Source organism: Mirounga angustirostris, unplaced genomic scaffold (genome assembly GCF_029215605.1).
Source record: "Mirounga angustirostris isolate CCGP_5_RB_7025 unplaced genomic scaffold, mMirAng1.0.hap1 SCAF_2, whole genome shotgun sequence".
NCBI classification, from domain to species: Eukaryota; Metazoa; Chordata; class Mammalia; order Carnivora; family Phocidae; genus Mirounga; species Mirounga angustirostris.
The window spans coordinates 31,907,963-31,980,051 of NW_026991710.1; the positions used below are offsets into that span (position 1 = coordinate 31,907,963).

Consider the following 72,089-nt stretch of genomic DNA (forward strand, 5'->3'; position numbering starts at 1 on the left):
ATTGTGACATAGTTTACCAATATTTGTTCTTTTCTTCCCAAGTCAAATCTGTATCGGGTCTATTTCATTAATAGCTTCCAGAAAGCAGCACCCTACCTGATAGGCAAACTACTATTGCACAGAGACATGGCAGCGGGCATAATCCCTTCTCATGCTGACCATTGATTTGCCTCGGGCAATTTTGAGATGTACACTGTTGTATCTCCACCACCCCAAGCAGCCGGGTGCTGTACCGTTGTTATGGCCTAGTGCGCTCAGATAAAAACTGAGTTGAAGGAAAAGATGAACGCTGCAGACTAAGACTAAAAAATTGTAGAGAATTACATTTTTTTTTTTTTTTACAATCGCCTTGGGTATTTGGCTCAAGAATCATGTGTTAAACTATACCGGGCTCTCATCCTGTTTCATTCAGAGGAGGTGATATGAAATTCAAGGACCACATATTCTCCACTAGCTCCTATTTTATCCTCTCAAGCAGCAGGTCAGTGCCAGCGTTATTTATGCCTCCAGAATCTTCAAACGTCACCGTCGTTTTCTCTATTGATGGAACAGGTTCCTAACCTTAACCGTGGCAGTCAGTTATGCAACACACCTTCCATTGGGAAGCCAGGCCTGAAAATGAAATCTCAGTGGCAGGTGTCACCTGGAGACACTTCAGTCAAGCCCGACTCACTCCATCGCCACGTGGGAGCATCTCTGCACCCTGCCTCCAAGAACCTTCAGCCGCTCGAAGCTCAACGTGGAGACTCCCAAGTTCATATAGTCACCAAAGATTTCACATTTAGTCAATTCCCCTTTGCTCTTGAAACCATATCTCCTTTCTGTACTTTTTTCTTCTTTTACTCAAATCAGGAAGTATTCACTTTTCACCAGAACTTCCCCCATCATTTCACTAATGAGGAGGACGGGGTAGTAAGGAGAAATTGAAAGTGGGGAGGGGGAAAGTTGTTTGCAAGTTTACCTCTAGGGAGGCTACATCTATAAATGTTGCCTCTTTAACTCCCAAATTCCCAAATCTCTGAATAATTTCTATCTCCTCTCTTCTTTGCTCTTAATGAATTTGCTACTTGTAAAACAGAGTAATTTGGAAACAGTTTCTACAATTACCTTTAAAAAAAAAAGCAGTAACTGTTAAAAAGCCGAATTGGCTTGATCTTCCAAGCAGACCTGAGATAAAAGGGTAGTTCCGGTTCTCTTACTAAGATTAGGAGCTGAGGTGTCAAGGGTGCAGCAGAGATGTTCCCTCTGAAAGCATTTCAGCTCTTCTGTGGACCACCTTGCCTTCAAATGCAAATTTAAACGGCCTTCATTAGGAAGCATTAGTTCCCTTTTTAACCTCAAGCATCAGTGCTATCTGTTATAGGCAATTGCTATAATTGGATTCTGGGCTGCCAATACCCCACTAAAGTTGTCTCATGGGTGTGGTTGTAGGGGTATCAGCCTCCTGAAATTCCCACTGGTAAGGTACTTTCCTTGAATGAAGACAGGTTTTTCTTTTAATATGCAAGGATATGTGTCAGAGATCTTCATTCACCCCACTGCTCATCCTCTGACTCCCCTTCAGTTCCTTTCACTATCGCCAAAATGAAGACACTTGAAGATTCTCTCTGCAATTCCCAGTGTCCCAGTCAGGTGTCCTCATCCCTGACACCTGCAGTGGACACCTTGCTGATCTCCCAGCACTCAGGTCTCACTTTCTAAAGTCATTATTCAAAATCAAAGATGAGATCACATCACTGCCAGAAAGGTCCAATGTTCCACATCTTTGCAGTCAAGGCCTCCGTAACCTGCCTCCTACCTCTACAGACTCTTCCCTTGCTATAGGTACCCTACACTGAGGTTATAGAAGACCATTTAGCATCAATTGCTTTGCTCCCATTTGTTCATGTGGTTTCTTTGACCTAGAATTCCCTTTCCTACAGTTCTAACATTCTAGCCAATCTTCCACCTTCAAATTCAACTCATTTTTTAAGACTTGGTCAAAATGCCAATTCCTTTGTCACCTTCCAAAGTCCCATTTTCTTCCCTTTCCCCATCATCCACTGATGCATCTATTTTTCTAGACATCTAATAAAAAGCAATGGATTAAACCAGTGGTTCTCAACTGAACAACCCCTGCTCCCTACATACCGCTCCCCTAGCGAGGGGTATTTGGCAATGTCTGGAGACATTTTTAGTTGTCACAATGCGGGGGCGGGGCTGTGTGTGAGCTATTGACATCTAATGGATAGAAGCCAGGGATGCTGCTCAACCTCTTAGAATGCACAGGGCAGCTCCTTCCCTCCATCCAACAAAGAGTCATCTGGCCCTAAATGTCAACAGTGCCAAGGTTGGAAAAACTTTGTGTTAAACAAGTGCATTTATAACTGCTCCACCTCTAAGTCCCATTAAGTTGACAGTTAAAGTATTTTAAAAGATCAAAATGAAAAAAGACAAAAGTATAGGAGACTAGACAAAAATGGGCCAAATTTTTGCCTGTGGAAAGCTGATAGTGAAGTGGTGGTCGCCTTAAATAAACCATTTAACCTAAATCACTTTGCTCCTCATTTGCTCATGTGCTTTCTTTGACCTACAATTTTCTCGCCTACATTCTTATACTCCAGCCAGTTTTACAACAGTCAAAATCCAACTGACTCTTGCTCAAACAAAACAAAACAATCCAACTGACCTTTTAAGACCTGGTCAAAGTGCCAATTCCTTTGTGAACCTTCCAAAGTTCCCCTTTCTCCCCCTTCTCCATTATCCCTTGATGAATTAATTTTTTTCTAGACATCCAATTAAAAAAAAAAAAGATGAAGAAGGTGAAGAACATGAAAAAGTGAGGAAAGCTGAATCTAACTCTCTTGAGTCAGAGGATGGTGCTTGCAAAAGCGCACCCATTCATAACATAGCACCCTGGAAAGACTCAGGAACTAGAAGCCCCAGTTCACAATTGTGCAGTGACAGGTAGGGCTGGAAATCTCAGGATTTCTCCAAAACCTTAATGAAAAGTAATCAGATACCCAGATTCCTACTTTCCCCTAGAATTAGGCAGCTTCCCATTGCCCCTGGGTTTATTCTCCAGAGAAACCAAATGGAAAATTTCTATTGAGGACAGAGGAGGGCAAGTAGATAGCTCCTTGCTGAAGTCAAGGGGATTAACTGCATACTGAACAGTAAGACCCATAACTGCCTTCCTTCTCCTGACTCCCAGAGAAATAGAACTTTCAGTAGAAAAGACTTAGAAATACACATATTGATGAGTACCCCCATTTGGGTCCCACCTAGTCACCTTTTTGTAAAGCCTACAAATCAACAAATCCTGTGCAGACACACAGAGCTTGCACCAGCTTTTTAGTGCCTCACTCTTTTTTTTTAAGATTAAAAAAAAAAAGATTTTTAAGTAATCTCTACACCCAACATGGGGCTCGAACTCACAGCCCCCAGATCAAGAGTCCCACATTCCACCGACTGAACCAGCCAGCCGCCCACCCCCCCACTTAGTGCTTCATTCTTAACTATAGATGGACAACCAAGAATCATCAGACATTTGAGGAAAACTAATATGAAAGAGAGAGACCAAAAACCAACCAAAAAACCCCAAACAAATGGAAAAGGAACTCAGAAGAAACAGAGACAGTGTGGGTAGAGGGAGCTAAAGATGACTTGAGAATGACTCTAACAAGAATACAGAAGATTTGAACAGCACTACCCACCAATTTGGCTTCATTGGCATTAATAGATCACTACATCAACAACTGAAGAATACACATGTGAAAAAGGGTTCAGAGAGAGGATTTGGAAGTTGGGAGTGGGGACACCAAACCGATGATGGCTAAAGAGGGAACTAATTGGCTGGAGGTGGGGAAAACAAAAATCATCAATAGAGTTTTGTTGTTTGCTGCAAAGTAAACCCCTTTGGGGGGAGGGGCTATACCAAGAGGTAAACTCTCTTCTCTCTCTCCTCATGACATTTCCAGTATAATCTACGTTACTCTCTATGCTTTGTATAGTATTCTATATTTCATTTTAGAAATATGAAAATGTGTTGACAAAATATGTGGTTGGCTTGGGGTGAAACCAGGGCTTCCTGTGAGAAGTTAACCATACTTGGGCTATCGTTCCAAGTCCCACCCAGGATTTTTAAGGCAGAGGAAGCAGCTTCAGCTCAGATTGAACCATTCTCTGAGAAGAGAGCCAGGTGGGCACCCTCCACCTGACTGCTGGAGAGAGAGGAGCCTGAACAGGCACCATCACTAAGTTTCCTCAAATCTACCATGCTGGCAGAGGGGAGCTGTGGAGTGACCGGGGCTTGGGTGTGACTGCCTTTGAAAGTCATCCCCAAGTGCGAGTGTATGTGATGTTAGGAGCACTTTCTCCAAGAAACTCCCTCATAAAATCAGGTCGAAGGATGACGTGTGAGCGAGCTGGCCTCAATGGACACATCTAAATCCTTGAGAAATCAGACTCTGTCCTGGGAGGGGAAAGGAGACCCACCCCAGAGAGGAATCCCACTCTGTAGCCCCGGCCTCACCTGCTGCTGCAGGCTTACTGGAGCCGGGAGTCCCTCTGTGGTGTGGACTGTCCAGCAAGCACTTCCCAAAGCCATGACCGGTGGCGAGAATACAAGGCAAGGACTGCAATGGCGACCTGTGGGTTGACTAGGCAGCATCATCGACGCTGCAGAGCCGGCCAACCCCGGGGGTGAAGAAGCAACAAATTGGTGGAAAGCCGGGAAGGGTCTGGGATTAGGGATTATAGGAGGCCTCAAAGCCACAGCAGTCTCTCTGTGGTAGAAGGCCTGCTAGCCCTCAGGCAAGCGCACGGTGGTGTGGTGAGACACTGGGCTCTACAGGGCAAGTTTCCCAGCACGCATGCCCAGAAAGCCGAGGACCCTTCTGGGACAGACTCGGAAGACCCTGCAGTTACTCCTAGCCCTGTAAGCACAGCTCTGAGAATCAGACCTCAGGGAGGGTTTATAGCAAAATCTAAAAACAAACGAACAAACAAAAAACTTAGATTTCACCAGGAAATAGAGAGATGCTCCCCGACAGTGAAGTTAATTCAAGAGGGGGAAGTGGGGGTGGTGGAGGGGGGTGCTCTCAGGGGACATGACTGAGCAATGTGGTTCCAAGGCATAGGGCGGGTTTAGGGACTGGAGGTAATGAGGTGAGCCTCAGTCCTCTGAGATTCTGACACTCGGAGTGAAGCCCGCACATGCACCCCTGCCTCTCTCACCACCCCCCACCTTGCACACCGCAATCACTCCCTCCCTCGCTTTCTCGCTGCCCTTAAGCGTGCCAGCTTGTTTCCACCTCAGCATCTTTACACTTGCTCTTCCCTCCTCAGATTCATGGCCAACCTCCCGTCTCCTTCTCCTGATGAACTCCTCTTGGGATCCTGCTTCCTTTACTCAGTCATTTAGATTCCAGAATGGTGGCCGTTCTTCCTGTCTGAGCACCTCTTCAGCCCAGCCTGGACAGGCAGGAACCCCTCTCCACGAGCCACACGCTAAAGCTGTGTCTTGTGTCTTGTTTTCTCTTCCCACACTTCTTGCAGAGAAAAGTCTGATAGGTGAGTTAAAGGGGGCACAGATTTGCCCAGTCAAAGACATAAACATACAGGAAAGGAAGATAGTTTCCTTAGCAGCAGAATATGCTCCGAGGAGAGGCAAACTTTGGTTGAGTCAAGGCTTTGGTAAGCCAGTGGAGATACTGAGCCCCCAGGGGCCGAGCGTCGGCACACCCCATGATGGGCAAAGCCAAACAAAGCTTTCACTGGGGCGCCTGGGTGGCTCAGTCGGTTAAGCGTCTGCCTTCGGCTCGGGTCATGGTCCCAGAGTCCTGGGATCGAGCCCCACATCGGGCTCCTTGCTCGGCGGGGAGCCTGCTTCTCCCTCTCCCTCTGTCTGCAGATCCCCCTGCTTGTGTTCTCTCTCTAGCTGTCCCTCTCTCTGTGTCAAATAAATACATAAATAAATAAATAAAGCGTTCATTACCCTGCATAAATGACGGGGAGACCCGGGGCCTGCTTGAGGTGGAGGCTGAAAGAACACCCAGGGTGAGGAGGCATAAAGAGACAGTATCTTAGCAGGTTATCGATTAAGTTGCTTACTGGTTGATGTGGGATGAGACTCGCCCCCTGCCTCCTCCCCATCCAATCCTCAGGGAATCTAGATGGTTTGCTTACACCAAGGGAGAGGCTGCTTCCAGGCTGCCCCAGGAGGAGCACACACAGCTTACACAGGTCGCTGCATCCACCTTGGGGGAGGAAGTTCATTTTCTTTTCCCTTCACCTTCACATGGTCTTTCCTCTGCGTATCTGTCCTAACCTCTTTGTTTTATAAGAAGAACAGCTACATTGGATTAGGGCCCATCCCACTGACCTCATGTAACCTTAATTACCTCTTTATAGACCCTCTTTCCAAATACAGTCATATTTTCAACATACGAATTTGACGGGGACACAATTTAGCCCATAACACCCTCCAGGCAGAGCAATTTCTTTCTGCCTACGTTATTGAGAGGCCACTTACTGTTCTCTTGGTCATAACACGGTATTTGTTCCTTCCTTTCTATTCTTTCCAGAGATTTCCCCCATGTATTCCTCCCGTCCTGTAAAAGCTCATCCTTCTAAATTTCCTATGATCACTCAGAACCATCTTTTCAGAAAACAGACCTTCTGAGAAATACATGCCACAGGCTGTTCTGTTTTGTTTTTTCAATTTGATTTAACCCTCTAGAAAAAAAAGCCAAGAAACCTGAAACTCGTCCATCTTGAGAAACAAGTGTTATCTTTCCTGTTCCGCTCCAGACAATCTAATCCCTGTGACTCTTTTTCAGCCTCTGCCCCACCCCCCACACCAGCCTGTCAGCAAGGGCTTGGGAGCTTATTCGAGAACGTCCTGGGAGAGTTAGAGCACAGCACCACAGTTCCAGCATGTTGCATAAGAAGGATGAAGACGAGATAGCAATTGGCAGGGTCAGAGGGAGCCGCCCCAGGAAGGAGCAAGCACAGGTGAAGCAATTCTAGATCTAAGACAGTGAGAGCAGCTTATTGAAGGAAAGGTCCACGAAATGCTTCCTGGAAGCATCGCCTGAATTGTGAGGATCTCCACCTGTCTCCTTACAAGAAATCCACACTCTAACCACCAGTAGGTACGGTTCCTCAAGCTCATTGTGCTTTCCTGATTCTTTGTCTCAGCTAAAATCCTTCCTTCTGCCTGGACTACGCTTCCTGCCCCAACCTCAACTTATCGAACATCCATCCATTCGTGAAGATGAAGTTCCAATGTTGCAATAGACCTTTATTGATCATCACAGATAGAAACAGCCTCCTCACCCCTGAACTCTGGAAGCATTTCATTGATTCTCTTTCCCCTAAGGATGTCCCTAGAAAGGGAAGAAGCCCCCTGCTATAGGTTTTCGAAATACATGGGTTTGGGGATGACGATGACGATGATGATAAACATTTGTTGAACATTTACTATGTGTCAAGCACATGCTAAGTGCATTTCTCATTTAATCTTCACGACTCTCAAAAGTGGGTATGATTATTATCAGTCCCATTTTCGCAGAGGAGGAAACGGCAGCTCACGGGCATTTGTCACATAGCAAGTCAGTGGAAATCGGGATTCAAATGCAGATTTGCTGACTCCGGAGCCCATGCTCTCAGCCACTGCAAACCTGGTCCTGAGATTAATTATCATACCTACTAGCTTTGTGACTTTGTACAGCTCAAACTCTCTGAACGTCAGTTTCCTCATCAGTAAAATACAATAATAATACCTTGTTGGGGTTGTCAGGAGGACAAAATGAGACCACCTGTCTGAAGCTCCTTGCACACTGCCAGCCCTCTGTAAAGGGTGGTTTCACGGTGATTCATGGGACATAGAACTGGTGGTCTCCCTTTCTAGAATGTAAGCTCCTATAGAATAGGGAATGAGTCTGATGTAGCTAGTGTTCCCTCAGCTTCTGGCAGAGTGATTGGTGCACGATATTTATCAATTGAATATGTCATTTATTTTCTTCCCTTATAAACTTTAAAATACAAAATCTGCCTGGGATGGGTTATAGAGCATCCTGTACAGTATTGAAGCATGGGCCAGGGGCGCCTGGGTGGCTCAGTCATTAAGCATCTGCCTTCGGCTCAGGTCATGATCGATTCCTGCATCGGGCTCCCTGTTCAGCAGGAAGCCTGCTTCTCCTTCTCCCACTCCTCCTGCTTATGTTCCTGCTCTCACTCTCTCTCTCCCTCAGTCAAATAAATAAATAAAATCTTTTAAAAAAAAAAAAGAAGCAGCATGGGCCATCCTACCTTTTCTACCCTAAAGTTTAATCTAGAAACTATGCATGAGGGATTTTCTCTCTTCTAATCACTTTCTAAATCCCAAGAGAATTTCTTGCAGTAACTTCAGTATTTTGTCTGGCCTAGAGCCTGGAGAGTCAAATGGAGTGACCAACCATCTTGGATTGCCTGGGTCCATCCTAGTTTTAGCACTGAAAATCCTGCGTTCCAGGAAACACCACAGTCCTGGGCAAACTGGGACAGCTGGTCACCCTAGAGTCCAACAAGATTCATAATAGTCAGGATGATAATTTATGGAACACTGACTACATATCAGGCACAATGCAAGTGCTTTAGGTGTGTACTCTCACCCCATCCTGCTGGCAACTCTGGAAGCTAATGGTTCTGTGGAAGCAGATGCAAAAGTTCACAGCACAGACTTAAAAAAAAATTCTTAGGAAAGGATTAAGTTTCAGAAAGAGTCTAAATAGTTTTCCATTTAGGGCTTTTCCCAAATAAGGTTCCTCTCCCATGTGGTTTTTGGAGGGGCACAGGTGTTCATATTTGCTTTCCCCAGAAGTAGCAGAGGGAGGAGCCAAGTTTCCTGTTCATTGCATTTAATCTCACTCATTCAGCTACAAGTTCTCTTGCAGACATCTTGGACGTGCAGGCTTTGCATGGTAGCATAAAAACAACTGTGCAAACTGAAACTGTGCTGAGTGGTCTTAATAATCAACGAGAAAATTACATTGGTTTGTGATATTTGTTGTTTTTTAAAGATTTTATTTTTATTTTTTTGACAGAGAGAGACACAGCAAGAGAGGGAACACAAGCAGGGGGAGTGGGAGAGGGAGAACAGGCTTCCTGCTGAGTGGGGAGCCCGATGTGGGGCTCAATCCCAGGACCCCGGGATCATGACCTGAGCCGAAAGCAGACACTTAATGACTGAGCCCCCCAGACACCCCTGGTTTGTGATATTTAAAAGTTTTTTTTTGTCAAAATGTTAAAAACTTGGGCGCCTGGGTGGCTCAGTTGGTTAAAGCAACTGCCTTCGGCTCAGGTCTTGATCCTGGAGTCCCGGGATCAAGTCCCGCATCAGGCTCCCTGCTCAGCAGGGAGTCTGCTTCTTCCTCTGACCCTCCCGCCTCTCATGTGCTCTCTCTCATTCTCTCTCTCTCAAATAAATAAATAAAATCTTTAAAAAAAATGTTAAAAACTCTTACTGTCAACTATAAATGAAAAGATAGTAAAACTAATATTCATTTAGTAGATGGTAATTTAAAACAGTAGAAACATTGAGAATTGAAGTGTTGTAGTTCTTTGTCAAAAACGTATCAAGAGTAGTGTGATCAGTACTTGTCTTCTCATCACGTAACTCATGATTTTTTTCTATGCCTTAGAAAATGGTCACACTGTAAGTGTGGATCAGTTTCCCACTTTCTCTCCTTTGCACTTTCAATGTTGTAAAAGACACCTGTGAATTCCTTTAGTGTAAAGTATTTTGCCCGGGGTGCTTTCTCTGGGATATCTCCGTCATCACAATCCTGTCCTCATTTATGTCAGTAAGTTCACCTTCACTAGGTTTCTCCATCTGCATGTCCAGAATCTCTCACATTCAGCTATTTCTTCTATTCATGTTCAGTTAGAGTTCACTTCCAACATTATCCCTTTTTGTTTCCTTACTTTGCTTCCTTTTTTGTTGGCCACCTTCTTCTTTTGATTATACATTTTTGGAAAATGTCACAGGAGTTCATCACTGAGAGACAAGGAAGAAACACAACTAAAGGCTTTGCTGTCTGTGTGTAAACTTCACAACAGATGCTTAGTGACCAATCACCAAGAGACTTTAAAAGAAGTGATGTGATTATTCATGATCATACTGTATATGTTATTTATGTAGGGCCTTGTGGAATGAAGGACTAGCAAACGAGCTTGCAATTTATTTATACCATTTCTCATACTTAACATATCATAGCATCTGAAATGAAAATGTTTTGTTGAGATCTGGCACTATTTAAGTAAACCGTGGTAAATTGAAATTTGTGCGTGTTAGAACCAGGCAAGGTGAAGACTGGTAGTACTTAAATACTTCACCTCTGCCTAGTCCCCTCTGCTGCTAAGTTCCTCTTTAGAAAGAATCTATTTCTTGTCCCTGTGGATCACTTCACTTCTCTTAAAATTGTGGAATGCAAGTGTGGGGGGCAAGAATCAATATTCTTTTTTTTTTTAAAGATTTATTTATTTATTTATTTGACAGAGAGAGAGAGAGAGATCACAAGCAGGTGGAGTAGCAGGCAGAGGGAGAGGGAGAAGCAGGCTCCCACTGAGCAAGGAACCCGATGCGGGGCTCGATCCCAGGATCCCAGGATCATGACCCGAGCCGAAGGCAGTTGCTTAACCAACTGAGCCACCCAGGCACCCCAGAACCAATATTCAAATCATGTTTAGACCACCCAACAACTGAATAATGCATTATTTTTAGTCTTTGAAATGGAAATATCAAATAGCATTTGTTGAATGCCTCTATGCCAATAACTGTTAGGTTCTTTAACAAAATTTTCAACAGGCATCACAACAAATATTTGGGGTACAAAATATTATGCTCATTTTACAGGTAAAGAAACAACCTCAAAAAGATGAAGTAATTGGACCAAGGTTACAGATGAACTGGTGGGGCCATATTCGAACATGAGCTTGTCTAAATTCATGTCCTTGCTTTTGCTCTTCACTATAATGCTTCCCATTACCCCCTTTATTTCCTATATGAACTGGGCACCTGTAATTCCATACTTTAGTGCTATTTGTGATCCCTGGTATTGTCACCAACATAGCATCTCAATGGCTAATTCTATGGACTAATCCCAGGGTTCTGGAAGACCCTCCATAGGCGTCCCCAATTATTCCCTAAAGTTTTATTGATAGCTCAGAAGGAAACTGTTAAAACATTTCCAAAAATATCAGAAAAGAAATGACAACCAAAAGCTATTTCTCAGCTTTTCTTTTTGATGGTGACCACAGTTAAAGAGCAGATTCCCCTGATCTGCTTGGGGAGACCCAGTTCAGAACTTCTCTATATATAAATTCAAATAAGAAGTCTGCAAGAATCAGTCTTGAGGAGACAAGATCCGACACCTCCTAAACTCTGGTTCTTAAACTCAGCTGCACATTGAAATTACTTGGTCATCTTTTTAAACTACTGACGCTGGCACCCCACCAACCCCAAAATTCTGATTTCATTGCCCCTGGGTGAAGCCTAGGCATTCAGATTTTTAAAAGCTTCCCAAGTGAGTCTAACACATAGCAAGTTTGAGAACCATTGACCTAAGCAATCTAATGAGAAAAGATTGCCACAGATATTAATGGTATTAATTATCAATACTTGGAGTGTGTTTTTATTGGAAGAAGTTACACCTGTGAATAATAAAGGCTAACATGTGAATCACTTAAGTCAATAGGGAAGATATTTTTTAGTCAGAGATAGGTTGAAAAAGAAAATGGTATGCAATTTACATAAAAGCACACACAAGATGGGGCACCTGGGTGGCTCAGTCGGTTAGGTACGATGCTTAGTTTTGGCTCAGGTCATGATCTCAGTGAGATCAAGCCCCATGTGGGGCTCTGTGCTGGGCGCGGAGCCTGCTTAGGATTCTCTCTCTCCCTCTTTCTCTACCCTCCCCCACCACGTGTGCACACACATGCATGCACTCTCTCTCTCTCTCTCTCAAAAGAAAAAAGCAAACATGGGACAATGGTGTGTGCATGTATGTATGTGTGTATAAATGAAAACTGACAAGTGTCCTGAGATTGGGTTGATAGTCAATGGGGATTTAAGCCTTATCTGTAAGAGAATAAATTATTGTATGACTTTGTAGTTAAGAGCAAAGTAGGTTTTAAAATTTATTGGTTTGGAGGCTTCATCTTCCCTTGTTTCCAAAAGAAATGTTTTTATTTCTTTGAGCTACAACCTCCAGGTGGATGCTGCAGTTTCAGTGGGCACAGTCCTCAGACAGTTGAAGATAATGTAGAAAGAGGAAATAAAGACTAATTTAATTTTATCCCAGACTTTGGCATAGACCCCAAAAAAGAAGTCATTCTTTTTCCCAAAAGAAAGGGCACTATTTGTACCTCTAGAGACTGTCTTGTTCTGAATCATTTCCCATCTGTTTTGTGGGAGAGATACAAGCTGACTTTTTCCCCAACCATCGTAGAATTTTTTTTTTAAATTGAGGCACAATTTGAGTGACTAAATATAGTGCAGGGAAACCTCTTGAGGTTGCAGAAGTGAGAAAAAAATATGACAAAGGGGCTTTATCATATACACTTACAAATAATAAATTGTAGGGAAATTATCTAAAATGTTTGCACAGGATGGTCAAACCTGGGTTGTTAGTTACTGCCAAGAAAGAGTACCTTGAAGGCATTATACATTACAGAACTGAAGGTGGCCCAAAAGGGCATAAGAAAAATAATAATGACAAATGTCACTTATTGAGTGGATATAATATTCTAGTTATCATTCTAAGCACCTTGGCTCAATAATCTTATTTTGTCCTTATAAAGCAATATATTATGATCAGCTTGATTTTACAGATGAAGATGAAATTAAGTAACTCACCCCAGGTCACATGCCTAGTAGGAGGTAGTATGGTTCCATGTCAGAGCTCTGACAACTGCACAGTGCTACTTCCCAGCGGTCAAGGCAATGTTTCCCCCAGTGGGCACCGCAGAGTACTAGGCACAATGGCAGTAATGATGGCAAAAACAACTGCATGGGCAGATCTACAGAGCAAAACTGGCTTCTTTACTAACAACATATCTATAATATGTTCCTATGAGTCAAAATTTGGAAAGAGATGGAGATCACATGATTTGACTTTAGAGTTCCATTTTCACAGATTGTATTGCGGAAGACACGATGGAAAATGCTAATGAAGGGGACTGAAGAGCTTCCTTATGGAGAAAATGAAATGAACCTTTTGGGGAGAGGTAATGATTGAGGAAATATGGCAGTGATTGAGGTACACTTGCCCCTCAGAGACTCAGATGGGGGAGGCCCAAAGCTGGGTATGGGGAGTGGGAAGCGTTGGAAGGTGAAGATAGTGCAGAAAGGGAACTAGGGAGGAGTTCAAAGCAGCAGCTGTGGTCAATATCATGGAAGGATATCAATGGTCAGTAGGTGGCTATAGCTCCACGCAAGGAGTGAAATAAGGACTAAAGCAGATTTGAGTTTCTACAATAAGGACAAAAGTTGGGGTATGGGTATCAGGAACAAGTTAGAAGTTAACACATAAAAACTGGGCTTGGAGTCAGGACTGATAAGCAGCCAAGATGGCATCTTATTGTGCCACAAAATTAGGAAATACTGAAAACAAAACAAAGCAAAACAAACAAAAAAAGAACAAAAAACCCCAACCCTACATTGATGGGGATACATCAAAATGTCATAGAAGCCAACTGAAAGAGCTCCCAATGGGCAAAGCCAGAACACTTTGAGCAACAAAATAAAGAAGTAATGGATTATAACCCAAGGTATAAAATAAATATCTATGATCCATACTGATATAAATAAATGACTGGATAAATAAATAGGGAGAAGAGAGAAATAGCCTCTGCAGAAAAATTCCAAATAAATTATGTAGGTACTCCACTGTCGAGGAAGGAGCACATAAATCCCTACTCCTTAAGTGTAGGTTGAGCATAGAACGTCCTTTCAAAAGGTAGAGTAGGGAAAGGTGGGGGGATAATAACTTCACAGTGATGAAACTGACAAACACTACCTCTGCCAGGTGTTCAAGGTCAATATCAATAGTGACAAATCATGTTGATAGTACGTACTCTTGACACAATGTAACAAGAATGGCACATTACCTCTATGATGTTCCTTTAAAAGCCCATAACCCCAGTCTAACTGTGAAAAAAAAAAAATCAGACATTGGACACATTCCGAAAGAGGGCCATCCTACAAAATAATTCATCTGTTCACCTCAAAACTGTCATCAAAAGTCATCAAAAACAAGGAAAGTCTGAGATACTGTTACAGCTAAGAGGAGCCTAAGCAGACATGACAAGTAAAAGTAATGTGATATCCTCAGTGAGATCCTGCAGCAGGAAAAGGACATAATGTAGAAACCGGAGAATTCTGAATGAACTACGCAGTTTGGTTAATGATAATGTATCAATATTAGTTCATTAATTATAACAAAGGTACCATCAGAATGTATGATATTAACTAGTGGAAACTAGGTGAGGGGGTCTATGGGAACTCTGTCCTATCTTCTCAATTTTCCTGTCATATAAAACTGTTCTTAAAAAGTAAAGTTTTGGGCGCCTGGGTGGTTCAATGGGTTAAGCGTCTGCCCTCAGCTCAGGTTATGATCCCAGAGTCCCAGGATCGAATCCGACATCAGACTCATCGGAGAGTCTGTTTCTCCCTCTACCTCTCCCCCCCGCTTGTGCTCTCACTCTCTCTCAAGCTCTCTCTCACGTTCTCTCTCAAATAAATAAATAAAATCTTAAAAAAAAGAGTAAAGTTTAGTTTTTAAAAAGTCTGAGCTTTCAGTTTCACCCCCTCCCCCTGTCTTATGTTTAGGCCTGTTATGTATTGAATTGTTGCCCCTAAAAATTTGTATATTGAAGTCCTAACCCCCAGTACCTAAGACTGTGACCTTCTTTGGAGAGCAGGTCTTTACAGAAGTAATCAAGTTAAAGTGAGGTCATTAGGGTAGGCCCTATTTTAGTGACTAGCGCCCTTATAACTGGAGGAAATTTGGACACAGAGATATGCAGAGAGGGAAGAGACACAGCATGAAGGTGACCATCTACCAGCCAAGGAGAGAAGCCTAGAACAGACCCCTCCCTCACAGCCTGTGGAAGGAACCAACCCCACCTTGATCTCAAGACTTCTGGCCTCCAGAGCTATGAGACGCTACATTTCTGTCGTTTAAGCCACCCAGCTGGTGGCATTGTGTTGTAATGGCCCCAGCAAACCAATACAGGCCTGAAGAGAAGAACTTAAACTGCATTTGCCCAGAGAAGAGGAAATAAAGGCTGATGCTGAAGGAGCTCAGTTGGAAGGGTGTCTTAGTCTCACACTGGGTGGCTTATAATCAACCAACATTCATTTCTCAGTTCTGGAGGCTGAAGTCCAAGATCAGGGTACCAGCAAGGTCAGGTGAAGGCTCCCTTCTATGCTGCAGACTGCCAACTTCTCAGTGTCTCTTCACATGGTGGAAGGGGCAAGGGAGCTCTGTGGGGTCTCTTTGATAAGAACACTAATCCCATTCGTGAGGGCTCCTCCCTCATGACCTCCCAAAGGCCCTACCTCCTGATATCATCACACTGGGCACTACAATTTCAACATATGAATTTGAGGGGCAAACAGACATTCAAACCATAGCAAAGGAGCAAAGACCAAAACCCTAGAGGTTTATTTCCCAGTATTATAAAAGGTGATGGGTGTTTGGAGTTTTCTTGAAATGTCTGCCCCCCTTAGATGCAGCATCCAGACACTGAGACGCTATAATGGTTGGACCCTACATACCACAGCCTCAAACCCTAGAAGAATTCCTGTGACAAAGCTTGCAGATAATGAAGAGGGCCGCTATGAAGTGGGACCACCTGGTGTTCAGTGCCCCAAAGACAGCTGAAGATTAGCAGCAAGAAGGACAATGGCCTCCTTCCTCATTTTTGAAGTACTGTGTAAGCCCCCAGGATCATTTTATAAACTTAGAGAAGGGGACGGTCTCCCAAAATATGCTTCTGATAAAACTTTTCAACCCTTGAAAGAAAAGGCTCAGATTAACAATTTGATTTAAAATGTGACATTTTTGATTCAGTGGTTAGGGGGAAAGTCAAAACCATTAAAAATTGCTAAGAAAATCAAAATCACCTACAGTCCCACCATCCTGTACCCTTCTAGTTATCCTACATATCTCCAGAACACAGGCTGGTTCTTGCAGACAATTTTACACTGGACAGAATGCTGGCACCTGCTTTTGGGCTATGGCATGCTTTCTCTATGTCCTTTGTGCTAGTACATTCATGGAGAATCCAGAACCAAGACTTGGATCAAGGGTTCTTTGCCTGAGGCTTCAGCTGGGACTTGGGTCCCACCAGCCAGGTACAGGCCATTTCTCACATCTTCTCTTTCATCTGTGCCAGAGTTCATATCCACTCTTGTAGAGAAAATGCAGAGAAGCAACCAAGAGTACCCTGAGGCCAGGTGGAATTCTAAAATATGACCCCATCTGGCTTTTCCTGTCCCTCAACATCACTGGATCATGGCAGATCCCAGGTTCATCCTTATCCCAGACTCCAGCAATGTTCTCCATCTTCTGGAAGCGTAGGTGCGTGGCACCCATGCCTCATCATTTTTCCCATCTGTCAGCACATACTTGTTCTCACCATTGGAAGTCAAGGCTGAAAAATCTGATTCGGTTACACCTGGCTTACTAGCGCTATTTACTGGTGTGCACAGCAGATTTGATTTATGATAAGTATGTTGAAAACGTCAATTTGGTGCTTTGAAGTGTGGTGGGGGTAAGGGGACAGCTGCTGCATTGTGTTTGGGAGAAAAGGGAAGAACTTTTGTCCGTTTGTCACATGAGAAAATTAAATTCACAGTTTGGTTGCAAAGGAACCATAAAATCGAACCAGATGAAAGTCACACAAGCAGACATTTGGAAGAACCTAAGCCTTTTGCTTTTCCAGGAGCACCTTGATTTGGAGTTTTTGGAAATGAACCAAGTATTTCCAAGGAAGTAAAAGTGAGCCTTCCTTGTTGACCCTCCTTCTCCCCTCCTACCCTCTTCCTCTTTTCTCCCTTCTTCCTTCCCCATTTCTTTTTTCACCAGCCCTTCAGCTGCCATTTGTACGACTGGAGGAAAGCGGGGCAAACTAAATCAGTGCTCCTCTCCACCCCTTATAAAACTAATGGAAAAAAAATCCTTTCAAAAAAGGTTTCAAATGAACGTATGCATTTCCAGACCGCTGTTTCAACAAGGGCTCTCATTTCTGATAAAGGCAGAGCTTTCCGAGATCATGGGCCGGCCCAAGTAAGGAGATTTAAAAACCCTGACAACCACTAGTCTTGTTTCATGTCATGATTGCACCATTGGTTACCCTGATGTTGAATCAGCATTCTGCAGACCACATAAAGTTCAGGTCTATCTTCGCAAAGTGAAAGTGCTGAATTATATTGAAACTGTAGAAAAAATAAACCAACCTTGCCTCAAGTCTCTAAGTATCAGCTCTGAAAGTTTTGTTTTTATCTGGAATTATAGTAAACTCATTTCAGGTTGAGGAATGCAGTCTTCTGAGTAATGTACTCTTCTACTTAATTGCAAGTTACTGCATTTACTATCAGGCCCTTCTTCCTTTCCCTGGTCTTTGCCTAGCCTAGACTAGATCTCCTATAGGCTTTATCCACTTGCAGGCCCAGACATGCCTCAGTTTCTGGTTGGGACAAGAGGTGAGTGGCCCCAAATACACCACAGTAGGTAGGAACTCATAATTCAGTCATAAAGTTAACCAATCATCCATACCCTGGGACTCCTGGAGCCCCTGGGAGTGCTATTGCCCACCCTTTGTTGGGGAGGAGGATCAGGCAGATCTGTGTTCAGAGCCTACCTTGGCCTCGGCAGCACCAGCTACAATGCTATGGGCCACAGTCTACTGTCAGCCACAGTGTCCACAGTGTAGCTGACTCCCAATTGTTGGATTATACTCACTGGTGCCAGTGGGTACCAAAGCTGGTCTAGACTTGGCCTGAGTACACCCTGTCCTTTGACCGCTATGCTTTGAGCCACTTGGCCTCCTTCCCCAGCCTGGCTTCCGCAGCCAGGGTAGCACCCCAGATCACTGCCTGTGTCGGGAGCAGCCTCACATCTTGTCTCACCTCCCTGCCAACCACCACCCCTTGCCCCAGGCTGAGCTTCCTCTCCATGCCCAGACCTGCTCTTATATATCACATGCCCTCCATGGATGTCTAACTTTCAAAGAATGAAAAACACATAGATGACTTAGATATGTTGAGTCTAATCATCTTCTTGATTGTTTCAAAGGCACTTCACAAACTTGTCAGGCTTTAGACTCAGCTTCCTGAGTACCAGGGCTTTTGGAGAATGGAAGATCCAAGAGTAAAGATCTAAATAGTCCTGATCCCAAGACACTCTTGAAAATTAGGTGACTTCTAGCAAATTGCTTAACTTCTTTTCTTATCCGAAAAGAAGACAATTATACTTACCTCATGAGTTTTCTGTGAGGGCTGAAGATTATGTATATAAAAAGACTTGATTAATTAAAGAATTCCTAATATCAGCTTGACATTTCCATTCCTGTAAAAGCAGGAACTTGGGCTTATTTAGCTGTTTACATCCTGGTGGGAGGCAAAAAAATTTACCTAATTGTTGTTCCATTATAATGTTATACATATAATTATAATGTTCTGTTTGCTGTCTGGCTCCCTCAATAGACTATTAACTTCTTGAGGCCAACTGTTGTGTCCGGTTCTCTACATACCTGTGCCAGCACCAGCAGCATAGTACCTGCCTCATGAATGTTGAGTACATGACTTCATCAGCTGCGTCATTCTCATAGCCAAGCCTGGGGATCATGTCTCTACTGTATACTCCTGGGTGTCTCTGAGGCAGGCATTGTGCCAACCTGGCAGGAGCTACAGTAAAGGGGGAGAACTGTTCCTCTCCCTTACTTCCTACTGCCAATACTATTAAGACAGGGTGAGAATATCTGGCAGATGTGAGTAAGGCAACAAAACCCAACGAGCCTTCCTGATGCCTCCTGTTGCTATTCCCTACAGTTATGCTGTGAGCTGGGCCAACAGGGCCTTGGCCAAGTAGAAAGGCCAGCTGAGTAGCAAAGAGACTCCTTTTTCCCACCAGCCCAACCTCTACCATTTGACACTCTTTCATCAAGGCACTGTGTTTCCAGGAGGACCAGTAAGTAGAGTATTGCTTTCTAAAAGACAGCAGGTTGATGAGGTCTTCGTTCTTTCCTTCATTGGTTCATTCAGTCATTCATTCTACAAACATTGATTGAACACCTACTATGTTGGTTGTTCTAGATGTTGAAGAGGCAACATCCAGACCCTCAAAGAACTCTGGGACTCCCGAAGGAAACAAACAAGGAAGTAGGCAATAATGATACAGTGGTATGAGAGATAGAACAGAAGGAAGCAGGGGGCTGTGAGCACACATGAGTGCCTGTGGACAGGACTGTGTAGAATGTGGATGGAGGCTGAAGCTCAAGAGAGCTTTGGGCAGGAGGGGATTTAACTTCTTGAAGAGTGAGTAAGCATTAGGCAGGTAAATCAAGAAAGTGTGGAGGGTGAAGGGACAGTTATTCAGTAGGACACAGGGACAAAGACAACAGCATGTGCAAGAAAGAATAGAGGGTCAAGATGTAGCAAACGGGGATCTGGTGAGGATGAACCCAGTAGATGGATCAGGGTATCAGTTCCACACTCCTGGGGACAGGGAAATGAATGTCCTTGGGTGCAGACTCAGGGTACTGGAAAGGCAGGTGGGAGGTGATATGAAGCCTTTATCCACTTCTGGCTTCACACACAAGGAAGTCAAGATCTGGAGACAGGAAATTATTAAGGTTATACAGCAAGTGATTGGCATAATGGGACCTGGAGCTGGTCCTCTGGGCCTAAAGGAGTGAGAAGAAATCAGCTTCTCAAAATGGTATATTGCTCCAGGCCCCACTCTGTTGGAACCCACATTCCCACCCCCTACCCCCAAAGAGCTGCCTTCTCCTCAATTGGTCAAAGATATCGATGATAGCCATTGGCCACTAGAGGTGGTAATGACAGTTCAGAGAATCCTTAATAAAAGAACTAGAGGACTCCCCAGCTGTCCTCACAAAGCTTACCAGAGGTCCTTTGTAGGCCTTAAAAGCTCAAAGCCCAGACACAGTCTCTTGAATGGCATCCTTGAATTTATGATGCGATGTCACACCCTGCATCTTTTTTCTTTGAGAGTCATTCTTTTCTAGTACTGCTTTTACTACTCAAATATTCCTGCTGATGTTCATGCACCCTAAAGAAGTAGAAATTTAGGTAGCATCCACTCTTTGCAGAATTTTTCTTGCTCCTTTGTTTTTCCTTTTTAAGAAGTTATATCCATCTTTCCAATTATAATGAATAAGGGACAAGACAAAGTAAGTCATTCTGGACTTTTTTTTTTTTTTTAATTCATAAACAGTGTAGTTGAATAAAAAGTAATTTTAAATGAAAATACATGTCACACAACAAAGTGCATATTTTTCAGGCCTTGTTTCTCTTTCCTGATAGAAACAAACAATATGTGAAAAATAGCAAAATAGATCATAAAGATGTCTGCATTATACATTGCAATTCCTTCCTGAAATCCTTTTTCTTTTTTGAAATTAGGACTGCAGAAGCCTTAATTTCCTTGGTTCAACAAGTTGTGAAGATTAATGTATATTCATTAATTCATTTCGTCATCCACATGGGATCAACTTCACAATTTGTAAAATGTGCAAAATGGAAATGTGGTGCCCCTTGTCCAAAGTTTTTAAGAATTTTCAAAACAACATATACAAATCATTAAACCAAACATTAAACTCACCTTTTTTTTTTAAGATTATTTATTTATTTGAGAGAGAGAGAGCACGAGAGTGGGGTGAGGGGCAGAGGGAGAAGCAGACTCTCCGCTGAGCAGGGAGCCCAATTTGGGGCTCGATCCCAAGACTCCGGGATCATGACCTGAGCTGAAGGCAGATACTAACTGACTGAGCCACCCAGGCACCCTAAACTCACCTTTCTGAACATGAGGCCCTGTGCAACTACACAGGTCGCAAGCCCATGAAGCCCACCCTGCATCCACCATGTTATGGGCCAGGCCCTGGGCTACAAGATGAGCCAGAGAGATGAGGTCTGTGCCCTCCCTCTGGAGTTTACAAATGAAAGGAGTAAAGGGAAGGGAAGTTTGAAGAGGACTAAGAAAAGGGAAGTAGTGGATCATCTAGGAGTTCCCTCATCTAAGGCCAATGAAGAACTCCCTAAGGAAATGACAGGTAGGTTAAGGATGGATGAATGACTTAGGTTCAGCCAGTCCAAGAGTAGAAGGGAAAGTGCTTTCAGCCAAAAGAGGAGTATAAACAAAAGACTGGAGAACATACTGGAAAGTGTGACATGCTTGAGGAGTGTACATGGCTGTAGCAAAGAGAACATGGTGGCGTGTGGCTGGGGGCAAGATGGAGACAGATGAGGGCCCGCCCTGAAGGGAGTTTGGATTTTATCTGAAAGGCAGTGAGAAGTTCTTATGGGTGTCTTAGGCGGCTCTTAGCTCCACAGTGGGCCAGGAAAGGAAAGAAATCAATGATGTTGTCATTGGAAGAAAGACAGGCCCTCCTTCCTCGTTCCTGATGAAGAGTAAGGGGAAAACAGGAAGTTAGCCTGCAGAGTTGCATTAGCAGGAAGTCCTAGTTTGACAAGTCATTCAGCCTTTGCTCCAGACCACGATCTTACTACCTTGGAGCTGGTGCTTCTGCACAGCCTGATCAGCAGATCGGAAGAATAGGGGAGGCAGATCCTTCCTCTTCTACCACCAGAGTTCTGTCGGTGGAAAATGTGTTCCAAGCCTTCTGGTTTGTCCCTTAGCAGAAGTGGTAGGGTGGTAACCAGTGCTTTCTATGAAGGCTTCCTAGACTATTTGGCACCCATTGTGCATACTGGCAGTTACATGTTTCCTGGTTTGCCTTCTCTACCAGACTATGAGCTGCTTGAGAGCAAGAAATATGTCTTATTCTTCTCTGTATTCCAGTTCTTCACAAGCTAGGCAATAAATGTATTGATAAATTGAATTAAATTACACTAAGTATAATGATACCCAGGCTATTTTATGCATTCAGTTATTTTAGGGAGACTGAATTTGAAAATTATTAAACTTACACAAATTTTATAAGAAACAAATTTTTGGGTTCTGAGCCACTGCTTTAAAATACACCTTTGGAACCCGGTATTTTTTCTAATTTGGGGACTGTCCAGAAATGACCAAAGCATGTGTCCACTTGATTATAAGCTTCGTGGCAGACAGGACTATGTGTTTTCAACTTTGATTTCCCACAGGGCATGGCATTTAATAAGTGGCTCGTTTTTCAATGAATGTGTAGATCACACACATACACACACACATACACACCAACTCATGCATGTATTTTGCACCATTAGAGGGTTTTACAGGTACAGATTCGGGTAGTTTGTTTTGTTTAAATTACAATTAAAGTATAAACAGGAGAGCACACCAGAGTCTACAGGAGACATATCAAAGGCATGTGAATGAGTAGTTATTATGCATCAAAAAGTCATAAAGGTGGATGATAATATCAACTATTTAGTGGAAGAATTTCTCCATGTGATGTTTAACAGAAAAATATATAAGGAGGGAAATGGGATTAAATGTTACATATCTTCAAACTCTAAAAAGAAGCGTGAAATGATTTAGATAAAAATGCTACAACTGTAAAATCAATTCAGACAGGAAATGTTCAAGAATAAGTGATTTTCAAGAAGGATGATTTTATGATCTGACATAGAAATAGTTGAACAAAGGGAAGAATTGCCCTACTCTGGAGTGTTACTAAGGAGCCAATGGGAGGGTGTTTGGTGAACCACTTGCAACTAGACAGCCAGCCGGAAAAAGAGGGGGTGGAGTCTCTGAGGAACCAGACAGAACTGGGATTTTCTCAGCTGTGTTTGCAGTTTCACTTAGGTTCCATTCAAAGTCATCTCTAACATTTAATAAAAACAGATGCAATTTTTCTTATAGCTCTTTAGTATCTAGAATACAAATCCCTCATCTTGTCACTGACCCGCTCCTCTGTCCTCAGGTATCCCTTCTGCTTCTCCTCCTTTGTCCCTGGGATCCACGGTTATCATCAGACTCTGCTAAACTCCCCCCACCACTTGGTAACTTGTCCTGTCTCTCCATTCCTACAGCCTCCAGAAGCCTGGTCCAATGTGCCCCTTAAACACCTGCCCTTCCCCGGAAGACAAACGCAAACGTTCCTCTGAGCTGGAAGAGACCTTGGAGTCTATCTGACAAAAGAGAGACTTGCAGTGACTTCCATGATATCACAGAGCTATTTCAGTCACAAAGCCAACTTAAAAACCTCACTCTTCCATATCCTGATGCCACCTCTTCAACTTCTCTGAGTCTAGTCCAGGAGGAGCAGGTACAATTGGCTTCCCAAAGAGAGTTTTCATGAATCTCTTGCATTAGTAATTGAACTCTAGACCACTCTAAAAGGTAACTTTCAAATCCACCTGGTGCATTTATTTCCCTGATTGAAATCATTTTAATGCTTCCTTGTCTTGACCAATCTTTACCCATGCATGTATATGATTTTTCTGTTGGTATGATCAGTGCATATGCTTCTCATGCCACTTTTGTTTCACTTCCACAGTCATGGGTGAACACTTTTCCAGCATTCTAGAGCAGCACTGCCCAATAGAACCTTCTATGATAATGAAAATGTTCTAAACCTGCATTTTCATGGTAGCCACTAGGCACATGGGCCTCTTCAGCCCTTGCTGTGGGGCTAGAGTAACTGAGGAACTGAATTTTCTTGTTTAATTTTAATCCATTTAAATGCAAATGTAGACATCCACTTGAGGCTAGTGACTCAAAGATTGGCCATCACAATTCTAGAGTCATCATGCCTGTTTCTTATAATGGATACATAGTATTTCATTGCATTGATATCTTGGTTTGTTTTATGGTTTCCCTGTCCTTGGACATTTAAAATGCTTTTCATTTTTGCTATTATAGCAGATGTAGTATTATGTACAGTTATACGTACACTGCCATAAAAAATCGTTGCTCATATGGCATTTTTCTTCTTTTGATATATTTGTTTAACTTTCTGCAAATGAAATTATATCTACCTCTGCAAATGAAATTACCAGAGTCTTTTGACTGAGATATCCTTCAAAATCTCAAAGGAGCCCCCAGCTGCCTCCCCTCCTCCTATTATATACCTTTGGGAGCAAGAAACTCTGTCCAGGATCTGGGCCTTCCATTCCTAAATCCTCTGGAGAGGTCTCACTCTCATCCTTTTTTTTTTTTCTGCTTCCCCAGCATCCCCCACTCATGTTTTGGGGCTCCTTTCCCCCAGGCTAGCTTTATTCTCTTTTATTGTTCTTAGGAACAAAGATGCAGGTCATTTTGATTTAAGGGATTTGCTGCTAATCCAGGCAGGCAAAATGGAAAGCCCAGGGATGTTCCAAAATTTCGGAGTCTGGAACATAACCCACAGCTCCAGTCCCAATTCCCCACTCCTGGCCAGGGAAGTAGAGGGGCTGCAAATGCAGTGTTTGAAGCAAGAGAGATCTGGTGACATTGGTGTCCCTGAGCAACCTTAGCTCGCTATGGCACTTGCCATCTTTGCCTAGATCCTAGCCTCACATAACACAGGCAAGAAATGCTGCACAGAGAATATCAACTCAACCCCATCCATTAGAGAAAAAGAACAGACCACTTTCCAGATCACTTTGATGGTGAAAGCTGCCAAACCTGAGCACTTCCACTCAGATTTTCAGGTTGAACAATGTCAAGAATGAAATCAACACTAAAGAAACATGTTATGGAACCCCACAATCATAAGGCACTAGGAAGAAAACAACTCAGGTAACACTCCACCAGAAAAGGAAGGATGGGAAACATAATGATATTCATCACAAGATCATACAAGATAATTAAGTTAAAGAGATATTTAAAAACTGTGAATAAGCACAGGCATGGTAGAGAAAACATTCAGCAGACAGCAAGAACACAAGGCAGCTGTCCTTAGAAAGAAGGACAGTTTGCTACAGTTTTTGGTTCATAGGTGGGTTGATCATTGCAAAGGTCAGGATTATTTCATGATTGTTCAAGATCTTCATGCCTGTAGCCTCAGACAACTATCATGTAAGGAACCAGACTGAGTTAGCCTATGGGGAGCGGAACTTATGGAATGAAAACCCTGATCAGATAGAACCTAAAGTCCACCTACCTCTGGAATTTTCAGTTGCATTATGTCCTTTTTCTCTGTCATGGAGTTTACAGCCTGTGGCATTCCTATCAGGAGGCTCCTGGATAAGGAGCTGTGCCAAAGAAATCCACTCTTGCAGAGATAACATTTGGAGGAAATTCCCTCTTTAATAATCCATGGAAATAAAACATTAATGCAGGAATAACAATATACTGGGAACAGAAAGGGAGGGTATTGTAGTCTGCCAATTGATCAAGTCACTTGAACTTTGCTGGGTGTCACCTTCCTTTTTTTAGAAAATAAGTGTATTGGGAAAGATAAGTGGTTTTTAAACTTAATTTTGACTAAACCTGTAGTCTTAAACTTCATTTGACAACTTGGATTAGTTGTAATCAGGAATCCAGAGAAGGGCTCAGGGAAAAGTGGAGGTGTCCTGATTAAACCAGGATGGGTCTGGAGCCCATCTACTCCACTTCCCTACATCCCTCTAGAAGCACCCCCAGGGAAGTCCTGGCGACTCAGTCTGGGAATCCTCAGACTAGAAGATCCCTGAGTTCCCTTAAAGCTCAGAAATTAGGAATAGTGTGGTGCTGGATACAGACATCCATTCTTCAACTTGTTCTCAGTCTTCCACCCCTATGTGCCCCCATTCCCTTAGCTTTTAATATGTATTAATACATGCCTCAAAAAAGCAAGTTAAATAATATTTAACTCTAAAAGCCTTCATTTTCCTTAGATGTCAGAACATGTCAAATCAAACACTTGTCTCCAAAAGAATATTTGAAACATTAAATATAGCTCCTGATAACTAAAATACAGTGTTTTGAGGTTTTGATACAGGGTATCTTAGTCCTTTTGGGCATCTATGATGAAATATCATAGACCAAGTGGCTTAGAAACAATAGAAATTTATTTCTTACAGTTCTGGAGGCTGGGATGTCCAAGATTCAGTATCTGGTGAGGGAAAGCTTCCTAGTTCATAGATGACTTTCTTTTCACTGTGTTCTCACTTGGGGAAAAGGGCAAAAGAACTTTCTAGGGCCTTTTTTATAGGATGCTAAACCCATTCACTTCCCAAAGGCCCCAACCTCTAATAACATCATCTTGGGGGTTAGGATTTCAGTACATGAGTCTAGGGGACACAGACACTCAGACCATAGCACACAGCAAGAATCACATATCATTTGGGATCTTTGAGACAACTGGTCCTGATCCCATAAAGGTAGTCCACAATGTAGTCAGTCAGGGATCCAAGCACTTTCCAGCTCTGTTCCACATTCCTAGCAGGCAGTCCTTTTTCCTCCCTGAATGTGTTGTCTCCTCATGGCAAGATGGCTACCGCTTCTCTGGGCCCCATCTTCACATTCCGGACGGGAAGAAAGAAGAACAAAGGGCCAAAAAACATTTTCTCTTTTAGAAAGACTCTGCCTTGTAGATTGGGAATGGCATGCTCCCCAGGAACTTCCACCTACATTTCAGTATCCAAAACCCAAAATGTCATATGACCACCTCTCACTGGGAGGTGGTCAGGGAGAAGGACGGTGGAAGGGGGTTGGTCAGCTGACTAGTAGAGTGAGCCACAGAGCTGATATACCTGAGGCAGAAGAGGGAATTTCAGCTTCTAGGAAGCCTCTGCCCTTCATCAGAGGAACTGGAGGATGTGAAGCAAAAAGCTGGGGAGATAGGAAACAGTACCTCTGTGGATTGGGGAGGCTCCCCTGTGGTTCTAGATGGATTTCTGTGGGGGCAGAGACAGATGAGAGAACCTTCTTATTCATCCCTGACATCTCCTTCATGGGCGACATACTCCTTGCTATAACATCAGCCTTCCTGTAGGAGGTAGAGCAAGTCTCTCCCAGTCCGGTCTATCAGCTGGTTCCTTTGACTCACAGTATAGGGGCAGGCCCTGTGTTGACCACCTGGTCCTTAGTGTTGCCTGAGACTAGCAGTGAAGACTGCCCACCTGAAGGGTTCAGTATTAGGCAGTGAAAAGAGGTGTTATTTATTGAATCTCCTCTCTGCGTGTCTAACCAGTGCCTAGAATAGAGTGAGGGCTTAATAAATAGTTTGTCAGGGGCGCCTGGGTGGCTCAGTTGGTTAAACGATTGCCTTCGGCTCAGGTCATGATCCTGGAGTCCCTGGATCGAGTCCCGCATCGGGCTCCCTGCTCGGCAGGGAGTCTGCTTCTCCCTCTCCCACTCCCCATTTGTGTTCCCTCTCTCGCTGTGTCTTTCTCTGTCAAATAAATAAATAAAATCTTTTAAAAAAAAAAGAAAATACTTTGTCAAATGGAAAAAAAAAAGGCTCCATCATTCCTTCAGGACTTCCGTGCTTATGTACATGTATATTCTCGGCGATGACTATCAAAGCAATGGCATGCATGTAAAACGTTTCACAAGTAAACAAGAGCATAGAATTATAAAACTATTAGAGTTATTAATGAGATTCCCAGAATAGTACCTGGAATTTTTTATTGTAGGAGTGAATGTTCACGGTTGTACACATTCCAGCTTAGATTTTGGCAGCACAGTATAAAGGAGAGAATCAGAAGCTAGGAAACTTGTTCTCTCATGGCTTCTAGTCAATAGTTCAGAAGAAGATAATTACCAAGACAGAATAAAAACATGCCTGTTAGAATATTCCTTGATAGCAAAACCCTCTTCTAATGTTAGTATTAAAGGCAGGACTGACCCCTGTGTGGCAGATAAATGATAATGCTGAGCTTCTGCTTTATTTATGTTAGATTCAGGGGTCTAGTTTGTTTTGTGAAATGACTGAATGTAAAATAATAAGCAACATTTTAGTGATGTTCTTCTGAGTTGATTTTTTAAAACAATGATATGACTATTACTGAATGTAAAAATATAAGACTCTTCTATTCACAAAAATTATGGAAAAGCAGCTAAAAATAAGACATGAGTAGGTACTGTCATTGAACCACTTTCCATATTTATTTTCCCCTCTTCCTGAGTTTCAGCAGAGCATACTGCTGCCCAGAATGAAGACTACCTATCCTAGCCTTCTTTGAAGCTTGATGTGACCTTGTGACTAGCTTCAAACCAAAGGCATAAAATAAAACTGGTATGTGAATTCCTACTTCCTAGAATGCAGATGTGATGACTGATGCTCCAGCAGCCATCCTGAGCCAGAAGGTGACTTTAGAAATAGAAGCCACACATTGGCAGAGCAACAAGATAATTGAAGCTGGATTCCCTAATACTGTGGAATACCACACCAGCTCTGGACGGACTCCTTCCTCTTAAACACAAGAGAATGGATAAACTAACCTGCTATCATTTTAAGTTTTTCCATTATTGTATCTGAGCTTAATGAATATATAGGCAAGCCCTTATAATCATATTTCATCTAAATAGGCTCTGGACTCATACAAATCCAGATTTGAATGCAGACTGTACATTAATTAATTAATTAATTAATTGTTATAATACTTGGTATTATAACCTAATCTCTCTACATCTCAGCTACCTCATTTGTAAAATAGGGTAAATAAAAGTATATTGTTCTTATGCTAGGATTAAATGTAATAATGCAAGTAAAGCACTTGGTCCAGTATCTGGCACAAGTAAATGCTAAATAAGTGTTAGCTATTAGAACTGATGTCAATGATGATGAGTAACAGCAACTACTGTAATTGACCAAAGTGAGTGCAATTTCAATCCTGTCATTGCACATTTTATGGTGATCTTTCTGATATATCATCATTTTTTTTTATTTTTATTTTTTTTAATTCATGAAAGTCAGAGAGAGAGAGAGAGGCAGAGGCAGAGGGAGAGAAGCAGGCTCCCCACTTAACAGGGAGCCCGATGCGGGACTCGATCCCAGGACCCTGGGATCATGACCTGAGCCGAAGGCAGACGCTTAACCATCTGAGCCACCCAGGTGCCCCAATATATCATCATTTTTAAAAGCATTGGGTGATTTCTTATATTTGTCCTAAGACAACTTAAATTTAATCTATGGGTCAGTTAAGATCCTGAGACAAAAGGATTACTATTTCTACAATAATAGTACAATTGACATTCCTTTTGTAATATGCAATGGATTTTAGGAAGAGTTAGAAATAGGTAAAGGTTTAAATGGTATTTGGCTTTCCTGACTAATTGTTAAGGCCCATAAAACTCTTCGTTACAAATTCTCTTAGCAATTGCACTTGAATCACTTGAGTAGGCCATCTGTTTGTTGGTTGTGGGGAAATGTTGAACTTAAACATAAAAAGGATAAATGAAGGGGCGCCTGGGTGGCTCAATTGGTTGGGCGACTGCCTTCAGCTCAGGTCATGATCCTGGAGTCCCGGGATCGAGTCCCGCATCGGGCCCCTGCTTGGCAGGGAGTCTGCTTCTCCCTCTGACCCTCCCCCCTCTCATGTGCTCTCTCTCTCTCTCTCTCACTCACTCTCTCAAATAAATGAATAAATAAAATCTTAAAAAAAAAAAGGATAAATGAAAATCCACATAATAGACTATTATCATTGATTTTTTATTGATACAGCAGGAAATTAAGGCAGTTGGCAAAAGGAAGCATTGTTCTACTGCAAGAGGAAAATCTGTAACCACCCAATGACATGCCATTAGGTCAGCTCCAAGTTCTCCTGGGCTTTTTCTTAAATGCCAGAAAGACAACTCCAAAAATATCAGTGTTTGACAATGCTCAGAACCAACTAAAAATATCATTACTCTTCAACAACTAAGAGAAACAAAGATACCAGTGGGAAGCTATGAATTTAAGAATCATTTGGAGTTACATGTAAAATATTTAAAATGTTTAAAAAGAAAATGCAATAAAAAAGAAAGTGTAATAATTTATCATAATGCATATCCATAGTGTTTTCAATAACAATAAATAAAATAAATCACCACAGTGGAAGGTACAAATCTTTCCTGATGGCCCTTGAAAAAAATCCCACACAGGAGTCTGATTATCCTTGTTTCAGTTATGTTGATATACTGAAACCACTCAAGGCAGAAGGACTGTGTACTTCAATTGGCTAGTTTGGCTTCGGTAGCTATTAGTAGGAAAATGGCTCCATGAAAGGGAATACCTAATTACAAGTGGTTTCTTAGGAAAAAATATATGTGGACATTGGGGATCTGGAGACTATCTTAAAACCACTTGTGATCACAGAACATGAGAAAGTCTTCACCTACCAAGGTACACACCTCCCAGGATTGGGCCATTTTAAAGGCTCCTCAAGTGACTCTGTTAATCATCCAGGTTTGGAAACCCTTGCTGAAGGTGCAGAGGGAGTTCCATAAAGAGGTTTCATAGGGAGGTTTTATTTTTCTTTTGGCAAAATAAAGCTTGTTTTGAGTTTGTCAGAAAGAGGAACTTCTTCTTTTTTTTTTTTAAGATTTATTTATTCATTTGAGAGAGAGAGAGAGACAGTGAGTGAGGGGCAGAGGGAGAGGAAGAGAATCTCAAGCAGACTCTGAGCTAAGCATGGAGCCCAATTCAGGGCTTGATTTCATGACCCTGAGATCATGACCTGAGCCAAAACCAAGAATCAGATGCTTAACTGACTGAGCTACCCAGGCACCCCAGAAAAAGAAACTTTTATTTCAAGTACCAAGATCCAGAAAAAGACATGAATCCAGAGAAGTGAGCCTGGCACTGACACTACTTTTGTGCAGGGGACACTGGCCAATCTGGAGAAAAAAAAGGCTGAGAGGACGACTGTGATACTGACAGCTTCTCTGGGATGAGGAATACAAAAAATCAAACAGGATCATCCCAGTTCTCTGATAAAATATATCCTCCACCCCTCCTTTGAGTTAGGACCCTGAAGGACTGCACCCTGGGAGTAAAGGTAAACTGGAGTAAATCAGCCCTCACCCAGATTCTGCCCAGTTTTATATCACCCATAGGGGTAACAATTTCAGTCAATACATGCTTGATTAAGGTGACTCCAGACTACTAACACACTCATGTGATACAGAAAATAGCGAAACTGGTCTCATGCTGAAGATAACATTATTTCAGGCCTCAAACTATTTCTACAAGTTTACTGGGCACCTGGGTGGCTCAGTCGGTTAAGTGTCCAACTCTTGATTTCAGCTCAGGTTATGATTTCATGGTCGTAGGATCAAGCCCTGCATTGGGCTCTGCACTCTGCACAGAGTCTGCTTGAGATTCTCTCTCCCTCTCCCTCTGCCCCTCCTGCCGCTTGCTCTCTAAATAAATAAATAATATCTTTTTTTTAAAAAAAAGATGTTTAGAACACAATCAAGAATAACTAGTCACATGAAAAAGACAAAACACTATGGGCAAGAACCAACAGAAATAACAGACAACAGAAACCAACACAGAGATATTTTAGATTCTAATAGATATTACACAGATTATAAAACAACCATGTTTACTATGTTCAGAAGATAAAAGATAAGCTTTAAAATTTTGGCAAAAACCTATGAACTATAAAAGTGACACTTCAGACTTGAAAATCAAATAAATAAAAATTATAGGACTGAAAATACAGTAATTGAAATTAAGAACTCAGGTTAACTCTTAACAGGTTTAACAGCAGATTAGACAAAGAAGCAAAAAATTAGTGAACCCAAAGATATCTAAGAAGAAAATGTCCAGAATGTAGCATGGAGAAACAAAAGGTAGAAAATGGAAAAGAGAAGGTAAGACACACACATACAAATCTATATGTTCCTAAATGTTAACCTCATCTTAAAGAACTATACATTCAATCCCTTGTTCTCTATTAGAGCAACATGTTCCCTTTTTTTTTTAACCTTAATTCTTTCATTTATTCATTTGTTTATTGTCGTGTCTCTCTCAGCCCAACCCTCAAATGTAACCTCCTTGCAGACAGAGACCCTGCTGACCTTGTTTACTACTCTTTTTAGAGAATATACAATGTCTGGCTTCAGGGCTGGGCCTGGGATGAAGCTGTAAGGAGGCACTCATTCTGAGAATTATGCATTGCACCATGAGAATAAAGCATAAAAGATTATAAAAAGGAAGAAGTCTCTCATTTAAAAACCAACCAAACAACCAAAAAAACCCAGGGAATTTGTTAAGAGTTTTCTTATCAACAACACTGGATTATAGAGGACAATAATAGAGCAAATCCTCAAAAATATCAGACAAAAGAATTTTTAATCTAAAATTATATCAGCTAGCATTCAAGTGAGAGGATAAAATAAACACTTCCTTGAACATGAAATGTTGCAGAAAGTTTATCCTCTCCTTTCTGAAAATTACTTAAGAACATACTTCATGAGGTACCCAGTTGGCTCAGTCAGTAAAGCATGTGACTCTTGATCTCAGGGTTGTGAGTTCAAGCCTTACATTGGGTATAGAATTACTTAAAAATAAAATCTTAAAAAAAAAAAGAACATACTTCAGAAAAATAAAACTTGTTAGTAAAAAAGGAAAAAAAGTGGGGCACAAAAAACCTTATGTAGAAAGGTGGGTAATTAAGTCTAAATAATTGTAATATGCAATGTAAAAAGATTGATGAAAACCTTGAATTAAAATCCCAGATGAGGGGCACCTGGGTGGCTCAGTCAGTTAAGCATCCAACTCTTGATTTCAGCTCAGGTCATGATCTCAGCGTAATGAGATCCAGCCCTGCATCAGGCTCCGCACTCAGTGTGGAGTCTACTTGAGATTCTCTCTCTCCCTCTTCCTCTGCCCCTACCTCCCACTTGCACATTCTCTCTCTAAAATAAATAAATAAAATCTTAAAAAAAAAAAAATCCTAGATGATTTTCTTATGGTCAGAAGTGGAAGTAAAAGAGAAATAAAGACTACCTAAGGCTTTGTCTTATTATTTGGAAAGGATACAGCCATGGTTTAATTCTAGATATTGTTATGTTTAATGAAGTACTTCATTTTTAAGAATAACTATTAGAGGAATAGAGATAGTATGTATAATTTCCAAGGCAAGAATAGAAAAAAAAGAAGCAAAACAATCAATTTAACAAAAATTATATATGTCTACACATATAAATAAAAATTCATACAGATTTTTTCAAAAAACACTAAAAATTTTATCTCTGGAGAGGGGAGGGCAGTTGAAGGGGGGAGGGGATAAAGAGGGAATTAAAAATTTTCCTTCCTATATACTTTTGATGTTTGATTTCCTAAATAATAGTATATTAATGTATTATGTATGTCATTTTTAAGCACTTTGGGATTTTTTTAATCCAAAAAAAATCCTAAGGGGAAAAGAATTCTTTAGTTTTCTCTGTCTTCTCTTCTTTCTCCTCCTCCCTTCTCTTCCTCCTCTCTCTCTTTATTTTGTAAAATTATTCTGAAATTTGTGTGGAAAAATAATAGAAGAGCATAAAAACGAGATATCATTTAGTGCTTATCAAGTTGGCAAAGATTAAAACAGTTCTAAAGATTAATAACAGATGAAATGGAATCTCCTACAGTGCTGGGGGTGGCAAGGAAAATCATAAGTGGACAGAAATAATTTGAAGATAAATTTGGCAATAGATATCAAAAATCATTTTAAAGATCATGTTCTTTTGGGTTACCTGGGTGGCTCAGTCGGTTAAGCAGCTGCCTTCAACTCAGGTCATGATCTCAGGGTCCTGGGATCGAGTCCCGCATTGGGCTCCCTGCAGCGGGAAGTCTGCTTCTCCCTCTGTCCTCTCTTCTCCCTCTGCTCGTGTGCTCTCTCTCTCTCAAATAAATAAATAAAATCTTTAAAAAAAAGAGAGAGATCATGTTCTTTCACTGTAATTTCATGTTTTATAACTTATTCTAAGGAAATAAAATTAATATTGAGAGTAAATATTGAAGCAAAGATACTTATCCTACTCATTATACTTAATATCAAAAAGTTGAAAAGGCTCTGAATGTAAATGTTCAGAAATTATAAATTACAGGATACATATAAGATATGATATGACACAATTATGAATAATTATTATTGCAAGTAGTTTTCAATAAAACGGAAAATATTTCATTCTAACGGAAGATTTTAAAACCCGCAAGATGCAGAATGGTATACATATTGTTTGGTTATAATGCACTGAAAAAGCTTAGGAATATTGAATTAAAATGGCCAACCCAGTGCTCGTGAATATTTTTCCATTCCAACAACCAACATCTCTAAAACATGACAGACAAGTGGGGTTTTGGGGACGGTGGGGAGGTTTGGGAGGTCAGTTCAAACGTTAATAATGCTATAAAAAGCATGTTACCATCAAATCAGAAATTTTAAGGAACCCTTGAAATAGGGGAAGCAGAGAAGACTACGTTGACAAAGCAAATTACATGTGAAACCACGTTCAGGGGAGACAGATGCACCTGTGGAATCCACTGGTCCTGCGCTCCAAACACGATGGAAACAGATACAGTGAACAGGAGGGAGCCTTGGGGCAGCCATGGGAAGATTCTAATAACCCAATCCAGGTCACCAGGCTGGTAGGTCCCTCCCACCACAAAATTACGCCAAGAAGTAGGCCTGTTGGGTTATTTGCCTCAGGCTAGAACAGTGAGTGTAAGCGCTTAGAAGGAAGAGGCAGGAAAATGCCTCAGGGCGGCGGTGACACCCAGAAAGTACAGGGAGCCCCTAGACCTGGGGGATGAGTGACTGGTGTTGCCTGCTCAGGACTGGGGCTCCGACTCACGCGCATCTGCTACAGGTAGAAAGAAAGAACGTCCAGAAACAGGCAAAACCAGATTCTCTTCCCTTTTTTCACATAGGAAAATTTCAAACACATACGGATTAAGAGGATATTACAGAGAACCTGTACTCACTGCCAAGCTTCCACAACCACCCCCATTCCGTCATTCCTGTTTTATGTACACCTTTAATTTTTTTCTGGGGCATTTTAAAGCAAATCCCAAGGACCATATCATTTCACTCACAAATACTAAGTGTGACTCTAACACATAAAGGACTATTTATTTATTTTTAAAGATTTATTTATTTATTTTAGAGATAGTGCGGGAGGCGTGCAGGGAGGGGCAGAGAGAGCTGGAGCGAGAGAATCCCAAGCAGACTCCATGGAGCCTGAACCAGGGCTCGATCCCAGCACCCTGAGATCATGACCTGAGTCGAAGACAGCTGCTTAACCAACTGAGCCACCCAGGCACCCCTTTTCCAAATTTCTGATCCACGGAAACTGTGAACATGACATGGTTGTTGTTTTATACCACTAAGTGGTAAGGTCAGTTGTTTCATATCAGTAAAAATCAGAAACACTAGTTCATGTTCAGTTTCCCACTCCCCCCCACCACCTGTTTCAAAATTTGCTTTATGGTTCACTTATTTCAATTAGGATCTAAGCAAGGGTCACACATTGCTTTTGACTGGTATTTCTTTTTTTTTTCTTTACTTATTAATATTGATCTCTATATATTATTTTTGACAGGTAGGACTAGGCCTTAATCAATTTTGATCCTTTTCAAATAGCATAGATGTTTTTTCTCGACTTCCATACCCACACATAATAGCTGCATATTTCAAGGGCAGAATCCGTTCCATACCAAGATATGTGTATAGTCCTAGAATGTCAAACAAGGGTTTACTCTGTATTTCAAAAAGAATATTTTTCCACAAGGAAAAAAAAAATTATAACTTAATCATTTTATAGCAACTTGAGATGTAATTCATATCCTATATAATTCAAAGTATACAGTTTAGTGATTTTTAGTATATTCACAAAGTTGTGACACCATTATCTCAATTGACTCTACAACATTTTCATCATCCTAAAAAGAAACCCAAACTCATTAGGAGTCACTCCCACTCTCCCCCAAACCCCCAGCCTTAGGCAGCCACTATTTTCTCTATATATAGATTTGACTATTCTGGACAATTTCATACAAATGAGATCATACCATAATGTGGACTTCTGTGTCTGGCTTCTTTTCTATTAAATATTGTTTAATCCACGTTAATTTCCTCTTCTTTTTTTCTTTTTATGCAATTTATTTGTGAAGAAACTGAGTCTTTTGTCTTATAAAATAACTTGTAGCCTGCTTTGGTTGATGTATGGACATTGATCGCCATGTTCCTCTTTTGAGCTGTATTTCCTATAAAGTGATGGCTAGATCCAGCAGCGTTGGCAAACTTTTTTGGTAAGGGGCCTGATAATATTCTAGGCTTTGCGGGCTACTCAGTGCCACCATCCTGGCACGAGAGCAGTCATAGATGTTATGGAAATGAATGAGCATGTCTGTGTTCCAAAAAAACTTCATTTTCAAAACAAGCAGCAGCCTGATTTGGCCCATGGGTCACAGTTTGCCGGCCCTGATCTAGAAGAAAAAACGTTATCGAATACAAAAATCAGTCCACAGTCCAGATTCACCAAATAGTTAAGGGAGACCCAAATTATGAAAGGAAAACCAAACTAAACAAATCTAAAAACCAATATCTGAAGAAACAGTATAAATAAAATAAACAAGAAAATCTTGAAAGAAGTACTGTACGTGGAATATTCTCAAGAATGAAGAGATGGTACTGTGATTCCTTAAGCAAGCAAAGTGTTGTGATGATAAGTATTTAGAGATCTTGGAAATGAGTAATACAGTCATCGAAACATAAATCTCTGTAGACGTGCTGAATAACAGCCCTTCGCTAGCAGAGTAGGCTGAGAAATTGTTCCAGAACACTATACTAAAGAAAAAAGAAATGGAAATACTAAAAGTTAGGAGACTATCGAAGTTACACCCAGAAATTCCACCATCCATCTAATAGAAGTTACAAAGAGAACAGAGACAGAGCAGAAGAGATAAGCAAAGGAATAATAATAGAAAATGTTTCCTTGAGCTAAAACAAAAAACAAATGTGATCCTTTAAATAGAATGGCCCAGTGAGTAACAAGCAGTGCGATTATAGGGGGCGGGGGGTACCTTGTACACGGACACATGATGATCGTTTCAGGACTCCTGCTATAAAGACTTCTCTGTCCCCTCCATGCATCTCCAGAGTCTCACTCAGTGACTCTGGGTCGGAACGTGAAAATCTGACTTTTGTTCTTGTGCTTCCAAAACCACTGCTCCAGGTGAACCTAATTTGCAGACAACATTGGCAACAGCTGCTTTCTAGAGCAATAATCTGCAACTCTGAACCGAACCACCCTTACCCAGCCTGAGACCCATTGTCTAGCCCAGTTCTCCCAGACGCCTTTTAAGCTAAGAGTCCCATTCTCCTTCCCTGGGCAAGCAGCTCTGCCTTGGTGTGCCACTGTCAACCCCCCTCCCTGTCACCCCCACAGAGCAAGATCCTCCTTCCACCTTGTGCCCAGTGCCCAGCGTTTTATCGGCAACTCTTCCAATGACCCTCGCATCTCCAACATTTCTTGGCCCTGAACTAGTGCTCTCCGGACCCCTGTCCTGAGGGCCCCAGTCCCTGACTCCTATCCTTTGCCTCATTTTCAAGATACTGGCTCTGTTGGGATTCACTTATTCACCTACCACACAAGAGCTTAGTGCATGCTGAGCACTGTGCTGGGTCCTGGGGAAACACAGCTGAAAAAGACCCGAAGCTTGCTCCTTCCAGGGACTTCTAGTCGGGGGCAGATACCAGGGGGAAGAAGTGGACTACCGTGTGATCCGGGGTATCATACAGTGTGGCTCCTGACCTTGACTTGGCCAAGTGCTTACGAAATTTCAGATTCTCGGAACTGGTCCTCTGGATCATAATCCTATGAGGACATGGCCCAGGAAACGGTATTTAAAACAAGTTCAAATAATTTGTATGACCATAAAATTGGGATGACCACTGGCCTTAAAGAGCTATGTCCAAGGTCTCTGATTTGGTTTGGAAGGAAGCTGGGGAGTGTGAGAAAGGGTGGTGGGTGAGCAGCTGGGTGGGTATTTAAGGAGTCGTCACACCCCACGACGTTGCTATGCTAAGGAGTCTGGCCTTTAAAGGAGGAGCTATAGGAAGCCAATGAAAGTTTCAAGGGAGGGAAGGGGCGGGAGCAGCAGAGTGTAATTTTTTTTTCAAAGATTTTATTTATTTATTCATGAGAGACAGAGAGAGATGGAGAGAGAGAGGCAGAGGCAGAGGGAGAAGCAGGCTCCCCGCTGAGCAGGGAGCCCGATGCGGGGCTTGATCCCAGGATCCTGGGATCATGACCTGAGCCCAAGGCAGATGCTTAACCGACTGAGCCACCCAGGTGCCCAGCATAGTGTAATTTTAAAAAATGACTTTTAACATTATAGGAGGATGGAGGATGAATAGAGGTGAGTTGGGGGCAGTGAGGGGGTGAGCCCAGGGGGTGGAGAGACTAGTGAAACATGGTGGGGACTGGAGCTGGCCCAGTGGCAGAGCAGACAGAGAAGGGGGAGCTGAAGGTCTGTTTGGGAGATGCACCAACCTCACTAGGTGACAAGAGTCAAGGCTGGACTTGCAGCTCCTGTCCCCTGTGCTCGCCCCAGCCCCATGGGATGGTCAAGTTCCCAGTCCCAGTTGCTTCCTGCCCGCCCTCACCTGCCATACCCTGTCCTAAAGTATGCCAGTTATTGGAGGAAAAACACACATAAAGCATACTTCTTTTGTACCTTTAGTTTCATTGCCCTAATTGTTAGAGACCTTATCTTGATAAATTGATTGCCCTTCATATTTTGTTCTTACAAAAACCTAAATACTATGGTGCTGCTTTCCTGTTGGTTCTTAGCTTCAGAGATCTTTTAAAGGTTCATGCCTAAACTACTCCTTCAGGTTCCCAAACAACCTCAGGGCAGCAACTCCAAGAAAATGCAAGGGCAGAACTGACCAGCTGGTCCTTTCTGGATGCACCCAAACTTTCCTGCAGTGAGAGGAATGTCACACGCCCACCTTCACAGGTTGCTCCAGATGGCAATGAAAAAAAAGAACATGCATTTTACAAGTGAGTTATGAGTGGTCACACAAAGGGTTACTCAATTCATTTCCACTTGGCTGAGAATTTGGAGGTAAACCCTTTCAAGCTTACATAGGTCACCTGGGACTTCAAAAATAAATTATTTAGAGCTGTCCAGAGTGAAGTAATGGTTATTGCTGATTAATCCTGATGAACACTCATGATACAGTAATAAAGCGGGTATTATAGAACTATAGGCTCAATAAAATAAGTTCTGTCTCTGTAGGAGAGATATAAAACTGCATTAACAACTGAAATATATGTGTGATAATGAAAAGATTCAAATAACTGCTTACAATTTACAAAGCACTTTCTCGTTTATTACCTCATTTGAGCCCCACAAAAATTCCTTAAGGTAAATCGTCTTTATAGTTCCATTTTATAAGTGAGAAAACTGAGGACCAGAAAGATTAAGTGACTGGCCCAAGGACGTACAGCCAATAAGACATTTCTCTATATCAACTAGCATGCTTTTGGCTGCAAGTAACAGAAAACCCAAATTAAAGTGTACTAAATAGTAGGAACTACTAAAGAAATGTAGGAACTCCTATAACAGAAAAAGTCTAGTGGGGCAGTGGGCTTCAGGCACAGTTTGATCAGAAATCCAGCCTTGTCTTATTTTGACTGTCTTGGATTTATCCTTTTTGTTTGTGTCAGCTTTATTCTCAGGTTCTTTTTTCATTTTGTAGCAATGCTGAAGCAGTTTCGGGACCTACCACACTATCTAAGTAGGAGAAAGGACTTCTTTCTCCTATCACCAAACCAATCAGGCTTCATTTTTATCACACCAGGGGCCAAGGGAATGCCAGGTCCTGACTGGCTCAGGACTGGGATACATATCCATGCATCAGCCAAAGACCATGTCAATCGAGGCCACCGCCCAGCAGCTGGGGACTGGATGAGTCTCCTTCAAACCCCACGGCTGCTATCCACCACATGTCAGACTTGAATGCATGACTTAGAATTCTGAATCCTTTGGGTTTGTTTGGTTTTGGGCTTGGGGGTGTTTTTCTGGATCTTACATATTGTCAACCTTTATTCCTGGAACAGACAACTCTGTGTAAAACTGTTATTTTTGTGCATGTAAATGGGCCTAAGGAGGTCCTTAGGTAACCAGAAGTCCTTCCCAACTGGTATGCACCAAGATGGGACCCTTCTCTGTGTGTGTGTGGCCACTATCCATGGAGTCTGTGGTTTCCTGGTTTACTTCTCCAACTCACATTCTTCTACATTCTTTGGCCCCATTCATTTGTGTTTCAAGCACATTTTTGTTTCTTTGTGTCAGGGCCCAGCTAGGAAGACAGAAACCACTTTGAATATTTAAAAGAGAGGAAATTTAATGCAATGAGATGGAAGAAATTTAGAAGCCAAACCAGGGATTGTGAGGCAATCCAGAGACTAGCCACAGCAGGAAGTTGCTGACCCTCCTAGGGTGGAGGGACAAAGGGAGGAGGTGAGGCTACCCAAGCCCAGGGCCTGGGATGGCCCAAAGGAAGCTGGAACCATGGCAGGCTTCCGGGGAGAGCTGAAGCCAAGGGAGGGAGGCAGCAGCTGCCAGAGACGCCACCCCAGTCCAGAGGGAAAGGGAGAAATACACTGACTTCCCCTTCCTCCGGCTCTCCACATGCCCACCAGAGCCTCCCATGGGCCAGACCCAGTTAGGAGCTGATGACAAGGGGCCTGAGAACCTGAGCCTGGAGGGTCAGGTGCTCTGAATACAGAGCCAGTGGAGACAGGGTGAGGAAAGGATCTCAGACACCCAGAACCAGCACACTTGCACAACAATACCACCCATGCTCGTTGTGGGAAAATTCTAGATAATACAGATATACAAAGAGAAAAAGGTAAAAAATCATGATTTTATTAGTTTTTTCAGTTTTATTGGTATGTAATTAGACATACAGCACTGTATAAGGTCAAGGTCATAATGATTGACATATATTGCGAAGTGATAACCACAATAAGTTTAGTTAACATTGATCATCTCATACAGATACAAAAAAAAAAAAATTTTTTTTAACTTGAGATGACAACTCTTAGGATTTGTTCTATTAACAACTTTCCTATCTACTATAGAGCAATGTTAGCTATAATCATCATATACTACATCATGTCCCTAGTACTTATTTATCTTATAACTGGAAGTTTGTATCTTATGACCACCTTCCTCCAATTTCCCTACCCAGCTGGTAACCACAAGTCTGATCTCTTTTTCTATGAGTTGGGTTTTTTTCTTTCTCTTTTATCTCCCTCCCTCCCTCTGTCCCTCCCTTCCTCCCTCCCTTTCTTTCTTTCTTTCCTTCCTTCCCTCCCTCCCTCCTTCTTTTCTTTCCTTTCCTTTCTTTTCCTTTCCTTTTGATTCCACCTATAAGTGAGATCATACAGTATTTGTCTTTCTCTGTCTGACTTATCTCACTTAGCATGATTGCCCTCAAGGTCTATCCATGTTGTCACAAACAGGATTTCCTTCTTTCTCATGGCTGAATATTTTTGTTGAACATGAGTTTTGCAAGTGAGTATATGCATGTTTTCAGTGAAGAATAAACTAGAAAATATTCCTATTTAAAAAAAGAAAATATTTCTATTGATTGTCCTTCCTGAGTAGAAACAAATGTCTATATTTTTTATGTTTTTGCCTAACAATGCAGAGAAAAGTAACTGCCCTGTGTTTTGAATATGAAGACATTCAAGAATGGGTTTTCATATCTGTGTTAAATTTGTTTTGAAATAAACATTTTCAAAAGTTAGGCTGCAATGAACATGGGGGTGCAGATATTTCTTTGACACAGTGTTAAGAGGCAAGTGTTAAGAGGCAAAGTTAAATCTGCCAGTCTCAGAGACCTGCTGAGGGCTGCCTACTGCTCATTAGTCAGTCACTGTGGGGGTCAGTGTTCTGGTCCTTTCCCTGTCGAAAGGCCAAGCATTCTAGCAGTTTGACATTTTGTTATATATACCCTAAAAAATTCAGTTTCTCTTCTCTATCAAGTCAAATGTGAAAAAATAGATTTGACAACTGTAGTAAGAAGCTTTATTTCTTCCAAGAAACTGATTTGCTCCTTTTCCCAAATAACACGAGCTATATGACTTATCAGTTCTCCTCTTTTTGCCCAGACTACCAGGAAACTCAAAGTTGCCTCTCATACTAAGACCAGCACATTTTAGCCCTTCCTGGTGGACATGTGCTTTTTTTCTCTTCTCCATGTTCCAAACTATGTTGTTTCATGTCAGCTCTACGGTGTATGTGTATGAGTCAAGAAGACAGAAAGAAATACAGACTCATAAGGGAAAGGCCCTTGAATTATTTCCCCAGAGGGTTGCTGGGGCATCACTTTGCCCTGTCCAACTTTGTCCACTTTAAGCCAGCACAGGGGAATCATTTGCCACAGTGGAACAGATCCTGTCTACCGCCCTCCCCAACAGCAGATGGCCACTCCGTACAAATCCATGTCATACATCATTGCTGAGTGAGACACCACCATCCACTGGACAAATCACTAGCATCTTTGCTCCAACTCAGTAGGCTAGGAATTATATGTGTGTGCTCAATAGACTCTGGTTCAATAAGTGTTCAGCTGTGGGGCCCCTACTGAGCATCTTCACAATGGAAAGGGGTGGAGCTAGGGGCTTCCAGAGGGATTAGGGTTAGATGTTTAATTACACTGGGCATTTTAATTAGGTCAGGCAAAGCTTTTGCAAAGAGGTGAAAGCATTGTCCCTCCAAGCAAGCACCTCTCTGGCCTGTTTTGCTTCCTTGATTCACAAGTTAGTCTCTTTAGAATGTTTCTCTTGTCCTTTGTTTATTTGAGGCTGACAGTCTGGCATCAGGCCCAGTTTAATATAAATTTTACTGTTGCTATCACATCCCCAATTCTATCAAGAAGGTTATTATCATGTTGTCTAAGACACCTTACAATGGTAATTATCAGGCCAGGTGCACACCCATACTCACCCCACCCCACCCCTTTCTACTTTGAATTTCAGAAATGAACTCTATGCTCACTCCCATTTCATTGAGACAACAAGAACCTGTGACTCGACGGCATGGCAAAGTAGATATTTAGCGATTATCTAGATCATTTGATTGGGATAGGCAAACAATTCATATAATTTAGGTTCTAGAGTATATCTGCGGGTCTAAAAGACAGGGAAAATCTTCCAATAGCTTATAATTGCTTCAGAGTTCTATAAACACATAGGCTGCTTTTATAGCAAATTTGCTTCCCTAATTATGTTTTACATAATCTAATGTGTTCATATTAATTTGTATTCTCTAAGCATATACCAGCCCAAAGGTATGTTGCCTGGTAAGCTGGCCGAGGAAAACTGACCACAGGTGATCATCAGGGTAGAGCTGAAAGTTGGCAATTAACAGGAAAGATCCAGTACTGACAAAAGGAAGGAATGACTGCAGCATTTGGTTTGGAAAATGGTGTGTGGGTGTGTGTGTATGTGGGTGTGTGCACGTGCACACACACACACATGCAAGCAAGCACACATGCGCATTGTGTGCAAGTTCCATTGTTGGTTTCGGTGCAGAGTTGGGTCAGACCCTTAGCATGACTTTAGAACATGGGCATCAACGGTGAATGATGGTAATAATAACCCACTTCAGGGGTGTGGATGTTAGCCATTAGACATACACCTCTGGCTTTGAGCCAAGACTTGAGGTGGAGTCTGAGCCTGGACTTGTCCAGGAGGCCTATGCCTTCAGCAGGTAGAGTCTTACTGCAAAATTATATCACACTAACAATGAGACTTACTGGAAAAACAAATAAAATGCTTTAAATGTTTAAATGCACTTCCAAGTATTCATCCTTCAAATATTTAGACTCTGAGCTGACTGGGCCAAGAGCCCAAGCTTCCTGTGCATGCTGGATGGTTCCAACAATCTCCCCAAAATCAGCAAATATATAACGACTTACAATATCATCCTTTTGGAGCCAAAAAAATTATTCCCCAGGTATTGCTCCAGGAAATCAGCTAGGTCTTTGTCCAAAGGTCTCCGTAACATCTATAGAGTTGATTCATTTTTAATAAACTTTCACCAAGACCTCCATAAGACCATGGTCTGTGTCCACTGTGAGGTTGCACCATAAACAAGAGTGGATGGAGATTTGGGGGTAGAGGTGGGTAGGAGGAAAAGGAAGGAAGAGGGAGAGAGAGGCAGAAAGAGCAACATGTTGAGGAAACTGGTCGCCATCGAAGGCTTTGATGCCTTAATCAAGTCTGCAAGAGGAAATAGGAGAAAACCAGGAATTTTGTTTTTGTTTTTTAAGGGATGGGAAGAGGAAGGTGAGGGCAGCAGAGACAGATTTCCTTTTGCATTTAAATTTCTCTAAATTCAGTAATCATAAAATTCATTCTCCTTTTCCCAGGGATATTCATACAAAAGCTTCCCTTTTTTGAAGCCTCCATAGCAAAAAAAAATCTGATTCTAGAGTTTAGCCATCTCTTCTTTAACTAAGAAACTCCACCAAATTAAAGAAATACCCTTCATATAGACCTTGATTCTAGAATATTTTATTAGTACTTTGTTCAGTCTTCCCTGTGGACTAGGTAGAACAGTGGAGTCAAATTTTACATGCATTTGAAGACATGAACAGACATTTTTCCAAAGAAGACATCCAAATGGCCAACAGACACATGAAAAAGTGCTCAACATCACTCAGCATCAGGGAAATCCAAATCAAAACCTCAATGAGATACCACCTCACACCAGTCAGAATGGCTAACATTAACAAGTCAGGAAATGACAGATGTTGGTGAGGATGCGGAGAAAGGGGAACCCTCCTCCACTGTTGGTGGGAATGCAAGCTGGTGCAGCCACTCTGGAAAACAGTATGGAGGTTCCTCAAAAAGTTGAAAATAGAGCTACCATACGATCCAGCAATTGCAGTACTGGGTATTTACCCCAAAGATACAAATGTAGGGATCCGAAGGGGTACGTGCACCCCGATGTTTATAGCAGCAATGTCCACAATTGCCAAACTGTGGAAAGAGCCAAGATGTCCATCGACAGATGAATGGATAAAGAAGATGTGGTATATATATACAATGGAATATTATACAGCCATCAAAAGGAATGAGATCTTGCCATTTGCAACGACGTGGATGGAGCTGGAGGGTGTTATGCTAAGCGAAATAAGTCAATCAGAGAAAGACATGTATCATATGACCTCACTGATATGAGGAATTCTTAATCTCAGGAGACAAACTGAGGGTTGCTGGAGTGGGGGGTGGGGTGGGAGGGATGGGGTGGCTGGGTGATAGACACTGGGGAGGGTATGTGCTATGGTGAGTGCTGTGAATTGTGCAAGACTGTTGAATCACAGATCTGTACCTCTGAAACAAATAATGCAATATATGTTAAGAAAAAAAAAAAGAAGATAGCAGGAGGGGAAGAATGAAGGGGGAAAAATCGGAGGGGGAGATGAACCATGAGAGACGATGGACTCTGAAAAACAAATTGAGGGTTCTAGAGGGGAGGGGGGTGGGAGGATGGGTTAGCCTGGTGATGGGTATTAAAGAGGGCACGTTCTGCATGGAGTACTGGGTGTTATGCACAAACAATGAATCATGGAACACTATATCAAAAATTAATGATGTAATGTATGGTGATTAACATAACAATTAAAAAATTTTAAAAATTTACATGCATTTAACTTTTATAAGTTTGGTTATGTGAAAAAGTCAGAGTGGGGTGGCATGGGGTGGGTACTGGCTGAGAAACAGTCCACCAGTCCCTGGCATGGCACCTTCCTAAGAGAGGTACAAGGGCAGTTTTGATTGTCTGTGGCCTTCATCCTGTGGCTGGCTTCAGAACCTGACCCTCCGATCAGACACAACAATGCTGAATGATTGCCCCTTGGGAAATGGAAAAATAAAAAAGAAGCAGAGTCATTTTTCCGATGTTTCTCAATCTGTACCATAAGGAGAATCTTGGCTTTCTAAATCTTTGGGCCCAGCTACAAAGCCCACCACCATCTCTTTCACCTTTTTTTTCTTATTGTGGAGTACAAAAATGGGGTCCACTAACGAAAAGTATGGGAGGTAGAGCCTTTCTTCCTTCCTTCCTTCCTTCCTTCCCTCTCTCTCTCCTTCTTTCCTTCCTTCCTTCCTCCTTTCCTTCCTTCCTCCTTCCAATATTCGTGGAATATCAACAATGTATCAAGTGCAGGATTCAGCAGTAAGCTAATGCTGAGTCAAAAAGGGAGTCAAAAGACGAGTCTTGACTTGGTTATGTAGAACTAGCACTGTGACACTGGGGGACCTGTGGATCCTTCTGGGTCTCCATCCACCAAAAAAGGTGGGGAAAAAAATGGCAAGTAAGTTCTAAGCTTTCTCCCAGTGATAAAATTCTATGAAATCAACTTAGAAATATTTTCTTAAAACTTAAAAGAAAAAGGGACGTTTGGGTGACTCAAGTGGGTTAAGCGTCCAACTCTTGAACTCAGCTCAGCTCTTGATCTCAGGGGCATGATTTTAGGCCCTGCATTGGGCTCCATGTTGGGCATGGAGCCTACTAATAAACAAACAAACTTAAAAGAAATAGAACAAACTGTCCTTACAGCAACTTCATCAATTCCTGACAAGCACTTTGCCCAAAGCAGCTCTTGCACCTCATCTTCACCTTTCCAGGCTGCAGCCACCTCCACTCACCTCTCTCCTCCAGACTCACCATCATCTCCTCCTCCTCTCAGCTCTGGGGCTTCCAAGCAGACACTTCCACAGAATGAAGAGATGTCTTTCTCGATTTTGTTTCCTGTCGTGGATGCTGTCTTTCAGGTCCCGGGAGGGTGATTCAGGCTTCAGTGTCTTGATGAAAAGTAAGGACAGCCATGTTATGGACAAAAGTATGGAAATGGATCTCTTGTAAGATTAATCATACTTTCGGATTGTGCAAATGCTCCATTTTCAATGACTGCATCATTTGTAATGTGGCTTTGTATGCTATCATTGGGCATGTGAGCCTGTTTGCACTTAGTTGGTTAATTTGGCAATAATAGTGGTTCAAACACCAATTGCCTTTGTTTACTCCAACCTTAAAAAAACATAATGAAACACTTGGTTACTCTCAAAGGGGAAAATGTTCTTATAAAATGCCTGAATGTTTGTGATATCCTATCAGGGAACGTTGGCCAAACACTACTATGGGTAATACCTGCTTCTTCGTTGTTCTAGCCAATCAATGAATACATATTTGAAGGAGGCCTATTCAGTCAACAGGTGACCTTAATTCACTCCCTGAGCATTAAGGAGAAGATTAAAAAAAATAAAAAGTGTAAAATTTCCTGATACCACGGGAGATGTGGTGGAAAGCCAGGACACTTAAATTTGAATCCCACTTATGTGATTCCAGGACAGGGACTCTGTCATTGTGAGCTTTCTATTCCTTGCAAGGACATTAATAACTCCTGCTCTATCTTTCTCATAAAATGCTGGAGAGGGTAAACTGATGGCACGTAAGAAGAAGGGGTTACAGCCACGGAACGCTCCCATCACCAAGCACTGAGCATATCTACTCCCTCAATCTTCACGAGAACCCCATTTTATAAGAAACCCCATCCCTGCACAGGGGAGGGGCTCACTAATAAAAAGTGGAGCTTTTTATCCCAACCAAAGCAGAATCCATGCATTTACCCCCATATGATAATCGATTACACAAAGGTAACTACTAAAATGTTTTAACACAAAAGAGGAGGAAAAAACTTTTCTTTACCCTCCCCCACTTACAATGGCAAGGGGAGGGGGTAGAGAAATGTCTGCAATATTTTAAGTGTACATCACATGATTCAGATGACTTTGCTAGGTTAACAGCATGAAAATGTTTCACATCGTGTGGCTTTCTTACAAAGTTACGATGCTTTTGACTTATTAGGCTTTAAAATATCACACATTTACACAACAATCCCACATTTTCCTCTTGAATTTACATTCCAACAAATGAAAATAATTTTTTAATATGATGGCATTACAAATTGCTGGACTCCAGGGAATCCAGCATCTCTTGCTTTCTGCCTGCTTCTACGGAGCAGGCAAAAACTTGAAAACCAAAGACACCAGCAACCTTCCAGCAAACAAAGGCAGTCATTATGTTTTCTGCACTTAGGAGCTTTTCCTCTGCCAGGCCAATACAGAGAGTACTCATCTCCTTCCAACTCCCAAATCTCTTGACTTCCTCCTTCTCCTTCTCTCTGTCTAGGGCCTTTTGAGTGAGATGGCCAATAAGCCCCTTGTTTCAAATCTCTGCAGGAACAAGTGGATGCTACTCTCAGTGTCCACTAAACCATAAGTCCTTTGAGGATACAGGAAGACATCCACCAATCTCAAGATCAAAATGCAACAAGGGGAAGTGTGCAAAGAAAGGAGGGGCTGCCCACCACTGCCTTCTCTTACAAAAATGGTAGAATCTCTGGGGAGAGCAAGCGGTTTACTCTTGCATAGTACATACACTTCGCAAGGGTTCAAGAATAATACTCTCTACTTAGTTTCACTTTTTAAAATGTTCTTATAGTACAATAAACAACACTATTAGGAGCTGAGTACTTTGATACATGTTCTCTCTCTGAACTTCACTGTGATAGGATTTGAACCTGTGTCCTGCAGACACCAACACTCCGGCCCTTTTCTTTCTTTCTTTCCTGCCTTCCATCTTTCTTTCTTTCTTTCTAACTTTCAAAAGAGAGAGCGGGAGCAGGGGGGAGGGACAGAGGGAGAGGGAGAGAGAATCTCAAGGCTGGAGAATCTCAGCCTGGAGCCCGACGCTTGGCTCAATCTCACAACATAGGGCTGGATCCTACAACCCTGAGATCATGACCTAAGCTGAAATCAAGAGTCAGACGCTTAACCGACTGAGCCAGCCAGGCACCCCTTTCTTTTTTCTTTTCTTTTTTTTTTAAAGTAAGCTCTACACCCAATGTGGAGCTTGAACTCACAACCCCAAGATCAAGAGTTGCACACTCTGTGGACTGAGCCAGCCAGGTGCCCCCAACTCCTGCCATTTTCTTAACAACAGACTGACCTGAATGGATTCCCAAGATCACAAAGTAGTCATTTATGATCATATTTTCTTAATTATTTCATTCCATGTTCTAAAATATGTGTAATTGTGCATTTTCAGGAAAACAACATCAGATCTAAAGAGAATGGAAGGGAAAATTTCTTTCTGAATTTTTTAGGTTTTAGTTACAAAAAGCAACACATCCACTCTAAGCACTCCTTCCCCTCTTTGGTTTTATAATTCCTGTAATGTTTCCCTGGCCCCCACTGCTAGGAAGGGGTAATTGGGTAAACCCAGAGAGGGTTATCAACAGATAGCCAAATCAACAGAAAAGATCAATTTGAAAATAAAATGGTTTGAGATGGATTGACTGCTGGAAAATCAGGGTAGCCATCTCTTTTTAACATGTCAGCACATGTCCCAAATAGTGTTCTCCAGCCTGCTATTCGCTTCCACTGTCCAACTAAGTAGGAATGCCCAAGGGAATAGGACCTTGTCACCTCCCTTGCCTCCTCCCTGCTCCCACTGGCAATCTGGCAGTATTCAGCCCCAAAGGTAGGAGTTTCATCTTGATACGTCTGGACTGGCCCTGGGCCATCCCAACAACCCTAGCATTTCTATTGTCACTTCTCTCAGCGTGGCTGTTTTCACAAAGAAGACATTCTTAATCATGCAGTAGGAACTGGGTCATCACAGCTAAACTCACCGCTTAAAAGAATGAGTTCTGCTAGACAAACATTCCCTTCCAAGTGTGAGGATGTCTTGACCATGATACAGGGTAAAGTGTCCACCATCATGTTCTTCCTCAACAGGTGGTGGGGCAGGGTGCTTCATCCCCAAGAAAGTCCAAGAGGAAAAGGAGAAGGACGGTTTCAGAACATGTAATGTTGTCCAACAAGTCCAACTTAAGTGGGGAGTGGTTAATACTTGCAGGTATAATGCCTATCACTAGTAATTCGGGAGAGCAGCATGGGAAGTCACCATCAGCTCAGATGACCCTAAGCACACAAGTCAAGCAGCCCAATGAAGGTGAGACGGGGCATGAGTGCTGCCCAATGATGGGGCCACGCCCAGCACGGCTGGGTCTGAAGCAAGCCTCCTGATGGCTGAATGTGTTGTGAAATACTCGCAAACTCCTTGGATAAGTAGCTCCCATTCTTAGGATAAATAGAGACTCCCAAGGAAAAAGTACCAGACCACTAAGCCAGAAGACAAACTGATGCAGAATGGTGGCATCCGCAATACAGAACAGCCTGGGAGCCTCTTTGATCTGTGCATTACTATATTTGGCTCAAGGCCCCATTAAAACCAAGCCATTTATGTTGGGGCCAATAAATAGAGCTAATAAAAGGCATCCTTGCACTGGGACTGTGTGAATGGGGGGGAACACAGGCTACCTGTGGCGTTCGGTGAGTGCGGATGCTGACGGCACTGCTGCTGTGCATATACAGCTCCCTCTGCACCCTACATGAGAAGGGCCCGTCGCACCCAGCACAGCGAAGCAGAGTAGAAGCTTCTCCAAGCCCCAGCATAGAAATTGCATTTGACAAATACGCACTGAGCATCAACTAGGTGCCAGAGTATAAACAGGAAGTATACAGAGATGAATAAGAAGTAGGCCCTGCCCATGAGACTCCTGACTAGAACAAAGGCATTTATGTCTCCCCAGCAGCTCAGACCAGGATGGTGGCCAAGCAGAAGGAAGAGCAATTCGTTCTACGTGGGCAGATTCTGGAAGACTTTACAAAGAAGGTGCTATTTAGTCGAACCATAAAGAAGGAGTGAAAAGAAACTAACAGCTAGAAAAGGGTGGTATTCTGAACAGACACAAGCTAAGCAAGACTTGAAGAGCTGAGGGGCAAAGGCAGCTTAGAGAGAGTGTTAGAATTCTGACAAGGACGGAGTGCAAAGCCTGAGGCTGGAAAGGTAGGTCAGGACAGGCTGCAGATGGTCTGGAATGACTTGCTGTGCCTGCACTTGACCTTATTTTTGTAGGTCAGGGGTTGTAGGCATTTTGCATTTTTGTACTTTATATTGGTTTTTAAATTTTTATATTTCAACAGAATTTTTGTCAAGTGATTCTTACATGAAACTTGAATGTATATATAACCAAGAGAAGTGATGCTTTATCAATACAAACGGACTTTTATTATCTCAGCTTTATTACATTTGCCTCTTCTTAAATTAACCAATGGGAAAAGTTGTAATTGTTCCCATGTTACTCAAGATTTTTTTCCTAGCGCGAGTGACAGAAAACCCAATCTAAACTAACTCAGGGGAGAAACAAAAAGTGGGGGACAAAGAAGGATTTTTTTACTTCTGTAAATCCAGAAGTGGTTCTGGGATTCAGGAGAAGCTGAAGGAGTACGATCAAAGCTTTTTGCCCATTTTAACGCAGCTCCGCATCCCTCTCTGCCGGCTGCTCCGCTCTCTAGAAGGGCTTCCTCGCAGTGGGGGCCCAGGCTCGGAGCCTGTAACCAGCTTTGTCAGTTGTCATCTCCTTCCCAAGAGAGCCCAACACAGTCCCAGAACTAAGCCTCAGCGGCCGGGCCTGGCTCACATGCCTATCCCTAACCCTGTCACTGGCCTGACTATGTTGCCTACTGAGTGACCACCCAGAGTCTCCATGGACTGAGTGTGGAGGCAGGTAGTGTCTCAGAGGGAAACTGAGGTGTTTCTACCAGAAGAAGAAGAAAGGATGCTGGGCAGGTAAAAACAACAGTTGTACAAATATAACGTGAACATTTTAAATTAGGGATAAGGAATAACAATTACAGGCTTTTATCAGTCTCAACACCCAGTCTGCTTCTGTACTTTATTTTAGTTGCACAGTATTGAGAAAATCCCAATTAACATAGGGAGTGGTTACAAATAGTAACCTTTTTTTATTTTTAAAAAATATTTTATGTATGTATGTATGTATAGAGAGTGTGCGTATGTGAGCGGGGGGGAGGGGCAGAGGGAGAGAGAGAATCTCAAGCAGACTCCCCGCTGAGCACGGAGCCCATTGCGGGGCTCGACCTCGCGACCCTGAGATCATGACCTGAGCCAAAATCAAGAGTCGAACCCTCAACAAACTGAGCCACCCAGGTGCCCCCAACAGTAACTATTTTTTAAACAGCATACGTGGAACCCCCAGGATGTTCTTCCATTAAATGTGTGCCTGAGTTTGAAAGGAGACCAAAAGTTGAGTAACAGGAAATTCTATGTCAGAGTTTAATTACAGAAACCACGATGAGGCTCCTTTGTTGATTACAGTGTTCACCCGGAAGATGCTTCTCAAATATGTCTGTAATAGATGATGATAAATTCAACAATATCATTTTTTTTAAAACTCCGATATCGCAGTGACTATGGTCCCGAGTCCGAATACAGTTAAATAAACGTTGTTTTGCTATTAAAGTCACAATTTGAAGTTTCAGCTGAAGTGCTGACATGTTACCAGCAAGTAAGCACGGTGACATTATAACCCCACACTGCCAAATCATATTAAAAAACATCAGCCAGTGATGTAACTCTTATATCAGAGTCCTATTTTGCAAAGTTTCCTTTTCGGAGAAAATAGTGATTTCTCATCTCAAATGAAAGAGTAATAAGAACACCTTCTTTTGAGACAGTAGATAAATATTACCAGAAAAAAGTAAATTCAGGAGCTCACAACCTTGTACATTCCAAATAACTTTGAAAATCCTGGTTTGATGATCATGTCTTATTAAACTGACAATATGGAGAGTATTATTAACCACGGTTTTAAAAGACGCTGCTACCTCCTTAACAGCAAGCCTTTCTATGAAACTTTCCAGTGTCTTTTCTAAAATCACATTTCAGCAACAACGTTCCCCACTACTCTGCACCACTGTACCATTCTACATTATTTTATTTTTCTTGGTGTGAATGGCATGCTTTCTTTCCTAGACTGAAAAGCTCCGTGAGGCTGGGACTCATTCATCACATGCTTCCTCCTCATACAGGACAGTATAATGTATCCTAAGAGCTTAGCGTGAGGTCTGATAGGAGGCAGGACTCAATAAATGCTTGGTAAATAAATGCATAAAAATAATTAATGTGGCTTATTTACAACAAAGTTGAAGGGGGAGTTTTGTCTAGCCATTGTGTCAAATAAAATTCCTGAGACGAAACAGTTTTGTACTCCAAATTAAGGGCAGACAAAATCAAAACCCAAAAACTTACCTCCTTCAGAGAAATGCTCTCTGACTGAGCTCTGTGTTTCGAGGGCTCTTTTGGCCACACACACGCTCACACTTTTCACCAGTCATTCATTCATCACTCATTCATTCATCATTCATGTGTTCGTGTACTGTCCTGGTTGCTGAGGATGTTTTAAGAAGGCATTGAACATAGTCCTTGACCTTAAGGAGCGTAGTCAGGGAGAAGCATAACAAATCATCATAGAGCCACCTGATTCGTGCCATAATAGAGATATGAATATTACATGGCGTCGATCAGGCTTTTTCGGGTTGCCAGGAAGACAGGCGTGCTCTGGTGCCTCGGGTTAATGTGGTTCGTTGTGAGGATACCGGAGGAAGTGGGGAAGAGCAGGAGGCAGCTCTAGCAGCTGCCTGGCGGAACTGGGAATGTCATTCAGGTCATAGCATACCTCCAGCCACCTGTTTTTCTTGACATGGCTTCAGCAGTAGGCATCCGTTGCTCCTTCTCTAATGCTCTGCCAGTGTGGTGACTCAGCTACACTCTGCCTCTGCTTTTCTCTGCTCGTGCTGCCAAATCCCCTCGGCACTTCTTTTCCTCCACGCCATTGTTCCCGTTTTGTCATGGCCCCCACCGCCATGGGGACAGGGCTTTCTGACTGCGCTCAGCGCGTCCGCCCATTTCTACCAACCTTTTGGTTTAGCTCCCCTCCTCCCCCACACTCACTAGGTTTCAAATTCAAGTGGAATTTGAAGAGGCTTTGCGTGATTGGCCAGTCATCATCTAGGAAACAGGGACCACATGGGGCGGAGCTCTTGCATCAGCCCATTTCATTGGCTGCTGGACACACAGCCTCAGGTCTCGGTTCAATCTGCTGCAGCCAGGAAAGCGGGGCTCAGGGTTACGAGCGTCACAGGAGGGTTGTAGTTGGGGCTGGCAACCTTAGCAATTGACTTTTCTTCGGTACAGTGTACCACTGTATTGTTTGCCATCTCCAGTTTCTGCCCACTGTTGGGCTTTGCTACGTATAATGTCAGAGTTATAATCGATTTTTGAAATAGACTTTTTTTTTAAAAGATTCATTTATTTGAGAGACAGAGAAGACGAGTGGGGTGGGGAGGGGCTGAAGGAGAGAGAATTTTTTTTTTTTTAAGATTTTTATCTTTTATTTATTTGTTTGACAGAGGCACGGCGAGAGAGGGAACACAAGCAGGGGGAGAGGGAGAAGCAGGCTTCCAGAGGAAGCAGGGAGCCCGATGCGGGGCTCCCTCCCAGGACCCTGGGACCATGACCTGAGCCGAAGGCAGACACTTAAGGACTGAGCCACCCAGGCACCCAGAGAGAGAGAGAGAATCTTAAGCAGCAGGGAGCCAACTTGGGGCTCCACCTCAGATCCTGATACTATGACCTGAGTGGAAACCAAGAGTCAGAGGCTCAACAGACTGAGCCATCCAGGTGCCCCTGAAATAGACTTTTTAAAGTTATTTTAAATAGCTAAAAATTAAAAACAATTAAATATCCCATAAGAAGAAAATAGCTGAATAAATTATATTTATGAGAAGGAAAATTAAATAGCCTTCCAAAAGAATCATAATTTGGAAGATATATTATGACAAGAGAAAATACTTATTGATATAATGGTAAATAAAAATCAGTACATACAAGTTATATAGTGTTATTAATGAGCTAATTACACACTCACCTATGGAGTTGAGAGAGAATAAACTGGAAAGACAAGGTGACGGGGACTTGGGATGATGAAATGCTGTGTAAGTCTTATGGGGGTTTTTTTACGCATTTTTTTTTTTAATTTCTCAACCTTTCAAAGGTAAAAGTAAAATTCTCCATTTTAAGATATATAAAGCAGTATAAATGACCACTCTTTCTTAGGAGGCAAAACCCATAAATTGGTTTGACAAAAAATACAAGGTACTTTGGATCCCACTTTCAGTAAAGAAAGTGGGGTTTTCTTTCTTGTTCATGAATGCCTAACAGCACAGAAACAAAGATGACAATGAAATCAAAAGTACAACAGAAAAACAGGATGCATGATGGTTAATCATGTGCCTTGTGTTTTGTATTCTTAGAGGGATGTATGGATTGTCAAAATATAGTCCTTGCTCATCCTGCCTGATCATGAATCGCAATGGAATGGGGTTCAGAAGGTGCAAAAATGGGAGACAGCCTGTGAACAACTGAAATCCAATGGAAAAAAGTACTAATAAGATAATACGAGGGAGAGTGCCTCGGTGGGTCAGTTGGTTAAGCAACTGCCTTGGGCTCAGGTCATGATCCTGGGGTCGCAGGATCGAGTCCCACATCGGGCTCCCTGTTCAGCAGGGAGTCTGCTTCTCCCTCTGACCTTCCCCTTCTCATGCTCTCTCTCTCTCTCATTCTCTCTCAAATAAATAAATAAAATCCTAAAAAAAAAGATAATACGAAGGAGCATGGAGGCCCAGAAGAGATGGCTAATTCTGCCTGTGAGAGTGAGGGAAGAATTTAGAAAGTGAGTGACATTTGAGCTGAGCCTTAAGAAATAGTAATTGAATTTTCAAGGGATCCAGGAAGAAGGCACCTTTCGTCCCTTCCTGAATTCTAAACTAATTGAGAAATAATACAGAGGGATTAGGCAGATGGGAAACCAAACTATCACCTTTATTTGATATAGTTGATATTGAAGAATAAGGCTTTATGGCTGCAGGGAAGTGGCTTTCCAATTCTGAACCCAGAATTACACAGATTTATCCATGCAGTCACAGTATTGCATGGCAGAGACAGACTTCCTGACGGAGGACAAGACTCCTCTAAAACTTACAACAGGAGAATCAGTGCAGAACCTGTATCTTCAGCAGTCAGGCCCACCCCAAGAAGAAAAAGGGAGGAAGAGGCTGGAATACATGGGTTTGATGCAGTGGGTTGAATGATGGCCCCCTAGAAGATATGCCCACCCAGAATCTGTGACTGTGACATCATTTGTGAAAAAAAGCTTTTTGTGTATGTAACTAAGTTAAGGATCTTGGGGTGAGATCATCCTGGGTTTGGATGGGACCTAAATCAAAGGCAGGTGTCCTTAGAAGACAGAGAGGCCATGTGAAGGTGGAGGCAGAGCTGGGAGTGATGCATCTACAAGCCAAGGAAGACCAAAGATTACAGGTAACCACCAGAAGCTGGGAAAGAGGCATGGGACAGACATTTCCTCAAAGCCTCAGAAAGGAACCAGTCCTGTCCACACCTTGATTTTAGATTTCTGGCCTTCAGAACTGCAAAAGAATACATTTCTATTGTTTTAAGCCATTCGATTTGTGCCGATTTGTTACTGCAGCCCAAGAGACTAATACACTGTGTTTCTTCTTCTAAACTCAGCCATCTGGAGTAGAAAGAGGAGGGAGAGTCCAGATGATTCCCCTAGTAGAGTTGCCTCCACATAAAAGGAAATATTATGAATGGGGAAGACCTATCTTCCCCTAAAATAATAATAAACGCCTTTAACGTTTTTTTGAGTGCTACTCATACCAGCTATTGTTTTGAGTGGTTTCAGAAAGAATACAATAGAGGACTATGTAAGGAAAGGGAATTCCAGGCCAAGGGGGAAGCTCTGTGGGGTTTTCCCGACCCACACACTTCCTCATCTATTCCTGCACAACTTCCATCCATCCCACGGACATTTGGTCCAGGGCTACTGTGATTTACAACTTTGGGTCTTCGGGTTTCTCATGTCCTCTAGTCATAAAGATAGGAAGGTGTTTAAGTGTTTAATTATAAAATTTCTGTAAATATTATATAATGTTTATGAAAAAAAAACATAGCTGTATTAGTCAGGGTTCCCCAGAGAAACAAAACCAAAAGTTACTGATTTAAATGTTAATCAGATGTAAAAATACCTTCACAGCAACATCTAGATTTGTGTTTGACCATACGGCAGGTACCATACATAACTTTGCCAAACTGATACATAAAATTAACCTCACAATGGGATTTTATTTTGTTTTAATTTATGTGGGGTTTTTTTAGCTGTGGTAAAATATACATGACATAAAATTTCCCAATTTAACCATTTTTAAGTGTACAAGTTCAATGCGTTGAGTACAGTCACATTGTTGTGCAGAACTCTTTTCATCTTGCCAAACTGAAACTCTGGACCCATTGAACAGTAATTCCCCATTTTCTCTTCTCTCCAGCCATTGGCAACCTCCATTCTATTCTGTGTCTCTATGAATTTGACTACTCTAAGTACCACATAGGAGTGGAATCATAACAGAATTTTTCCTTTTGTCATTAGCTCATTTCACTTGCCTTCAAGTTTCACCTATGTTTTAGCTTGTATCAGAATGTCCTTCTTCATTAAGGCTGAATAACATTCCACTGTATGTATAAACCACATTTTTTTCCTCCATTCATCTGTCAGTGGTCACCTGCATTGCTTCTACCTCTTGAGGATTGTGAATAACGATGCTATGAACATGAGTGTGCAAATATCTTTCCGAGATCCTGCATTCAATTCTTTTGAATACCTGGAGGAGGAATTACTTGATCATATGATAATTCTATTTATTTTTTTGAGAAACCACCATATTATTGTCCAAAGTGGCTGCACAGTTTTACTATACTCTAGTCAGCATTTAAAAACTGGAAGCAGAAGATAGGATTAACTGTTGCTTAAGAAAATGCATATACATTAATATTCAGCCTGTAACCACACACCCCAAAGTGCGCAAAGCACTCAACAAGTAACCAAAATAAGTTGTGGGTACTGCAGGTTGACTATGCAGCCTCCATTCAACCTTTCAATCTTTCCTAAGAGAATTTCAATTTTATTCAGTCACTCTCTTTTTCCCTACAGTGGCACGTGCCTCAGAGAAAACCAACCCCAGCTCTAGGAATTGGTCTGATTGGTCTAAGAAAAATATCGCCCTTGTCAGGACTTAGGCTGTGCTTAGGCAGGTGACTCGATTTTGGCCAATAAAATGAGAATGAAATCAGGAGTGGGGCTCCTGAAGAATTGTTCCTCATTCTTAAAAAAGCATCATAGGAAGAAATCCTTCCTCTTCTTCCTCTAGACGTTGTCATTTCTGCATATAATTCTTGGAATTGCACTAACCTGAGGATAAAGCCAACATTAACCATGGAACAGTGGAGAGATGGAAAGAATCCATCACTGAATTGTTGAATTAACTGAGTCTGGAACCCGCCCTATACACGTTGGTCTACTTGATGACAGAACAAGCTTATAAAAATATTTGGCCCTCCTCCCTGCTCGGCAGGGAGTCTGCTTCTCCCTCTGACCCTCCCCCCTCTCATGCTCTCTGTCTCTCATTCTCTCTCTCACAAATAAATAAAATCTTCACAAAAAAAAATTTGGCCCTCTGTGAAAATGTAATCTGGTTATAAATATGTGAAAACTGAAAACAGAGAAAAGGAGAAAAAAGAACAAGGAATAAATTGCTCACAGTTTCACTGTATTGCTCAGGGTTCTTGGTTGCAAGCAATAGAAACCAACGCTGGTTCACTTAAGTGGAAAAAGAATGTATTGGAGGGATTGTTAAGGGGCTGGCAAAGCCAAAGTCAGGAGAACCAGGAGTCTTTCCCAGGGGATCTGGAGCCAGGCTCATCCCGATCTATATGATGTCACCATTGGCATCAACAGCACCATAGCCACTGCCACCAGCATCACATTTTCTGCCACCACTATCATCCTTCCACTGTCTTCACCTCCATCCCCACTGTAATGATCTGCTTTCTGACTGTCCAAGTATCAGACCATAGCCGGGACTCAAGAAGGCAAGTCAGGAGGCTGGAGCACAAAATTTAAGTGGGTACCTACTCTCAGGGTCATACAAATGCAGATTGGCACCTGAGAATGAGTGCCTCCTTAAATTTTACACCCTAGCGCCCTAGATGCCTCACTCGCTTACCTTGCTCCAGGTTCTGCATCACACATCCAAGTTTTGAAGTTCCAGGTGGAAGCCTGGAAGCCTTCAGTGTCCAAGCCCGGTTCGTATGACCACTTCCTGGTTGCTATGCAGGGGCTCCCCTTGCAGCTTCCACAGGCAACTAGGGCAAGGGACTCTACCAAAGCTAAACACAATGGAGAATTGCCCCCAGACTGGAACTCAGAGATGATCACAGTTAACACAGTTTGGAAGCCGTTCCTTTACATTTTCTTCCATGTGTACATAATCTTGAGGGTGGGTGCAAAAAATGACTTTATGTTTCTCACTGCAGTTTTTTGTTCTTAGAAAATACCCAATATTCAAAAGTGAAATTTACTCCATATTTTCTGCTAACCAGCATCATACCCTGATATCTGAACTCTATCACCCCTGTAATATGTGATTCAAAAAAATGGTATATTTAAAGTCAATCATATGTTAGGCTTATGTTTTTATTACCAACATCTGATCATTGACCAATGACCCACCTTGTTAATTCTTTTCTAAAATCATTGTGGTTTGCCTCTGAAAGTCCTATCATAAATATTTAAGTTGTTGTAGGTAAGAGGGTTGGCCATCCCAACCCCCCCATACCCACGAGCATGCTAATGACAAAATCCTATCAAAGGATCAAAATACTACCCAAAAAACCCCCAAAACCCCACAGTGTGGAATTCACTAAATGCACTGGCTGATTTTACTTTAACGGTGATACTTATAGAAAGAGGAAAAGCTTTTTGAAGGGTAAGCAGTTTAATAAAGAGAAAAAATAGATATTCAAACAAATCATAAATGGAAGGAAACTGTAGAACATTGTGATTTTCAATTTTGCCTCTCAGGGTAACTTCTTAAAATGAAACTGTGTTTACTTTAAATTTACATAGTTTAATCTTTCTCAAAGCCTGGTCAGAAGTCACTTTCTTTTTTTAATTTCACTTTCTTTAATGGTAAAAATATTACCCAAGCCCTCTCTGCAGGTTAACTTGCAGTTTTACTCTACCTTCATAAGGCTGATTCAGTTGACAGTTGCTAAGGTGATGGTCTTTTTACAAGATATTTTATTTATGGAGTCTAAAGGAGAGGCACATTTTACTTGAGACTTCCTGGAAAATGATACTTGCATTTGCCATATATGTCACTCCAGGTCAAATTTTAAAGACAGGAGAACTAATAGATGTTGTGAGGCTTAATTAAATTAAGGACAAATGTAGTCCATAAACAAAAGTTTTAAAGTTTCCTAGCTGGTGGCCATGTTGTCATCCCTTCACTCTTTATTTCTCTGTTCAAGACTGTGAAACTCAGACCTCATTAGTGGACTGGAAGATTTAAAGAAATATACTTTCTCACATGGCTCAAGAAGCAGATATAAGCAGTCAAAATAAGAATCATGTAATGAGACTTTTTAAATTACTTGTCCTAACTTACTTGAAATCCCTTGAGCCCAAGACATCACCTCCTACCAGTTGAATTCATTTTACCATCTATTGTTGTTGTTGTTATCATTACTATTAAAGAATTCATTGCAAATGGTAGGGATATCCAAAAGGATAAACCCAAAGCTACTTTCTGCATGGAACTACTTGCCCTATATTCACCATTCTTAAGCTGCTATATTTCTTGAGGGAAATGTATGCATAGCTCACCACCTTTAATTCCCATCTTCCTACCTCAAAAGCTACCAATAGGAAGTTGACAAGCAGAGCTTCTCAATCTATTTATCCTAAGTTACAGTCATATGATATAATGGGACCGAATAGGAAGACTGCAAAGGGCTTCTGGGTAGATTTTCCTCATTTCTAAAAGGAAACACAAGACAGAGATATTCCATTTTTCTCTTCTAGACATTTATCATTTATAAGTAAAGACTGAAACTGTTATAGACATCTTGTTAAAATGTGGACAGAAACAAAGACGCTGGGAATGACAGAGTGGAAATTTGGGTAAAAGAAAATCTAGGACGATGATGGCATTGCTAAGCCATTAAAATAACCCTGTAATCACTTTTCCTCCACACTTCGTATTTTGTGAAATAAATGTTTCTTTATTACTTAAGTAACTTAGAGCTGGATTTTCTGTTATTTAAACCAAAAGCACTCTAAATGATTGTGCCAGGTTACAAAAATGGCCATAATTCTTCAACCCCTCCCCATATCTACAGACTATATAATGCAATCCTGATGGAAGGAGGCGATTTCTTTACCCTTTAAATCTGAACTGGGCTTGTGACTTGCTGTGGGCAATAGATTGTGGCAGAAGCAATGTTGAAAAGTTCAGACCCTGGGCTTCAAGGGGCTTTGCATGTTTTTTCCCCAATTGTGGAATCCTGCTGCCATCATATATAAAGAATCCCAGGCTAGCCTATGGAAGAGGAGAAACCCTATAGGGAATGACTCATTATTCCCAGCCACCTCTACTGAGCCATCAAACCATCCAGCCCCAACTAACCCACCCGTTGATCACAGATACATAAATGAGCTCAACCAAGATCAGCCAATCCTGCCCACACCAGACCCTCCCAGCTTCCCAGCCAAAATTGCCAAACTACAGAATTAAGAATGAAATGACTAGTTATTATTTTAATAAGACCCTATGTGTGGGATCGTTTGTCACATAGCCAAAGCTAACTGATATATGGATTAAAAGTTAAAATATAGATTGTTACTAAGAACAACTTCTCTTAACTACATGTTTCAATAAGTAATCTTTAAATATACAGTTGACCCTTGAACACTGTGAAGAGTGAGAGGTGCTGACTCCCCATGCAGTCGAGAATCTATGTATAACTTTTAACTCCCCCCCAAATTAACTATTAATAGCCTACTGCTGACCACAAGTCTTACTGATAACATAAACAGTTGATTAACACCAATTTTGTATGTTAAATGCATTATATACTGTATTTTTACAATAAAGTAAGCTAGAGAAAAGAAAATGTTATTAAGAAAATCACAAGTAAGAGAAAATATCTGCAGTACTGGACTGTATTTATCAAAAAAAATAAATCCATATATAAGTGAACCTGTGCAACTCAAACCCTTGTTGGTCAAAGGTCAACTGTATATCAGTCTTGGCCTTGGAAATGGATACACGTAAGTGCTGCCAAAATTAAGTCATTAAATAGTACAAATGAGATTTTTGCAGTTGTGGAAATGGAATAATTAAAGACAATACTGGCATTCTACCATCATTTCCTGTTTTTGACCTGTTATGAGGTTGTCCCTATTAATTGGAGATGAGAGTGAGTAGAAAGAAAGGATGGGTAGTATAAAACCACATACAATCTGAAACCATTTATTTTTTGGCATCAGAAAACCATATTTGTATGCATCTACAATCCTAATATTTCCTTCCTAATTAAAATGTTCCTTGGCCTGGGATTGAAAGTAGATTGCATTGTCCATGCATTCCCTAATCAAGTGCAGAACTAAACAACTTAGAAACTTCCTGAGTGGTGGGGATGACCAACTTTTAATTAAATGGCATGTTAATTCACCCAGCTGCTCCAGCCCAAACCTAGGAGGTGTCCTCGATTTATTTCCTTCCCTCACACCCCATATCCAAACCAGAATCAAATCCAGTCAGCTCCAACCACCAAGATGTCCAGAATCTGACTTTCTCACCACCTCTATCACCACCAACTAAGTCTGGTCCATCTTTTTGCATTGTATTCTCCTAATTTGGCTTGTTTCCTCCACTCTTCAACTCCTTCCAGTTCATTCCCTGCACAGCAGCCTAAGTGAGCTTTGTAAAAAGTAAATCCATTCATACCACCTTCTCAGTGGTTCCCCTCCAGTGATTTCCTATCACACTGGGAATAAAATCCAAACTTCTTGCCATAAAAACCAAACTCCAAAGGCTTGTAGAATCTGACCTCTGATCTCATCTCCTGCCACTTTCCCACTTGCTTACCATGCCTCAGCTACACAGACCCTTCTTCCACTACTGAAAATCTTTCCCTCCGTAAGGGCTTTGTCAGCTCTATTCCCTCTGCCTGGAATGCAGATCCATTGTTGGTCCTCTCATTTCATTCAAGCCTCTCCTCAAATGTCATGTCACCAGAGATGCCTTCTCTGACTACCTAAAAAGGAGACCCCACCTCCACTAATTCTCTATCCCTTTAACCTGCTTCATTTTATTCTTATACTTATTGCCTGAAATTATAGGATATATTCATGTGTTGACTTATTTCTTATCTGTATTAGTATCAGTTTCCAATCACTGTTGTAATAAATTACCACAAACTTGGTGGTTTGAATAACACGAATGTATTATCTTAGAGTTCCAGAGGTCAGAAGTCTGAAATGGGTCTCACTGGGCTAAAATCAAGGTATCATAAGGCTGTATTCCTTTCGGAGAACTCATTTCCTTGCGTTTTTTCATCCTGTAGGGGCCACTTGCTCTCCTTGGGATTTGTCCCCTTTCCGTTTTCAAAGCCGGGAACAGCAGGTCAAGTCTTTCTCACACGCATCACTCTGATGTTCACTCTTTGGACTCCTCTTCCATGTTTTAAGGCCCCTTGTGATTACGGTAGGCCCACCTGGATAATCCAGAATAATCTTGCTATTTAAAAGCCGGTTTACTGGCAACCTTAATTTTTATCTGCGACCTTAATTCCCACTGCCATGTAACCTAATATATTCACCTGTTCCAGGGATTAGAACATGAACATCTTAGGGGGGAATTATTCTGCCTACCACCCCCCACAAACACACTAGAATGTGAGTTTCATTGGGGCCAGAGCCAGATCTCCTTCATCCTTCTCCAATACCTGGCACATAGCAACATGTATTGCATATACGTTTGTTAAATGAATTCTTGAATGCAACGTACTATTCTAAGAGCTCTACAAGTATTATCCTAATTTCGTCCTCACAACTACTCTATAAAATAAGAACAATTATTCCCATTTTACATTTGATAGAATGGAGGCACAAAGAAGCTACGTAACTTGCCTTTGGTCACATAGTAAGTGCCAGAGTCAAGGGCACAAAATGAAGCAAACTCTAAGGCCTTTGCTCTAACCACTGTGCTATGGCCCCCTCATAAGGGCGTCATGGAAAAGGCAAGATGGGGCCCTCCTAGAGTCTGCCTTGAATAAACTAAGAGATAAGCCTGAGTCGTAAACACAGGGAGAATGCCATTCTCCTTGACACATGGCTATTCCATCTCTGTCTAGATGCTGTTAGTGAGGACAAACTCACTAATTTGAGGGGGAAGTTATTTTAATCTTTCAGCCAGGTCTGGTTTTGGTCCAATTAACCATAACTACCCACAGGTTCCTGAGGATACTTTCAAGCTAAATGCAAACTCTTTCATTTTTCCTGAGTAGGCCTCCTACACAGAATCTCTCTCTGTTTTCCTACTCTGGTGAACAAGGCTGGGCCCTGAAGAAACTCAGGAACCACCACCATCTTTGCTTCAAGGCTAGATTTGGGGCACCTCAGCAGCCAACTTCTGTAGCTTTTCCCCTGGATCTACCCTGGTCTCACTTAAAGACCAAAGTCTCCTCCACACAGATAAGACAAGACCCCTAGTCCCTTAACTCAGCACCCAGAATGCTTCAGAAGAGGGAGAATAAGTGAGGGCCTTTCATTATCATTTCCCTCCACTCCTCCCCCAAGTTTCCATCTCCCAGGCCAAGAGAGAGGGTGGGGGAGGCATTGTTCTAAGAGGACCCCATTGTATGTTTGATGAATACCAGAGCCCCTCTCTCAGGAGGCTGGGAACGAAAATGGAGAGTGGGTGGCCAAACAGACAGTACTTTTCTTTTTCTGGCAAATAGTCCAGAAAATGGATAATTCCCACAAACATAATTAAGTTAGCAATTCATGTGTAATTTGGCAATATGCTTGCTAATCAAATAATGATTTAAATTGCTTATGGGATTTTTAAAGGAAAATTTACTTAGTCACTTTAATAAGGATGTTTCTTGGAGACCAATTTTTTGAAGAATTTTGAGGCAAATAAGACCTTATCGAAGTATTATCTCTAGGTCTATGTCATTACAGCTGTTCAGAGTACATTATTTCCCCTGTAATGACCCAGCTACCATATCCACACATTCTCCCTCTGTCTCCTTGTCTCTCTCTCAATCTCCCTCCCAATCATCTCAACCATACCCACACCCCTCCATTGATAAGACACTTACTTACACACTTCCTCCTAGTATTTCCCATTTGCCCATTGAATTCTCCCAGTCCTTCTCCCACATGCTGTCCTGTTCTCCACTTCCACATGTGATTCCATTTGTATAATGGCACCCCTGGAAGCATCGAACACTATCCATGTAGACTATTGGTATCAGTCTCTATGCATAAGTTGGTATCCCAGCTCCAACACTTACTATCTATGTGACTTCTGTCAAATTAGTTGACTTCTCTGAGCCTCTGTTTCTGCATCTGAAATGGTATAATAGTACCTAGCTCATGCTCAATATTGACCATCAACTTTGCACCTGACGTTGTTCCAGTGCTGAGGATACAGCAATAAAAAAGATGAAATCCCTGCTCTCAGGAGGCTTACATTCTAGTGGGGAGGAAATGGATGGCAAGCAAACAAATAAGATAATGTCAGGTAAGTGCTCTTAAAGGTAAAACACAGTAATGTGATAGAAATTTAAGAGGGAGGTGATAACCAGCCTCAAATATGGTTACTGATGATCCTCACTTCCTGGTATTCCTGCCCTGTGTAGTCCTTGCCACAATAAATAGAGTTGACCAACGTAACCAATAGGATGCTATGGAAATGATGGTATGTGCCTTCCAAGAGTTGGTCATAAAAGACACTGCAGCTTCCACATTGCTCTCTCTTGGATCATTCACCCTGGGGGAAGCCAGCTGCCATGTTGTGAGAACATTCAAATAGTTTCATGGACAGTCCCTTTGCAAGGAGGTGCCATTGGCCAGTGCCTACCTGCTATGTTGAAAGTGATGACTGCAGACCCAGCAAACTCATAAAAGACACCAAGTCATAATCAGTCAGTCGAGCTGCTCTGGAATTCTGACCCACAAAAACTATGAGACTAAATTCTTATTGTGGGTTGAAGTGACTACAAGTTGAAGTAAGTTGTTACACAGCAACAGATAACAAGTATAGGAGCTTTAGATAGAATGGTGAAGAATGGCTTCAGTGAACTCCACTAAGCTCTGGTTATTGTGAGGATTAAATAAATAAGGTGTACAAAATGCTTAGCACTGGGTCAGGCTTTTAGTACATGCTCAGAAACATTGACAATGGTTATTCTTATTATTTGTGGTGAAATCAATTTTCACCCTCATATTACAGAGGAGGAATTTCAGACATTTGTCCATATCATACAAAGGAAGAGTTGGTTAACCTAAGTCTGAGGGACAGATTTCCTGGCTTCTACTAGAACCTAAGCCAGACCTCTTTCTTCTTATACACTTCTTGTACACTCATATTTTTGTCTCTTCCTTCCTTGCACAAAATCTGTCAAAGTAAAGATATGACAACTCTGCACGCAGATTAAGACTCTACTAAGTCTGCTCTACTGCCCTTGGTTGACAGTGCAGGGGACAGAGAGGAAGTGGGTGTGGTGCATGCAGGAGAAGCTATTTGATGGCTTACCCATAAGGACACCTTCAGAAAGCAATGCCCACAGCCACATGAGCATTTCCGAATTTATGTGAAATGCTCTCTTCTTTGTAAATTGCTGTTGGAAACCCAACAGCTATTTTTAATATCACCTGAAAGGCCATGGGGAGGAGGAAAGAGAGGGAGGCAGATTGTCTGCAAAGCCTATGAGGCTATGTGTGCCTCAGCCTAAAAGATCTTCTCAGACCAGGCTGGTTCCCATATGCTGCACTTCTCATCTTTCTGTGGGGTAAATGATGCAGCCCACTTTCCTCTCTTGGTGGCTGCCACACCCGTTCTCTCCCTGGGCATTCCGTCCTCCCCTCCACCCCCATGACCAGCTGTGGAGTAACACATGTCCCCCATACCTTCCTCTTTCCTTATATCCTTCAAAGATAAGCCCACAGGCCCTGCTTGTTATAAAGAGTCCACTGCTAGTCACTATAGAGAAACAGACAACAGGCAAAGAAAATGACCAATGTAGAACAAATTATAAAGATGACAGAATCTTTTGATATGGCCATGTTACTCCCTTCCTTAAAACCTTTGAATCACTTCACATCACCTATAGAACATATCCCAAGCTCTTTAAAGAGGCACACAAAAATCCTCCAAGACCCTGCTTAGGTTCAAATCTCTAGGCTGCACTTTGCCAACTTGTGCTTTTGAGCAACTTACTTATTTCTTTGTGCCTCATTGTCTTCTAATGTAAAAGGGGAACAATAATATAAGGTTGTTGTGAAAATTAAATGAGTTAATACGTACAAAACCTTAGGTCAGTATCTGGCACATAGTAAGTGTTCAATAAAGATTATCTATTACTGCTATTATTATTATTACGAACACCTCTGCAACCTTACCCAATACTCTCTGCCTTACACTTGCTTGAAGATCCCTTGGTACATATGTACCAAGCTTTTAATCACCTCCATGTTATTTTGTTCTATTCTCCTGTATCTAGACAGATTTTACCCTCCTGCAAACCTGGCTCACATCTAGGTCACTAGAGAAGATTCTATTCAAGCAAACCTCCATTGGAAAGCATTCCAGGACCCTTGTCTCATCACCTCAAGCTGGCTCAGGTACTTTCTTCTGTGCTCCTATAACATCCTATGCATCCTTCCATCATTAAGAATATTTGTGTGTATCTATAACTGATTAACAACCTACTCTAAAACTATATGGATTAAAATAATAGAAATTTCATTTGCTCACAATTCTATGGGTCAAGAATTTAGACAAAGCTTGGTTGGGTGGTTCTTCTGCTCCACGTGGCATTTGCTGAGGTCATTCACTTGGCTGTAATCAGCTAGCTTTGCTTCTTGTCAAATCCATCTTCAGTTCATTCTTGGCACAATAAGGTGTGCAAGCAATGCCAAAGTCACTAATAAAGTGACACTAATCAGTGTCTCTAACTGACCTTAGCATGGATAAAGGACAGAAGTGAAAGAAGTTCGTATAATTGGAATGTTCTATATGCCTATCTAAAGGAGAGATAAAATATGAAATGTATCTGTATAAACATTTCTAACTCTAGTGCTCTGGGGAGCCGAAGCATCCCCAACCAAGAGAGCTCTCAATTCTTTTTATTTGGGAAAAACCCTCCCCCAAACCTCATGAAAATAACAGTAAAAGTCAGTGCCTAGATCACGAGATTCTCTCCTTAATTCCCTAGAGGAAGCTCTGTTGTTTTTCCCCTGGCTCATGGCAGCAGCCTGAGATTACTGCAAGACCAGGTGCCAGGGTCAGAGACACGGGGAGGAGAGGGTATGGGAGTGAGTCAGCTCAACCAACAATTGTCTGTAGAGAAAATGTCCAGGCCTCGTCTACAGCCAGAATTGGCACAAGCACTCAGTTTTTAATGAGCAAACCATTGGGAGGAAAATAAATACAACTTAAAAATATCTGAGTAAGCAGGATTGCTTCTTTGTTCATCTTAGTGGCCCGTGTCCTTGCCAATGGGATGGATCAGGTCCATTCCTAACCTGGGGCCCAAACAGTTGGAGCTACCTGAGGGGAGCAACTGTAGGCTGAGCCCACGTGGCACCCAACAAGAGTAGGGAAGCAGTTCTCCTTCCCTCATTATAACTGGGGACAACTTGGCGGATGCCAGCCATCCTGAAGAGAATCACTTATACAAGTTAGGAGTGTTCTGGATGGATGAAAAAGTGACCAATTTAGCAGCTCTCTGGAGTCCCTGACTGTGACAAGTGTCGCCCAAGTCACCATCTTGTCTTCTTATGAGGCAACCAAGAGTGTAGAAGACAGCACAGGGGAGGGAAAAATACAAACCCCTTTCCTTCACATTACAAACTGGGGAGAATCCTAGCAACTGTAGCATGTAAGAAAGCAGGGTAGGGAGGGAGCATATTCCATATTCCCCAGGTTACCAGTGTTCTTCACTTCTCTCAGAAACTAGGTTGTAAAGTAAGAGACCCATGTCAAACACTGATGCTTCCAACCAACAGATATCTTATGGGCACCTGCAACATCCCAGGGCCCATTCCAGGCTGGAGGTAGTAAAGAACTTAAGAGACAAAGTATCCGCTATATTGGAATTTTCCAATAAGCAAACAAAATGCGATTTCAGATCACAATAAGTGGCACGAAAGGAATAAATTAGTAAAATGGGAAGTGTGATAGAGAATGGTTCCTTTAGGTAGAGAATGCCTCTCTGGAAAGGTGACATTTGGGGCTGGGCCTTCAGTGATGACACAGAGAGAGGCCATAATCTGGGAGAGAAGAGCCTCAGGCAGAAGGCACAGCAAATGCAGCATTGAGACAGAAATGGGCTTGGTGTCTTCAAAGCACAGAACGAAAGCCATGTGGAAATAAGAAACACAGCGCAAGATAAAATAGGTGAAATAGATGGGTTATATCATACAGGGCCTTGTATATCCTTCCTTGTAAAGCAATTGGATTTTCTTTTACTCCACATTTTGCCTAAATATTACTGCGTGTTCTTTAACACATTTATAAGGCTTCATTTATCAGAGACAAAGATGTTCCAAAGCAGAGGTCCACAAAATGTGGCCACAAACCAACAATATTGGCATCACCTCAGGAATCTGTTATAAATTCAGAGTCTTAGGCCCCAATACAAACCTGCTGAGTCAAAATCTCTGGGAGGGGAGTCCAGCATTTTATGTTCAGTAAGCCCTCTAGGTGATTCTGATGCATGATAGCTTGAGAACCACTGCTCCAGAGAAAAGAACTTTCTAGATTGCTGTAACTTCCTTAAGTACAAACACATTGTTAAAGAAGACAAGTAAATGTATATTATATATCTTAGTGTGTTTCCTGTCTTAAAAAAAAAAAAGAGGAAATGCAGAACATAGATTTTGTTCTGACCTTTTATGGGCAATTCATGATCCTCATTATGTGGACTCTGACACAATTATGTTCTTAGGATCTAGGAAAGCAGATGAAGCTTCTTTGCACTACACTTACTGGCCCAAGGTGGCTACTCTTTGCAGATTTTGTGCTTGCTTTTTATCGTGGCTCTATAGCTCTCTTTGTTCTTAAGCATTCACTTTACTTCATAATAAAGGTAATAAAAATAAAAATAGTTATTTATTAAGAATTTACTATATAACAGACTGGGCTTCAATAGCACTGTAAGTAGATATTATTACCATTTTTTAAAAAGAGAAAAAGTAAACAGTCTTCAAAAAGTGAAGTCCTGTGTCCAAGGATACAAGGCTAGTAAAGTGTAATGTTGGTATTCAAACCCAAGTATATTGTTAGCTATCTATTACTGAGCAACAAATGACTCCAAACTAAGCAGCTTAAACAGCAAGCATTTAAAACAAACAAACAAACAAACAAACAGCAAGTATTTATTACCTTACACATTTTCTTCTTATGAGGCAACCAAGGATGTAGATGTCCCACAAGGAGCAGGGAAGAGTGAAAACCCCTTTCCTTCACACTGAAAATACCTGAACACACATACATACACAGCAAAACAAAACAAAACAAAACAAAACAAAAAACAAAGCAAAACAAAAACAGAAAAGCCAGGAGACAAAACCACATGAATGAAAAACAAGAAAATACAGCCATAGAGTACAGAGACTCAGATATTAGAATTTTTATATACTTAAAAAAAAAAACTATACTTAATTTGTTGAAAGAGAGGAAATTCAACCTTGAAATTTTTAGCAGAGAACTGAAACTATTTTTTAAAAAGAGCCACTGAAAATGCTAGAACTAAATAGTAATAAACAATTAAGATACATATGGAATATAAATCTACATATGAATAGATTTGATAGTCAATTACACACAGATAAAGAGAGAATTTGTAATATGGAAGAAAATATCCAGAATGAAGCATAGAGAGAAAAAATAAAGGAAAAATTAGAAGAGAGTGTAAGAGACCTAGAAAAGCACTTCCTAAATGAATTTTTTAAGAGCCAAAATGTCACAAACTGGTAGTTCTGTAAAATGCAGTTGAAGTAAATCAGTAGAAAAAGACGTAATAAATATAAGCCCAAATTTTTATTAGATTCATGGCATAAAATCAGTCTGCCAGTTGTTATAAAAGCATTAAAGTGGTTACTTTCAATTCTGTACTTACCTTTTCTCAGACTATGGCACTGACATAAAAGATCCATGAAAAGTCTTAATGTATATTTAGCTGAAGTCCTGGAGGGTGAGGACAGAGATTATGGCACAGAAATAAACTTGAAGAGTTAATTGCTGAGAATTTTCCAAACCTAATTAAATACATCAATTAACAGATCCAAGAAACCCCAAATGGGTTAAACAAAGGAAAACCTTGGTACTTTATAGTAAAACTGCTAAAGATCATAAACAAAGAAAATATTTTAAGAGCCACCAGAGAAAAAAGACAGATTGCCATTAAAGGTAATTAGACTGACAGCTAATTTCTCAACAGGAACACTAGAAGCCAAAAGACAATGGGATAATAGCTTCAAAATAATAAGATAATAATAAGAATAACAAAAGAAATTAACTGCCAACTCTAAATTCTATTCCCAGAATATATAGAGAGATAGATAGATATACATATACATATAGATAGATATAGATATATTTAGATATATATATATATATATCGAAAAGAGAACTATTCTAACAAACCAAAACTGGGAGAATTCATCCCCAAAGATCTGACCTAATATATATATAGCCTTCGGGCAAAAGGAAATAATTCCAAATAAAAGGTCAGAAGTGCAAAAAGGAATGATAAATATAAAACAATAAAAATAATGTCTTGTGGAGAATTATATAGAGAATTATAATACATTG

The 72,089-nt window shown here is 41.7% G+C and overlaps 1 long non-coding RNA gene across 1 annotated transcript; it reads right to left on the reverse strand.

The window, feature by feature from the left end:
• Positions 1 to 29,795: 29,795 nt before the first annotated feature.
• On the reverse strand, positions 29,796 to 53,982 carry LOC123847648 (uncharacterized). The gene is made up of 3 exons (XR_008506615.2): positions 53,741 to 53,982; positions 46,801 to 46,937; positions 29,796 to 33,963 (listed from the first exon to the last, which is right to left on the reverse strand). It is a non-coding gene; the product is annotated as an uncharacterized LOC123847648 (long non-coding RNA).
• Positions 53,983 to 72,089: the final 18,107 nt, after the last annotated feature.